Source organism: Marmota marmota, unplaced genomic scaffold (assembly GCF_001458135.2).
Source record: "Marmota marmota marmota unplaced genomic scaffold, marMar, whole genome shotgun sequence".
Taxonomy (NCBI): Eukaryota; Metazoa; Chordata; class Mammalia; order Rodentia; family Sciuridae; genus Marmota; species Marmota marmota.
Window position 1 is genome coordinate 4514635 of NW_026000080.1, and position 72089 is coordinate 4586723.

General features: G+C 38.6%; 4 protein-coding genes across 7 annotated transcripts in view; 1 reads left to right on the plus strand and 3 right to left on the minus strand.

The window, feature by feature from the left end:
* Nucleotides 1–3314: 3314 nt before the first annotated feature.
* On the minus strand, nucleotides 3315–16438 carry Dnase2b (deoxyribonuclease 2 beta). Of its 2 annotated transcripts, XM_015504756.2 has the most exons (6): nucleotides 16097–16434; nucleotides 14001–14178; nucleotides 10494–10575; nucleotides 7218–7379; nucleotides 5772–5969; nucleotides 3315–3789 (listed from the first exon to the last, which is right to left on the minus strand). In XM_015504756.2, the coding sequence occupies exons 1-6, from the start codon at nucleotides 16309–16311 to the stop codon at nucleotides 3449–3451; spliced, it is 1176 nt and encodes a 391-aa protein (XP_015360242.1). In that variant the 5' UTR covers nucleotides 16312–16434; the 3' UTR covers nucleotides 3315–3448. The 2 variants fall into 2 exon arrangements, with proteins under 2 accessions (XP_015360242.1, XP_015360243.1); XM_015504757.2 differs by lacking the exon at nucleotides 5772–5969 and having other exon boundaries at nucleotides 16097–16438.
* A 499-nt stretch (nucleotides 16439–16937) lies between these two features.
* Nucleotides 16938–48081, plus strand: LOC107158292 (uricase). The gene is made up of 8 exons (XM_015504760.2): nucleotides 16938–17067; nucleotides 29512–29730; nucleotides 31439–31555; nucleotides 31654–31732; nucleotides 41806–41992; nucleotides 43449–43572; nucleotides 45456–45539; nucleotides 47565–48081. Exons 1-8 carry the CDS (start codon nucleotides 17038–17040, stop codon nucleotides 47637–47639), a joined length of 915 nt encoding a protein of 304 aa, XP_015360246.1. The 5' UTR covers nucleotides 16938–17037; the 3' UTR covers nucleotides 47640–48081.
* Nucleotides 48082–61668: 13587 nt separating this feature from the next.
* The window catches only part of Samd13 (sterile alpha motif domain containing 13), a 48353-nt gene continuing 37932 nt past the window's right edge, over nucleotides 61669–72089 (minus strand). For all 3 annotated transcript variants that reach the window (XM_015504762.2, XM_048815015.1, XM_048815012.1), the window contains one exon: nucleotides 61669–62833. In XM_015504762.2, the coding sequence (XP_015360248.1) occupies nucleotides 62690–62833 (144 nt within the window). In that variant the 3' untranslated portion in view covers nucleotides 61669–62689. The remainder of the gene's footprint in view (nucleotides 62834–72089) is intronic.
* Nucleotides 63359–71401, minus strand: LOC107158293 (dnaJ homolog subfamily B member 6-like). Its single transcript, XM_048815011.1, has one exon. The coding sequence runs from the start codon at nucleotides 67656–67658 to the stop codon at nucleotides 67017–67019; it is 642 nt and encodes a 213-aa protein (XP_048670968.1). The 5' UTR covers nucleotides 67659–71401; the 3' UTR covers nucleotides 63359–67016.

Sequence of the window (72089 nt, forward strand, 5' to 3'; positions counted from 1 at the left end):
ACAGTTACTAATAGGGCATTATGTAAAAATGTGGATGTGTAACCGATATGATTCTGCAATCTGTATTTGGGGTAAAAATGGGAGTTCATAACCCACTTGAATCTAATGTATGAAATATGATATGTCAAGAGTTTTGTAATGTTTTGAACAACCAATAAAAAAAAGAAAAAGAATTTTTTTAGATGAATGAGACCCTAAACAAATGTTTGAATATTTGAAGTCCCATCATTATTCTTTCTTATTCCATCCCACCTATTTCTTCCTACTGCTTCTGTGAAAGCATATTTTTTCCATCCTGTCTCATATTCTCAACTTTATTTTCTCTATAATCCATATTCCATTTTGGTATGTAAAACACCTGAGATTCTGAGCCTATGAAGATTGTTCATGACTGTGTTTCAATTATTATTTCAAATAAAATGACTTAGCACCACACTCACACTGTCATTCTTGTTTGTTTTTTTTTTTTTTGATTTAGACAGGGAGCTTCTGCTTGTGATAAGCATTAATCTACTTAAGCCAGTGGAAGCTAAATCTGAGACGTTTAATTAAAAAATATAGGGGTATATTATTGTAGAGTTTGTGACCAGAGAGAATTTCTGGCTCCATAAGGAACTCAACTGAATCTGACCAGTTGGGAATTGGTAGCACTCTCCCTGTGAACCTGTGCTTCTTGCAGTGTATCTTCACCATTCTCTAGCCTCTGCCATCCAGTATGTTCTATTTCTTTTTTTTTTTAATACTTATTTTGTAGTTTTAGGTGGACACAATATCTTTATTTTATTTTATTTTTTTATGTGGTGCTGAGAATCAAACCCAGTGCCTCAGGCATACGAGGTGAGTGCTCTACCACTGAGCCACAACCCCAGTCCCAGTATGTTTTATTTTCACTTGTACATGGCAGAAAATTACGATCTTAGCTCCAATGCACATGACCTTCCAGATCCAGTGCCCAAACCCCAACATTCAGTCTTGGTACACTTTAAGCTCTCTCCCAAATCCAATTGCCTTAGCTTGGCCTATGGTTTATTTTCTTTTGTGTCCCAAGCCCACTCTTTGTCCAGTCATTTGGAGCTGGAGAGGAAAGTGTCACTTGATATCAACAGAAAGTGGGGAATGCCTTTACTAGAAGGATGTGATGGTAGAGAAGAAATTATTTGGTATTTTCATGTTAGAACTGCCTTCCTCCATTGCCACAGGTCTATTTCTGTTTTTAATTTCTTTTCTTCACATGTTAAGTAGCTTCTACCCAAACACCATCTTGCAGTACTTTTAAAATAAGATACGCTCCCAACTTCGATGTGGGTCTTTTCTTCTAGCTTTTAAAACCATAGTTTAGAACTTAAATTTCATTCACTAATATAGGCCACACCTTCCTCTTTCTCCCAGAAGTAATCAATAAAAACATCCACTATATTCTGAAGTGTTTTAGCTTCCCTTTCAATGATGTCATTCCCTAAAGATATTACCCAGTTCTTCTTACAGGAATCAGTATGGTTGAGTGACAGTCCTGGGAATATGCTTGAGAAAGAGCACTGCTCATTCTCTTTGGTTTATTATGGCTGTTTTTAAGCCCCATCTCAGGGAATTACCAACACCAAGATAAATTTCTTCCTCCCAGAGTCAGTGTATGGTATCGTTGAATTAACAGGGCTATTCAATTTCTTTCCAGCATTTTTTCTTCCCTCCAAGGAAGGTCTAGCCACTCCCCTTTTTCCCTTCAGAAGGAACCATGTCTTTCATGTATGCACCTAGTAGGCCAGCATCTTTCTTTTTTTTTTCTTCCTGTCACATTCCTACACTCTTTCTTCTATGGAATATGATTTTGATTGTTTTGCCTTTAGATTCTTTTAATGAACTTGGGGTAGAGTCACAATTCTAGAAAATCGGATTTATCTTTTGGGGGAGGAGGCTATATCCTATTGCATATTTTTAGTACAACAGAATTTCTTCACTTTTGCTGTATTTTTACTCTTCATTTGTCTTTCTATTGGATCAAGTTTTGATCCTCTTCATCTTTAATGTTCTCGTCTTGTTCTGTTTGATTTCCCCCTAATAATCCTATTTCATTGGGATTATTTATATTCATATGCTGAGAGGCCAAAATATTTTTTCAGCCCTCTTCATATTTAAACGTGTAAGTTCTCCAGATAGAATGCACCATACCTACCATACCCATAGCTTATATTTGCAACAGATAGGAAGAAAAACAACTTTTTCTCTACTTATCATCAAACCATTTAATCCCATGAATTTTGGTATTGAGCTCTCAGGACGGATATTTTCCTTTATTGCCTTATTGCCTTTTATTGTCTCTTAGAATAGAAATTAAAGGCATAGCCTCAGAGGTCAAATATACCACTATGATCCTAGACAAGTAACTGAAATTCTGTAGGCTTCAGTTTCCTTGTCAGTACAATGGGCATAATAACATTTTCTAATGCACAGAATTGTTATGAAGATCAAATAAGAAAATGTGGGTTGAGTGCTCACTGTATGGTAAATGCTCAGTAAGTGCTAGTAATTGTTGTTGTGATTGCTTTCATTATATGGTAAGGGTCTTCAACTTGGGACCTATAACTCAAACTTTATTAAGCAACTAGTTCTTATAGAATCATTATTATTCATTTATATAATAGTTCTGTTTAGTGATAAGAGTCCAGAAAAAACTTAAGATTGTTAGTTTTGATTCTTGTTTCTTTGTTATATTTCTATAAGCTGATAGGTTGTATTTATACTGATTTTTCTCTTATATTGACTTAAATTTTTTTTGACAAATATTACTCATTTCTAAAACTTCTTTTTTTGTCCTATTTTTCTGGGTGGGTGAGATTCAATTTCAAATACCACCATATTTTCAAGTGCTAGCTATGTGCCAGGTTTGGTCTTAGGTGCTTAAATATACCTAGATATTATCTCCTTTGTATAGATTAAAAATTCAGGGTTTACAGAATTCAGGTGAGTGGACCAACATCATACATTTAGTAAGTAGCACTTGCAAGTATAACAGGTAAGAAGACTCAACCATAAACCAGTGAGAAAGAACTTTAGGAAGAATATAACCAAATAGTGTGAAAGTACAGGGAGAGAGCAGTTTTCTGGAAAAAAAAAAAGATAGGTAAGGAGATGAGAAAGTCTTTGTAAAAGAGATGAAATTTAATCTAAAAGATAACCAGTCAATTATTAAGAAACTAGAGTTCACAAGTACTCTTTCTTTCATTCACTCTGTTCCCATTTTAATTATGCATATGATTTTGTTTATTACACCAAAGATACACAGTATATAAATAACCATTAACTAGAACATAAAATCGTAAACATTGGAAAGGCATGTTTTATTTGATGATATGTTGAACATACTTATAGGCTTCAAATATTTAAATAATGGCTCTCATGCAAGATTCATTATAGATGTTTTCAATGATAGCACAGGTATTCTTTCACTGAGTTAGTTACAGTCCTCATAATACAAAACTAATCTTTGAAATGCTTGGTAAATATGTCGATTCTGGGTACAAATGAATCCTCCACTTCTGAAGGCTTGGTATGGGCTCCTATTTAGGTCTCCAATACATGTCCAGCGGTTTTTGGTGCCTTTTTGGGAAATACACCATTTGGCATGGTCCTGGTAAGAACTGAAATAAGATTGTCGAGATATCTTAATGGCTTTGATATTGTAGACATGGTAAGGAAGGGAGCAGTTTGAAGGAAGCTGTTGTCTCTTTCGCTGCCAGGTTTCTGTTAGCAAGTGTGTCTTCAACCGTTGAGCCATCCAGGCTGCAAAGATGTCTGGGGTTCGGAAGGAAAGAGAGAGATTGACATTTCCACTTAGAAAAAATTCTGAAAATACCCTCAGGAAGGGATATCATCACTCACCTCTGATAGGTGGATGTCATAAGCACAACAGTAATAATATAATTGAGACAGTGGATGGGAAAATTTTTCTAAATCCTGAAGTGGCATGCAAATATATGCTATCTTCATTACTATAATGAGGTTGATATCTGCCAATGTCTTGTTTCACACAAACAAGGGAGCAATATGTGTTCTTGCCCTGAAAGATCTTTGGAAAGAATAAGGCTAGAGAAGTAATCAGAGGCCAGTTCTAGGGATCCTTATAAGCCATGATAATATGTTTGAATTTTCCTGAACAAAAAGGGGAATTTTTAAAGAATGTTAATGGAGAATTAATAAAAACTGATTTATGATGATAGATATCAATTGAGAGGCTGTGTGCAGGATGACTTGGGAAGAGTGGGTTAGAAAGGAGATAGGAAAAATGTAAGATTGTCATAATAACTACAACAGTAAACACAGGCATGGACTATGGTGGTGGCAGAGGATCAGGTAATTGTGAAAGTTATTAAGGACCTGGAACTGATGGTGGGTTTGATAGAGTAGTTAAGAAAAAGAAGGCATCAAGGAAGCCTAGGTGACTGTGCAGAATGCCAGACAATGAGTGAGTCTGTGGGGGAATGAATGATGAGCTTGGCATCTTTATTTGGTGTGGTTGTACCACCTCCAGGTAGAATTGTCCCACTGACTATTGAATATCTCACTTGGTACAGAGGTCTGGGTGGAAATCTAGACTGGGAGTCACGTGAGGACTTGCCAGAAATGCCTAGCATAGAATGTAGACTGAGATATGGAAGGACAGAGGACCACCTGGCCATTTCATCACCTATGGAGTAGTCAGAGGAGGACGATGTGGCAGAAGACATCTAAAAGAAGTGGAAGGAAGACCAAGAGATGTACACTCACTCCCAATACCAGTGAAGTGTTTCAGGAAGTGTTTCAGAAAGTGCCAAATTTGCAGAGACTATTTCTATCCTGTTAATTTTTGCATCTCTAGTGCCTGACATAGGGCTTGGCAAATAGGCATTCTATACATTGTATGCAATCTATAAAAGAAGGAAGGAAGCAAATAATCAAGGAAGTCAGTGAGGGGAATACACCATTTGGCATGGGCCTGGTAAGAACTAAAGTAAGAAGTCAGATCACCTAGGGCAGCCACTGTGGCAGGTGGGGTGGGGGTGGGGTGGTGATTGGTATCTATAGGCAGAAGAAAGACTACAGTGAGAGAGAGCTTTGAGTAAGTAAAGGCTCTGATGAGGATTTTCAAAGACACGTAGGAGAAAAAGCAAAAAAGAGAGATGTGGGAAATTTTGAATTGAGGGAGGGTTTCCAGTATGTTTGTATGTAAAGAACCTGAGTGGGAGCCTTGAAGTAGAAGAGGCAAAACAGATGAAGGGGACAAATCAAGGTATGTTGAGGCTACAATGTGTTCCAGAGGATAGGGGATATAAATGCTTCTGTTGGGATGGGAGAAAATGTGCTAAAAAGAAATGAAGACTGGTAAAAATGTTGGGAGGCTAGGGTGTGATACTGAAGTGGTTTTTCCCTAGTGAACTTTGTTGTCTTTATGGGTAAAGGGGCTCAGTAGTGTAAAAAACTTGACAATAAGGAAAACTCAAAATAACTGCTTAGGGGATGGAAGAAGGAGAGATGTGTTCAAAGGGAGACTGAATTTTCACTGGCCCCTGGCTGTATGGTTGTGAGATAGCTCTGGGGTCTGTACCAGCAATTCTGCTATTGAAGTGATACAGGAATATGTTTAAATTGACCCTTAACTTCCTTTTCCCTTTCCTTCTTCTTTTTTTTTCTTTCTCCTTCTTTTCTCCCTGCATAATCAAATTGTTTTCTCTAGGTAATCCATAGTGAGTCCAACAGCAGAGTTACACAGCATATCATTTGATGATGGTCTTTCATACCATCAAGAAAAGAATCCGATTTTGCAAAATGGAGGAAGTTTTGTCCTTGGGATGACTGAAGAGTGACGAGGTGCCGGCCAGGAATCTTTGATGAGCTCGACCTGGCACACAGCTGGGGCATGTGGACAAGATCCCTGTGAAAGGTGACTGGGATGGAACAGCTATAGACATTTGGGTTGCAGATCAAGAGCTGAGAATCTGAATCAAGAAACAGCAAAGAGAAGTTGAAAACTTAGACACAAAGGCATATGGAGATTATAGATATTGTTGTAGACAAACAAACAAACAAAAAAACCCCATACATAGGCATTCCCCCTTTTGAAGCAATGGCCTTCAAATGGCTTTTGTTTACAGTAACTGGCACCTATTGAGCACTTCATACTTTCCAGACATTGTGCCATGAGTTTTATATCATTTTACTCTTCTCATCCTCAGAGCAAACTTATTAGTAGGTAAGTTCTGTTGTTATCATTATCCTCATCTTATATATAAATTAACTGAGCCTTTATGTCAAATGTACATGGTTATAGAAATTGTAACTGATGAAGTTAATATTCAAACTCAGATAATCTGGCCTTGAAGGCCATATGCTTTTTCTCCTATATATACATATACAAAAAGTAGAGAACACCTTGTTTCCAGAATAATTAATTCATCAGTGTGTACATCCTGTATCTACAATGTTTAGTTCTCTATTCACCACATGATGCTAGCTAGATTAGGATGTGACTTAGGTGAAAGGCTCAGTGATCCTTATAATAAGATAGAAATTTGATGGGAAACATTTTCTAAACCTGTATCTGAAGGCAAAGATGATCTTCATTGCTGTTTAGCCGCTTTCTCAGTAAAAAGTGATTGGTAAAAGCAGTGTTCCTACTTTTTCTCCTCCCACACCATAGTTTGCCAAACGTAAGTATTTTTGGCTATTTGAGCTTGAGATCTTAAAAGAAGTTTATCTGGCTCAGATGTGTCATGTTGGCAGGGTACAGGAAACATTTGGTCTGCAAAGTTTTCTTTCTTTCTTTTTTTAAAAAATAAGATTGAACCCATATTTGAAAATCAGGATCTCTCTTTCTCTTTCACACACATATACCACATACCCTAGGTTTCTGGTTCCTCAGGAGAAATTTATAATCTGTGGGCCTGTATTTCCTAAAGAGCCACAATATGTTGGTTCTGAGGCCTTTGAAGCTTCCAGGGGAAAGTCAATACCCCAACTTGTCATGGTCCCCAGTGCCATGCAATTCATTTAAATGAATCCCTGAATTCATTTAAAACTACTGCCCCTGATGTCATTGGTAGACCAGGAACTGAGGACCAGTAAGCTTTAGTATTGCAGAGGCAGTATTAGAACACAGGTATCAGAGGGTCTATGACACGTTTATTAATACATTTCTCAGTTCCTTCTCCAACATTGCTATCTCCTTTCACACATTCTGGTATTACCTATTGCTTCATACTGGTTGTACTTAAAAGTTACACAGATGCCACTTTGTCCGTTTCGTCTCCCAGTGGATGGATAATCATAGCCTTCTCGAGGAATTGGAGGAAACCGGGGAATAGAATGAATCAGCCAGAACCCCTGGATTCTGTTCCACAGCAATAAACCTACCCAAGATACATTTAATACAGATAAATTAGAAAAAAAAAAACACTTCCTTTTAAAGTAGGGTTCAAAGATGCAACATTTATTCCTGTTTATGCTTTAGTTTAATGTTTTATTAGGTTAATAATCACAAGGATCATGTTCATTTTTTAAGGATGTCAGAAGCAAGTTAGATACACATCACAATGCATCATTACTGATGATAAGCTACCAATAAAGGGAGGCAAGGGCAGCCGTTCTGTGAAGAGTTAAGAGGAATTTCATGTTGAACTACACGGAAAATTTGTTTTGACAGAATGCAAATTTGCTAAATTGGAGTTTGACCTTGTTAAACTATATAATCACCTGGCAAGCTTCAGATAGAGTCTTTACTGCTAAGCAGCTAACTTTTTTTTTTCCAAAAGCCTGCTAACAAACAGAGGTTAAGGAGACAATATTAAATGAAGAAATGTACTTGTAGTACTTTGTTTTAAGAAACTAATGCTCATTTATTGGAGAAGAGTCACCCACCTCAACAGACACAATAAAAGAGGTTAAAAAAGTAAAAAAAAGCAAGCCATACTATTCTTATTAATTATGTTTAGTAAAAGTCTCTAGAGCTTAATAATATGAATTTATTCATGTTTTCCTTACTAGAGTGGAAACCAAATGCCTGCTAATTATTTCTTTTTTAAAGAGTATACCTTTAAAAAGTTTGCTTTTGGCTAGGTATAGTAGTACATGCCTGTAATCCCAGATACTTGGGAGGCTGAAACAGGAGGATTGAGAGTTTGAGGCCAGTCTCAAAAACTTAGTGAGGAGATCCTGTCTCAAAAAATAAAAAAAGGGGATGTGGCTCAGTGGTAAATCACCCTGGGTTAGAAAAACAAAGCATACCCTTGCTCTTCGGGAGGAAAAATAAAATCAATACTTACGTTTTGGTGAACCATGTTGACAGTTCTGTTGCCTAACAGAGCTGGATGGCCTTCAAGTACTCCCCTCTGCCCAGATAAATGTGCTGTTTTGCTGGAATCTCAACCTCCTAGTATGAATGCCACAAATGTTAGGGTATCTGATGGCAAAGAGAATTCCTTGCCTCAAAACTTAACATTAAACCTCATTTTCTTTTTCTCCAAACCCTTGCAGCAACTAATAAGGTGGAGTAGAAATGACAAAAGTTGCTGGAGGAGAAGTTGGAGAATGTGGTGTGTTATAAAAATTGTTGGGTTCCATGTAAATAGGGCCTTCAGGAGGGCAACTTGACAAAATTAAGAGCTTTCGATGTTCATGAACTTTGAAAACCACTACAAATTATATCCTTAACCAGACATTGCAAATTAGCAGTCCATGGACCAGATACAGACTGAGGATATATTTTATTAGGCTTGCAATGTATTTTTTAAACATTCAAGTCATTGCCAACATTTAAAACCTTTAGGGAATTTCCAAAAAATACTAATTTTCAACATTTCCTAAAAAAACCTGCAAGGTGAGAAATAATTGCACCCTTTAGTTTGTATATATACCTCTTGGTTCAGCCCACTACACTTGCTAATATTATCTGCCTGCTCCCTGAGGGTATTTGAGTTTGTAACCTTCTGAAGAATATTGTCATAGCTAGTTATTCATGACATATTTTTAAAAGTAGTCATTATGATAGCTTTATGAAATGGTTTAAAATAAGCATTTTAGAAAGGATTAAGTCTGTTTATCTAATGGGTATTAGGATTACAGATTTTTTTTTGTTTACTTGCACTTTGAATTTTTCTATAAAAATGTATATGTATAGTTCATCAATAGAAGAGTAACAAAAGTCACTAAAACAAAAATCACTGTATATAATAACAAAATTATGAGACCAACCTAGGTGTCCATCAATAGATAAGTGAGGTATATATACCCAATGGAGCTTTCCATAGCTATAAAGAAGATCAAAATCATGTTATTGGTAGGAAAATAGATGGAACTGGAGAACATCATAGTAAGTAAAATAAGCTAGACTCAGAAAGTCAAGGGGCATATGTGTTCTCTCATATGTGGGAGCCAGAGAAAAAAAGGGGAAAAGAAAAAGGGATCTCATAAATACAGAAGGGAGACCAGTGGGATAGAGGAGGGGGATGCGGTGAGGGAGGAAGGGAGAGACAAGGGACGTACTAAGGGTTAAATTGACCAGGTTATGTTACATATGTATATGAATATATCATAATGAATCCCATTATTATGCATAATTATTATGCAGCAATATGAAATTTTAAAAGGATTGTTTTGAAAAACCCAACTATTAATTAAAATTGTAACAATACAATTATGTCCATTTGACTGCATCATAAAGACATATGTTTTTGTTCGTTTGTTTCTCTGACACTGGGGATTTAACCCAAGGCCACTTTACCATTGAGCTACATCCTTAGTCCCTTTATTATTTCTTATTTTGAGGCAGGGTTTCACTAAGTTGCTGAGGCTGGCCTGGAACTTGTGATTCTCTTACCTCAGCCTTCTGAGTCAACTATAACACAAATTTTAAGGCAATAACAGAATAGATTTGAAATTTCATTTGTTCATTTGTTTGTAATAAAAGATGACAAAATACCTTTCAAATTACTATGTATAGTAGCAATATGTAACAAAATATGTTAAAAATTACTGTGATGTAAAAACTAAAAATACTTTTTTCAAAAATGTTTATTTCTAATGGAACTATATATTATAAAGAGTGAATTTTACTTGATATGTATTATACTTAATATACCTAACTACAAAGTGTGTGTGTGTGTATACATATTACCCACACACACATAATATAGACTTCTTGGGGTATGTATGTATAAATATATATATATATATATATATATATATATATATATATNTTTATATATATATATATATATATATATATATATATATATATATATATATATATAAAGAAATAAAGTTATATTCCCAAAAAGGGTACTGCCAAGTCAAATTATATAATTATAACCTGTTATATGGAAATCATACATTTCAATTTATCAAAATAAACCATTAAAAACAAAGGTTATCTATTTAATATGGAATGTGAGTGCATTCACGATGAAAGGTTTAAGAAAATGTCAATTTCTAATAGGAAAGAGAAATCAAGAGCTGTTTCACAATACCTTTGGTGTGTCCATATTTTCTGTCGTAATTCACAGATGTAGGGACTCCATCATTGTATATTAGATAGGCCGTGCTGTTACCCTGCAGGAATATATTAGGGTTATAATGGCATAAATGCTCACAATATTTCTACCAGCTAGTCAGCCTACAATACAAAGCTTTTGTTAATACACATGAGAAGTCATCCATTCTCTTAATAGGCAGCTCTCGAATCAATATGAATTCTGTGGCATGTAAGACTGTGGGGGTGGAGTCCATTCTGAACTATGCGTGGTTTTGACTCACATGACAGGGGTGCTGTGCATTATGATCTGCATGTGAGGGTATATTCCTATTTCTCTTGGTTGTTTTGGAATCAGATTCTTATTAAGGAAGCAGTGTATGATAAAGGAGTGCTGAATTATTTGTTCAGGAAATGAAGGAGGAACAACCAGCCAAGGATTACACCTGTGTTTTTTTTCCCCCCATTGGTATTATAGGCACAGTGCAGAACAGGCTGTCAGGATCTGATTTCCTCTGTCTCCTTTGTGCTTCACTGCCTGGTCATAGCTTTGTATTTAATCAGGATTCCTCATTATCTGCTCCCCTTCTTCTCTGATACAGGAGGCTTTTTTCTTCAATCCATTTCTCAGTGTCACTTCACCTTTCTAACTTGTTATTTCCCTGCTTCAAGAGAGTGGTGAAATTTAATGTGTGATATTGGATTTCCTCTGTATGGCAAAATATGAGACAATTCTTAAGTTAGCCAAATCTCTGAATCAAAATAAAGCTACTATTTTGATAGTGTCTCTTCATCACCTTTAAGTTTGCTTATTATTGTTCTGTGTGGTTCCATTCCATTTGTGTCGGTGAATTTTATTGAAGCCAATAATGTAGATATTGAAAAAAATCTCAGTGACATAATAATAAAAGCAGGAGAAGCCAATTCATCTCCTTTAAAATGCCCTTTCTTTTCTTTCATAAGAAAGGAGTCAATACTGAGTCTCTTGTAGTTATTTAATTATTTTAAGGAATCTAAAAACATTTTTAAAATGTGCAACATGGGAAGCATTCTTGGCTACTGTACTTAGGCAAATCCAGAAAGTGAGATATTTTCTTACCATCATTTTCCATAATCAACCATAGCTACAGAATGTCATTTGTACCATTCTGTTCTCTGGAGATCTCTGGCAGTTGTTTTATGAGCTGACAGTGAATGTAGTAATGAGGCCATTTGTGTGCCTTTTGGGGTGCAATGTGAGGGACTCTGGGAGGATATGGTGTGAAACTGTATTTTTATAGTAGATAAAATTTCTCATTCTAACCAGGAGTGTAACAGCCAGCTAAGGTTAAATAAGTTGTAGCTGTGGTGGGAAGAAAGGCTATTTATAACAGGAAAGATCATAGACTTAAGAATAGGTAAACGTGGTGTATTTCTTTGGACAGTTTTATTATTTTTTAATATTTTCTTAGTTGTCAATGGACTTTCTTTCTTTCTTTCTTTCTTTATTTATATGTGGTGCTGAGAATCGAACCCACTGCCTCACGCATGCTAGGCAAATTCTCTACCACTGAGCCCCAGCTCCAGCCCCCAGTTTTATTCTTTTAATACATATATAGAGTATGGTTTTGATTACTGGATGTTGAACATCTCTGACCCTAGACTAGCAGGGAATCACTTTAGGAAAGCACAGGCAACTGCAATATAGTTTGATCAGTGTTATTGTGGCATCTGGAAGGTTCTTATTTGCAAAAGCAAAAGAATGGAAAAAATTCCAAATGTAATCCCGTTATTGGCTTTGATTACCCTTGACATTTGAGATTTAAAATTATTTGGTTCGATCTTGCATTCCACTCTCTGTTAGAGTTCGGTTCCAGGTCAGGGGACAGGAAAGTTATGTTCTCATAGTCACTTCTGACACATAGTTCCAGCTTCCAAAGTATACTCAATCTTACCTAGCTATCATCCACTGCTATTGCTCTGTGCCAGTCAGACATGGAAACCCGCCCCTTTCCTGCCATTTTCTTCTCAAAACCAATCATTCAAGGCATTGTGCATGAACAGGTTTCACTGAAGGTAGGAGACATTGAATGGTTTTTTTTATGCCACAATGTCCTATGCATTCTCCCTCTATGTTTCTCACACTTTTTAAATCCTTGCGTCCTTCCACTATTTTTTTTTGCAAAGCAGTTTAGTTCTTTTTCCCTTCCTAGGCTCTAGGCCTGCCTTTGTACCTCCTAAGACCATTATTGGATTCTGCCAAACTAAGTGCCAACTACTCCAACAAAGATGAATGACAGGCTTGACAATGTTACTTTTCCTCTTCCCTGCCCCAGCAATTCCTGTGATGGGAAAAGGAACAATGTAGGCATTTGTTTTGTCTCTAATGGCTTAAGCTCCTGGTCCCTGTCCTCAACCTTGGAAAGCAAAAGCAGCTGCAGGCAGTTTACACTTTGTGTAACCATCTATTTATTCAAAACAGAGTTGTTGTTGAGGTTAAATAATTTTTTAAAACACCTAGAACTGTGGTTGGCACATCACATGTACTCAAACGGCCTACGAAGTGGTATTAACTTTGAGATTTCTCTCCGAAGATTGCTTTTAATGGCAGGTGAATAAAATGAGTATTACTTCAAACAGTGACAGCTCCCTGCTCATTCTGAGTAAATATTCAGACCCACACATGCAGTAGTGCTAGAGGCGAAAGCAGTCTTGTAGTGAGCATTAAATTACTTGCCATATGTAAAAGCCCAGCACAGAGTCTGGCATATTACAGTTATTGTTAGGAAATGCATACGTGAGTGTAATTGGATGTTAATTATTGCTTGATTTTACTTGTCACCCTTGTTGGAAAGCAATTGCTGTGCAACAGATGGAGCCTGGAATACTGGGAGGCTGCCCACACTGAACCAGCAGGCCTGCTTACCTATGTCTTTGACTGGCTAGCTCATTGCCTGATAAAGTCCAAACAGTAGATTTAGTCTCCATTTAGGCAAGTTCTAGGACCTTGAAACTTAAATATTAGCTGTCAGCCTGCCATCTTGAAAATAATTAATTGGAAGAACCAGTGGAACCCTTTACTTGGATTGTTGCTGCTTATCAGCACCATGGCATGAACAACCCATAACTCATGGCATATTGATCACAGATCTATATTACCTTGTAGTAGAGAGGGCTCTTCTTCCTGCTTCTATTTAATGGATGAGATAGCAAGCACTGAGGTTTTGGCAGAGGTTTTGGCAGCCAGAGACTTTAATGAGCAATTAGTTTGATACCATTGGACATGGTACCAAATGAACCAGCAATTTGGCATAGCTGTCGCATATGATGACTTATTTCCCAAGGCCTTGGTCAGGTTGATTCATTTAGTTGTTCTGGAGTAGTTATGGGCTAGTCTATTTTTAACTACTGGGATTGGGGTTTAGATGTGTAAGTAGGGAAAAAATCTTCACACCTGCTTTTGGAAGCTTTGAATTGTGTTTTATGCATTTTCTGTGATTCAAATAAATGATTAACTATAACATACCTTGGAGGCATATGCTTCATATAGCTGTTGTAATGTCCTTCCCAATGCACTCTCAGTGGTATTCATTAACTGCTCACTCCTCCTCCAGCTTCTGATTGTGGAGTCTAGGTATAGGTACTCTAGCCCAGTCTCTCCAGTTTCCTTGTCTTGCCTTTTGGGTAATTTATAAAAGATAAACCTAATGAAGGAAATATTTATGAATTACTATGACTTATTGATGGATTTCCTGGTTGCAATCTGTATCAAATACTTAAATAAATCTCTTGCTTATGTTTCACAGAAAGCCCCTAAGGAAAGGGATTTGCTCAAGATCTCCACCTTTTCCTTTGCTCCTCCTCAGGGAAGAAAATATGAATCTGATCAGATATATTCTAAGACAATAGCTGGCCTAGTGGATGGAGTCCTTGAAATGAAAGTCCCTGCACATTGAGAGAGGCTCTCTCTGATGTTTGCACAGTGCTTATGACTGCAGTAGGGAAAAGACCAAGGCCCAGGCCTGGACTGGAGAAGTCTTGGGTTCTCTTCTGCTACAAGTGCTTGGCATTCTCATCTCTTTGCAGCTGGCTGGGTATGAGATTTGGAAGTTGGCTTTCAGGGCAGCTGGAGATTCCTTTGAGACCCCGGCCCAATTCTCATTCTTCAGCTCATTTTATCCAAATGTCTTGCATGGAGGATTTGGGCCCAAGACTAATTATGTAAGCTCTTCTTTTCCTTTTCTATTGTTTCTTGTTGTATATGTCCTTTGGGTATCCCACAGGGAGGACAGGTGGTAGGGCCCACATAGCACTCAGGCAGTCTTAGATCATCTATCCCAGAGTTTCTTAGTGTTCTATTTAGGTTTTGAGCCAGACCATTCTATATTGTGGGGGTTGTCCCGTGCATTGTAGAATCCCTCGCTTCTACCTGTTAGGCCCCCCAAATTGTGATAATCAAAATCCATGTTGCTTCCTGCTTCTGTATTACCTCATTGCTCCTTTATTGGCCAGAAATGCCCATGCACAGCCCTATTTTTTCTAGCTACTCATGACTGTTCTTAAAACAGCTGGTGTCTTCCTCACCAGGCATGGTGGTGCACACCTATAATCCCAGTGGCTTGGGAGGGTAAGGCAAGAAGATTGCAAGTTCAAAGCCAGTCTCAGCAACTTAGTGGACCCTGTCTCAATAAATAAATAAATAAGACTGAAGATGTGGCTCCGTGGTTAAGCACTTCTGAGTTCAATCCCTAGTACCAAAACTAAACCAAAACACAACAAAAGAAAAAAAATGTACTTCTTCAAAGAAGCCCTTTAGGCTCTATGCTACCCAATACCCTACCTATGCCTTTATCTGTGAACTCCTTAAAGGGAGGAACTATGTTTTGTTTATACTCTATCTTCAAAACTCAGCACAGGGCCTAGGAGGAGCTCCTAATGGAGTTTATCTATGTTCTCTAGCCTGAAGTTACACAAAGTTTGATGTCATCCATAATGGCAAACCTAAACACCCTGACTAAAGAATGAAGAAGTGACCAAAGCTTTAGGAGAATCCAACTATAATGCAACGTTATGTTGTGTCTCTGTTGACACTGTACAAGAGGTCAATGACCTTCCACCCACCCCAACAGTTGCCAAACAAAGCAAGGTTAACCAAAGAGGGCTGTGTAGAACCAAATCCTCCTTGTCCTCATAAGGAGAAACATACTCCAATTTCAGAAAAGGAATCTTCTGCTTTATCTCCTGTGTCAATATAAAAGGTTTCTGTTAGGAAAAGCCACGTGTAATTAAAGAAATTGCCAATTGACAGAAGTTGTCATCTCAATCCCACTTCTGCAATGACCAGCTCGCCCTGCTGAGAGCACTGAATTAGTCCAGAGGGGCTGCTCAGCTCTCATTCCAGGATCTCCAGCTTAAAAGCTGTGTGGGTATTTAGCCCACTAGCACATTTTAAATGCTTTTCTTTTTAAAGGAAGAGAGTGAGGAGAAAGTTCTCCTTAGGAACATCACAACCAATCAGTCTGCCTCCTATACTTTGGCTTTCTATTTTATTTATTTTATTTTATTTATTATTTATTTATTATTTTATTTATTTCTATTTTATTTTTCATTTCTTTTACCTACCAATCCACAGCTTCACCTTCTTCATTTCTGCATGATATTGTTGATGCCTTCAGGACCCCAAAGAAGCCAAGGGAGAGCAAAGCAAGGGTTGTTCTTAGAAGTCTCGCTGTCATTTTCTTTCTGTCGTGTTTATTCCATGCCACAGCAGGAAACTTTCCCCATAGATGGTGGAGTCTGAGTTTCAAGTCTCTCTCAGGCTGCGCTGACTCTGACATTTGATTCCATTTACCTCTGCTCTTTGCTGCTCAGGCATTTTCAGAATGGGATGAATCCCATGTACTCGTGTGATTCTGTCACAACATCCCAGCGTGACTCTGGATGCTTTTGTGCTGAATTGTTGATGAGTTTGCAAAGTCATCAAAAAGTTCTAGAGAGACAATAAAGGGGATATATATATGTGTGTGTGTGTGTGTGTGTGTGTGTGTGTGTGTCTGTGTATACATACATATATTTAAAGTGAACATTATGTATATAAAGTTCGGTGGGCAGGGAACTTCATTCTGATCAGCAGATGTTGAATTAACATTCTCATGTTTTTCCCACTCTGATATGAGAGCAAATGTATAAGCTTCATACGTTAAACAGAAATGACAAAAAACATTACCTTAATAATAATTAGGATTTGTTGCTTATTATAATCTCTATCTTAAGAAAATAATTGCTAGATATCACTTTAAAAGATTGCTCCAAAGTAAGAGCATATTCAGTTTGCTGAATTTCACCGAGTGTTGACATATCTTCTCCACCTCCCTGGTTTTGGCCACTCAGTGTGGTGCTTTGCTTTAAAGAGGCTTTGCTGTCTAATTGACTACTATGCAATCAGGCAAACATATTGACCGCCTATTCTTCAGATTAAATAAAAAATCTTACAAACACTGGTTTTGTCCAAACTATTCTTTCTCATTCTTGAAACTACATCTGAACTTGAAGGCCAAGGGAAAATGACCCATTACCATAACGACTCTAAAAAGGTGAGACTCATCTATTTTGGGAAGAAAGAAGGAATGAATAGACATCTGAAAAGAATTTCTTTAAATGCATGGTGCTCTTGAATCAATTATTAAAGATGCTGTCATAGTAAATAGCCAGTTAATGTCAGTCCTGGAAGTCACAGTGGCTCTAATCTGTCTCTCTGATTATGGATCCAGATCAGAGTCATTTAGAGGATCCAGATCAAACAATTCCCTTGCAAAGTAGGCTGCTTTTGTGGTCCAATGGGCACTGTTGGAGGTTCTCAGAGTTCTTAGGAAAGGGAGGTCTTATGGATCTACTTCTCCTAAGACAATTTTTTGAGGAACACGCTGAGCTACTGACCCACATTATGTGCAGTATCTGCAAAAAGGGCAGAATTCTGAACCTAATCTTCAATCTGCTGAGTCAGAATCCTTCCAGTTGGGCTGAGAAATAGATATTTTTAATGAGCTTGTTGTTGAGGCTGGTGCACCCGTCTCAACAATGGCCCAGCTGTACCATTTCTGGTAGACTAACAGCCTTCTGCATGGAGCAGACAAAATTGGCTAAACCAAGAAACATTTTTCTTACCATTTCTCCATGGATATTGTCTCATTTTATGCAGTTTTCTGCTGTGTGCAGAAAAAAAGGATTTCAATAACTCCAAAGAATAGTAAAAAAATATGGCATAAAGATAAATTTTCTGTGAAAGTGGAGTGAAATTGAGTTTATTTGTTTATTTTATCTTGCAAAAATTACAATGGTGAGCACCCAGGTATAGGATGTTAATTAATATATTCAGAAAATATAAGCAACTTATTTTCAGTATGTAGGCTAAAGACTACGTTGAAGTAGTTGAATAGCATATACACAATTCCTGCTTTTTTCCCTCATTACATGCTTGGCACAGTGCCTGGTAATAGTAAATGATACTTAAATGTTAGCTAAGGTTATTATTACTGTCTCACAAAGTACAATGTGGAAAATCTGTGTTAGGATGCTATTTGATAAATCCAATTTTATTTAAAGATCTGGAAAGACACTATTAATTTGGTTTCTTTCAGCTGCCATTTTCAATAAAGTGTCATCTCCTGCTTTTTCTGACTCAGACATGCTGGTTGTCAGTCAACAACCTTCCTTTTATAGTTGTGACTGTTGAATACCATAGACACTGAGGGTCTCCAGGGATTTCAACAAGACCTGAATCCTAGATTCCAGTGTGTCCCCATTTTTTACTAAAAATAGCAAAGTAGTGGTATGGAGAGAAACTCCTGAATTTGGTGAATGAAGAGAATGTGAACAGAAAAGAATATTTTTCACAATATTCCCTGCTTTTGAAGTCCAAGTAGTATAAAAGTATGAAGACCATGGCTCCTTCACAACTCAGTCACTTCTAAAGTAATATAAAATGCTTTAGCTGGAACTTGGCTCCGTATGGCCAAAAAGAAAGAATCTTCACTTTGTAACAGGTTCTGATTTCATAGGTGAAGGTTTGCATTTACTCATCCAATATGGAAAATTCCTGTGTCGATCTCTTCAAATAGTGCGTCTTCCACTTTTGCTTCATCACATCTTTCTAATACATTCCATGTCTCTTCTATCTGCTTTAGCTCCTTGTATGACTGAATTAGTCTTTGATTCCTTATTGGGAGCCATCTTCTAGTTCTCTAATTCTCTATTCAGGAACATTAATCCATTGCTTAACTTATCTCTTCCAAATAATATTTTTTGGGGGAGGGGTACTGGGGATTAAACTCAGGGGCACTCAACCACTGAGCCACATCCCAGCCCTATTTTATATTTTATTTAGAGACAGGGTCTCACTTAGTTGCTTAGCACGTTACTTTTGCAGAGTCTGGCTTTGAATTTGCAATCCTCCTGCTTCAGCCTCCTGAGCCACTGGGATTATAGGCGTGCGCCACCATGCCCGACCCAAATAATGTTTTTTTGAGTTGTGTTTAATCTGTTTATTAAGCCATTCTTAATGCATTTCTAGAGGTTTTATTGGTTTTTGTTTTTTCTAGATTTACTTGTCTTTTTTATGGTCTCTTGCTTCTTGATCATGTACTCAATCTTTTTTATTTCTATCAAAATATTGAATATATTATTTTATATTTTGTATTTAATTCCAATATCTGAAGTGTTTGCAGGTCAGATTTTGTTGTTATTTCTGCAACTCTCTCTCACAATACTTTACTATTGTGTGTACTTTTGATTTGGGGCTGTAAATTCATGGTCCTTGAAACTTTATCTGTGAAAGTTGGTGTTTTTGTTTTGTTTTGTTTTGTTTTTGAGATTAAGATAAAGTTGGGTTTTTCTAGTCCCTAGTCTATGCTGGCTTCATCAGAGTACAATCATCCTGTAAGGACTTCCAGGAGTTAGAAGTCAGGCTGCAGAATTTATTTATTTATTCACTTGTTTGTTTATTTTGGCTTTTGAAGTATGATTGATGTACATATCATAAAATTTATCTGTTTAAGTTCAGTTTTCTTTTGCCAGACTTTCACAAGACTGTTGGTGGACCAAGTGAAATCTACAATGTAACATACTGAAGGAAAAAGTTGATGCACTTATTTTAGGAGGAAGTGGGGAGGACTTAAATTATTTTGATAAATAGAGATAAGAAAGTGTAGAAAAAGGAATTGTCCATGAGAAACGTAATTTAAAGAACACAACCAAGAAGAGGGAATGATGACTGGAAAATTGTATTTAGTCCGTCGCTAGCCTCCTCTTGGTTGCCCTGAGAATGCCCATTCTTCCTGGAAGCCATCTTGATCTCCCCCAATCCGACTTAGGTGTCCTTGCAGTATATCCCCAAAGCTCACTGTACTCTCTCGATTAGAATAACTAATAAAATGTGTTCCTAGTTAGTTTTGTGTTTTTACCCCCTGCATCTTCCTTTAGATAGTAGTGGTCAGAACACTCTTGTGAGCCACAGCTTACTTTTAAAATAAAGTTTCATTGGAAGATGGCCACACCCACTCAGTTATGTATTATAGGTAGCCACCTTTAGGTTATAATGACAGAGCTGAGTTGTTGAAACAGAGGCCCTACAGTCTGAGAGGGCTAAAATATTAACTACCTGTTCTTCACTGGCTCAATGAGGGCAGCCTGGTGTCTGCCTTGCCTGCTCTTGCATCTCCAGACCTACCACAGTGCCTCTTACATGAGGTATTGGATGAGAAAGGTTACAGAGACTTCTATCTGGAGAGATGTGGAATTTAGAATGAATTAAATGGGATCATAGAAATAAATAAATACAGATATGTAGTAGGCAAAACCCATTATAAATAATTTAATTCTGCTGTTTATAAATCAGGGAGGCAGCGATAGCTGTGAGGACCAGGCAGCCACGTATGTGATTTCTGATTGCACTGAGCTTCAACTTCCTTTACTAAAGATAGGCCTCCTGTTTTCTACCTTCATAGGGAGCCCACAGGCTCAGTGAAATGCTCCTGCCTGGCATATAACTGGTGGCACTGAGTGCTGGTTCCTTCCCACTTTGTTTCTGTCTCTTCCAGGACAAAGTAATTTCCTTTTCCTTGCAGATAGATTTAAAACAGTTTTAAATAACCTCAAATAAATCAAATAAATTTCAGTGTTTTTTTTTTTCCCAGATGAAAGTCAGTTGTTCAACTCAACCAGGAGTTAGGAGTCAGGCTGCTGAATTTATTTATTTATTCACATATGTATAAATTGTGATATTTATACATATGTGATGGGTCCAAAATAACTAGCATTTTTGTATCGCTCTCTATTATGGAGGGGTAGAGATTATCCTTACAGAGACTCTTCTAAGATTTGGGAGAAGATTCTGTTAACAAAGGCTTGAAGCTGGACTTTCATCCCAGAGGGCTGAACCCCTCCATTTTCCTCCTGCTGACAGCACAAACACAACTCACATAAACACAGAATCCACCTGAGCTCAGCCTCCCTTGCAATCACAAAAACATGACTATAGTGCTAGCAAAAGGGATGGTTTGGGCAGGGGCATGTCTTGTGTTGATGAGTTTCTGCCTATGATAGTGTTTATTTTAGTCTATAGCACTCTCTGCTATGCCAGTCTGCCTGTCCCTGTGTCCCTGTGTGACACTGGGCAACTCATTTAACATCTCTGCACTGCTTTATTTTAAAACAGGGATTTTTTTTTTAAACCAACTCACAGAGTTGTTGTGAGGAATAGATAAAACAATGTAGGTTCCAGTGGGTGGGAGATTAAATGGGAAAAATGGTATATAGATGCAAGTATCTGGTAGAATGATTAATTCTCTCCTTCTGTTGGGATCAGCATATTTTCTTTTCTTTTCTTCTTTTTTTTTTTTTTAATGAGTGTGATTGTAGCAGCATTCGTCAAGCGGATCAAAGTGGGTGTAGGGACTGTGTTCCACGGGGAAAGAACATGTCACTTGGAGGCCCAGGGACTGGGCTCTCATCCGGCCTCTATTACCTAGTATCTTTGTGACCTGGGATGTTACCTAGCCCTAGTGTCTTCCTTTGTCAAGCTTGGATAATAATACTGACTTCACAGGGCTCTCATAAAGGATTAGAGGAAATAATATGTGCACATTTTCTTACATATATCAAACCCTCAATATATGGTTGCTGCTGTTATTTTTAATTTCAGGACTGTACATTTAGAAATAAACATCTTTGAATATAGGCCTTTCAGTAAAATTGTCTTCTAAACACATTTCTGGAACTCTTCATCAATTCCTTGTGTTGGAGTTTCCTGCCCCTCTTCTAGAAGCTTCTGGGGGCCTCTTCAGGGTCCCTGCCCTAAACCTGTTGGTTCAGTGGAGAAGTTGGCAGGAGAATTAGCATCTCTCTTGGCATTTGGTGATGAGTTTCACTTCCTTAGCAATAGTTAGAAGAATTAACACAACTGAGTACCTAATTGGAGTCTTTTTTTAGGTAATAGGTTATCCTTTCTACCATAATTATGCAGATGCATTATTATACTGCTCTTGAAACATCTACTTGACAAATCCCTTCAGAGTTGCATTTTAAACATAATACACATTCCTCCCAATAACAATAAATCATTCTACAGGTTAAAGCGACATGTCATTTTTTTTTATTGGATATCAACATTTTCCCATCTAACATTTAGTAAATTCCAGGCAGCCAAAAAATTAAAATAAAAATACCAGCTGCCTCTAAGATTATTACTCACTGTTATTGTCCTTAACATTATTATGCAATTAAGATCCACCAAAATGATATTGAGATTGCAACAAATACTCCTTTTTCTCATATTAGTTCAGCATGTTTCTCTGAAGTCTTTTTGTTCACAAATGCCCAAGAACACAGTTAAGCAAAGAAGAAACCTAGGCAGAGAATTAGAAGAACCTCTCCAGCACATTCCAAAGATAAAGAGGCCATCTCCATGCACAATTCTTCCTTCTATTCTAGCACATTGCAACTGAATTGTGATATTTATACATGTGTGATGGGTCCAAAATAACTAACATTTTTGTATCTCTCTCTATTATGGAGATGATCCTTACAGAGACTCTTCTAAGATTTGAGAGAAGATTCTAGTCACTTTAAAATTTAAATTTATGAATGTTTCTCCTTATCTGGACTAATATTTTTCCAATACTTTCCCTCTAATTAAAATCTACTTATATGAACACATGCTTGATGAATACACACACACACAACAGAACAAAATTCATTTTTAAATATTGGAAAGAGGGGCTGGGGATGTGGCTCAAGCGGTAACGCGCTCACCTGGCATGCGCAGGGCACTGGGTTCGATCCTCAGCACCACATAAAATAAAATAAAGATGTTGTGTCCACCAAAAACTGAAAAATAAATATTAAAAAATTCTCTCTCTCTCTCTCTCTCAAAAAAATAAAAAGTATTGGAAAGAGATAAAATTAACAACAACCTTAACTGAAGTATTTTCCTCTGCCAGCAGAACAGAGAAATTCAATGGTTGGAACATGGCATACTGGAATCAAAAACATAACACCACAGCTAAGAGAAGCCACTAAAATGAAAGAATTCTTTGCAAAAAATAAATGAGTTTGTATAAGAGGTTAAAATAGTTGGAAATTGTGTCATAATATCACTACTTCTGACAAAATATTAAGTTATATAGAAAGGCTCATGGGTGGTTTCACAAGCGTTTTTATTCTCTTAGACTAATTTAAACACACAAGTGACATAAGCAGATCTTGTTTCTTTTCTCTGTAAGAGTTCTCATAGGGTAAATATAGACTAGTGTAGGTTGGTCTCCTTCCACCCTCCACTTCATCCTGTAACTTGAAAATATGAACCTAAAGCAGGATTCATGGAGTGACTTAATACTGGAATAAAAATGTTTTCCCTACTAAAATAAAAATGACTTAAATTTTCTGAAATACTGTGCAAACTGAGGGAGCTTGTTCCTTGGTCAAATAGTCTGTGACAATTTACAAAGCACTATCAAGTGCGGTAAGGAATATAGATGACTTGATGGTGCCTTCAGATCATTGCATTGGCAATACAAAGACACGCACATAGATAATAGAGGAAGAAATTGACCTCGATAGCTAGTGCCTGTTCACCACAGTGTGCTGTAAGGAAAAAGACAAGAGACATGCTTTACAGAGGAGTCCAATGTGAGATGAGCTACAAGGCCTGGAGAGAGCACCTTCCAGGCAGTGGTACTGATGGGTGGTTAAAATCTCAGACTTGAAGTCAAATCCCAGCTGATGGCTGGAGAAACATACTTCTTTCTGTCTTGGTTCTCAACTAGAGAATGAGGAAATTCATTTGAGACTCTGTTACATGTAAGTATGAGTGTGTGAACATTACTGTTAAAAGGAAGCCTGGACAAATGCAAAAAGGCTAGAAAGCATGGTGCACAGGAGAGAAGAGCACCAGCTCTAGATAAATATTGGCCCCCAGTGTGTATAAACAAGTGGGATTCATTCAAAATATGATTTTCCTCCCCTGTACTGGGCATTGAACCCAGGGATGCTCTACCACTGAGCTGTATCCCCAGGCCTTTTTTGTTTTTATTTTGAGACAGGGTCTCAAAATAAATTGCCCCGTCTGGCTTCAAATTTGAAATCTTCCTGCCTCAGCCTCCCGAGTCATTGGAATTATAGTTGTGCACTGTAATATGATTCAAAATATGATTTATATTGTCAGGTATTGGTTTTGTCAGTATCATACCACTATAACAAAGCAACATGCACCTGTGTGGTATGATATTGTCAGTCCTGTTGATCAAAAGAAATAAGGCTGTCTCCCTAAATTTAGTGATGGAATTGATATCGAAATGTTCCAACCACTACTTCTTGTCAAATTGACAGGCCAGATAATGATGATAGCTGACATTTAGTGACACTTACTAAATGCTAGTCACTGTTCTAAGTACTTACTTTCAACCTCACAACTATTGGTAATAGGTACTACATTATCCTATTTTTCAGATCAAAAAGGGAAGGAATCAAAGGATTAAATAATTTTCACAGGACCACATAGCTAACGGGTGGTGCAGGTCGTCTGACACCAGGGCTCATATACTCTTTTACTCTCTTCTTACAATACTGCTTCACTGCATCCAGGAGGCTGTACACCAAGAATGCTCAAGTCACCTCCTTTGTGCTATCTCGTGGCCAGTTGGCAGGATGGCAAGTTGACCAAAGTGTTCCCATAATTTGGACCCACCTTACACAGAGCAATGTTTCTTAAACTTTTATGAGTCATGAACTCCTTTGGAACCTAATGAAATATACACATGCATTCCCCAGAAAAATCCATCCTGTGCCCTGCAAATGCGTAGTTTAAGTGACAACTTCATAGAGGACATACTTCCACCCCAAATCCATCTTCTGGGCCTTCTGGAAGTTAACAGACCCCAGGCTAAAAACCCCTTGACCTGTCATGACAATCTCAACACTGTAAACATGGCTGAGAGATAAGCAAATGTCGTGTCCCATGACAAACATCCCAGGTCATTCCAGGTGAACTGGGTTGGCATGAAATAATCACACAGAGACAGAGAAATACCTTCTTCTTTGGGTTCTGTGACAGCTCCTCCCACCCTAGGGGTATCCGAGCTCAGACAACACCCAAGTCACTATGAAATCTAGTGATTGGTCAGAGCTCGGTGCTTCAGGACTGGAAAGTGTGGTCATTCAGAGCGACTCCCCACAAGCAAATGCTAATGATCTCATTGCAGAAATGAAAATTGGTGTCATTTCAAACCCTTGAGGTCCCTCCACCATTACTTTGTAGACAAGTATAACTCTCTATCCCTTTATATTTTAAGATATGCGTAGGAGAGGAGATTCTTCTTGTGTAGAGACAGATAAAAGATTTTTCCTGCTGACATTTTGTGCAGAGCATTACTCTAGGAAATTGAGTTTCCTTTTTTTTTTTTTCCTCCTGAGATTGAACCCAGGACCTTATGCATGCTAGGCAAGAGCTCTAGCACCGAGCTACCCACCAGCCCTTGAATTTCATTTTGTAAGTTGGTTTCCTCAAACCACACACTGAGGGCTGAGGAAGGACAACCAAAGGTATGAGTATCAGTGATCATGAAACTTTAAATAAGGCTACTATACCTGAGTGTAGATAGGTAGAAGTGGCAGCCATTTGATTTTACCTACCCCAGCTTTGGTTTGGTTTGGCATATACTCTACTTATCTCTACAAGTAACTAGAAAGATCCTTTAATGTAAAATTGGACATACAATTATTATTTATCAGTGATAGTTATAAAATTTATTGAGCATTTATCTTTTTTTTCCCTACAGCTTTATGTTTTTCTCCTGTACTCCTCACTTCAATCCCAAGAGGTGGACACTACTATTACTCCCTTTTTATAGATGGAGAAATTTGCTTCTATTCAGAGTTAATAGGTGTCAGAACAAGAATTCCATATGGGCTTCCTGACTTCAAAGCCCAAAGCCCATCCTCTCAGCCTCGTGCTGGTCCAATCCATGATCTATTGTCAAATCTTGCTGAGAGACTTTTTGGGGTGTTCCATCCTGAACTTGTTCCATCCTGCTCCAGGCTCAGATGTTTAGGTCCATTTTATTTTGACTCATTGCTCAGTAAACTTGCTTACTCAAGCTTTTCTCTAGTCCCAGTTTTTCTTAGCTTCATCAGGATTTTGCTAAGAAGTGCTGACCTCTCCCTGGTCTCAAATGATCTCTGGCCTGGGATGGCTGCCTTGCACTTAGCAATGGGAACACCTTGCTTCATGGACTCCCTGTGCACCCATTTCTGTCCTTCCTGGGTCTCTGCTCTCTGTTCAGTCTGTAGTAATCAGAAGGCACAGTTCTTATCTTCACTTTCTCAGGAAGAGGAAGTTCCTGATGGGGTCCTGGCTGAAGCAGCTCTTCCTGTATTGAAATCTTTTGTGTATTTTCGTTGACTATTCTGTGTCATCACACAAGCAGCGGAGGTGGTTAGCAGCAACATCCATTCATTCATGACACATTTATCAAGCACCTATTTATGTTCCAGGCACTGTGCTGAGTGTTGGCGTTGCCATGGTGACCAAGAAAGAACTTGTTCCTGCTTTCATAGTTTACTGTTTTGGAATGAATCAGGCACATGAAAAGGCAATTGCAGTACAATTTGACAAAGATTCTAAGGCAATAACAAGTATTTTGAGAGCACATAAAAAGAGGTACCTACTCCAGACTTGAAGGACTGGGGCAGAATACCTGGAGGAAGTGTTATCTGACATCTGAAGTTCAACTAGAAGAAATGAGGCAGGCGAAGAGGTTGGTGGTTGGGTAGCAAGAAAAAGAAAGAATGTTCTAGAAAAAGGGAATAGCAAATTCAAAGGCCAACAGGCAGAGGAAGCTTGCCCAGCCTAGGCACCACAATTAGCACAGGATTGCTGAAGTAGAGTCTGAAGCAGGGTGTGAACAGGTAGGAAGCTGTAGAGGTGTGAATCTGAAGGGTGGCTGTCATGTAATCTCTCTGCATCACATAGATACCACTTTACAAGCTTGTCTACCACAGCGCTTGGATATTCACTGCAGGGGATGGGACGGAAGACTACATTTTGCTGAGTCCTGCTGAATGTCGGAGACAATACTGATTTCAGAGATCTTTGACTCTGGATCCCAGTTCATGCCATTTAGGGGCTCCAAGCAGCCAAGTGCCTTTTCCCCCAGGTAGAACACCTTCTGGCTCAAGACATGACAGAGTCTTCCTCCTACTGCTGCCAGCAGTGCTTTCCTCCTCCAAATTGGTGCCCCTGATCAATGTGCCTTGGCTGCTGTGGCTTCCACAGGTGGGCCTGACATGGTCAATGTTGCTGCTCAGAACAGAGTCAGACCCTTATTCACCAGCAGCCTACAGGTAGAGGTGGTTATCTTTATTGATGCAAATGGGAACCCGAAGGCTCAGAGACATTAAATCACTTGTCACAAGCCACCAAGCTATAAGTGGTGAGCAGAATTTGGAACTGGTCTGATACCAAAGCCATTATAATTACACAAGAATTTCTCCTTCCCTGTCGGTATTAAAATTCTTATTACAATCTCTCAGATATGCTGTCGGGTTCCTTATCTACCCTTTTCTTGATTGCAAGTTTCCTGAAGGTTGGATTCGAGGCCTTGGAGGGGCCTTTCCAAGAGTTTCCCTTCAGTTTCCTGGCTGAGAAGGACCAAATCCAGCCACCTCACTTCCACTGCCAGTGTGTTATAAGACTCACAAGAGCCTGCTTCATCCAGTTCCATCCCCAGAATTTGAAACAGCCTTTCATGCCACAGTTTGATTAAGGGAATAGTAATAATTTCTGTTTCCCTCAGAGGAACTCATAATTTTTTTACGAAAAACAATTTTTTTTTAGGTGACCCATTGTGTATCTGAGCATCTTAACTGTGCTATTTCAGTGAGGTTCCTTGTCTTCCTACCCAGACTCCCACTGGGTGCTGTTTTCTGTTTATATTCATTTCTGTCACTCTCATTACCATTTTAATGTTCAATTTCCATGCTAAATGAAATAGGTTTCTCTCTCTCTCTCCTCTCTCTCTGTTCCCTCCTTTCAAACACCAGTAAAGCCAGTGACAAGTCTTGTGGATTCTGCCAATGGAGATGAACTAAAGCTCCAGCTTCAGACTAGCGTCCTAATGAATCACCAGGCTTTTATTATGTCTCTTTGCTAAAAGCATAGTTCTCTCTGCAGCCAGGTGGCTCTGGCTCTGCACTCCTGAAGGTAATCTGGACCCTGTCACCAATTATTCTTCTCCTTCCTGGCAGCAAATAGAAAAGGCAATTTTCAAATTGTTTCTATTGACCACAGGGCATTTTCTCCAGAATATCACTTTCTATATAAAAGGGCCCAGGATTAGTTCCAGTTAACATAGCCAAGAAATTTTAGAGACAGAAGGCAATTTACATAGTGGTCACTTTATAGTTTGGAGTCAACAAACTTGAGTGTGAATCCTAACTGTCATTTACTGAACTAGAGGAAGATGTTAAATCTCTTTGAACCTCAGTTTCTCCCTTTGTAAACCAAAAATATTAGTGCACAGATCTGTTAAAAGGATTAGATTAGTAGGAATTAACTATACAGAGCAAATTAGCATAGTTTTGACTCAGGATTTTCATTTTTTTTTTTTTTTTACTACTTATCATTATCACTAGGAAGATCATCTACCTGTCTGTCTTCAGGGTAATCTGATATATTACACTTTCTTTTGGGATTTTTTTTCTATAGACGTTCCCATTCTTCCTCAAAGATAGGATGTGATATTGCTTTCATAACTACTCTGGATCTTTTATAATTGAATGATAAAATTAAAGCTTAACCGTATGGAGATTCTTCAGAAAACTTAGAATGGAACCAAGTTAAACTTGGCTATCCCACTCCTCGATTTATATCCAAAGGACTTAAAACCAGCATACTACAGTGACACGGCCACATCAGTATTTATAGCAGCTCAGTTTACCATAGCTAAACTACGGAACCACCTAGGTGCCCTTCAGATGAAGGGATAAAGAAAATGTGGTATATATACACAATGGAATATTACTAAGCCTTAAAGAAGAATGAAATTATGGCATTTGCTGGTAAATGGATAGAGCTGGAGAATGTCATGCTAAGTGAAATAAGCCAATCTCAAAGAACCAAAGGCTGAATGTTTTCTCCAATATGCGGATGCTAATTTACAATAAGCGGGGTGGGATAAGGAAGAATAGAGGTACTTTGGATTCAGCAGAGGAGAGTGAAGGGAGAAAGGGGGTGTGGGAGTAGGAAGGATAATAGAATGAATTGGACATTATGATCCTATGTGCATACATGACCAGTGTAATTCTACATCATGTACAATCAGAAGAATGTGAAGGTATGCTCCATTTATGTATGATGTATCAAAATGCATTCTACTGTCATGTATAACTATTTAGAACAAATAAAAAATTAAAACTTTAAGAAATTTCAGTTGACTTTTTGTTTTCATTTAGCCTTCTTCAATAAGATGATTATGTTTTCATTACAGAACGATGAAGTGGAGTTTGTGCGAACGGGCTATGGGAAGGATATGGTAAAAGTTCTCCACATTCAAAGAGATGGAAAATATCACAGCATTAAAGAGGTGGTGACTTCAGTGCAACTTACTCTGAGTTCCAAAAAGGATTACCTGTATGGAGACAATTCAGACATCATTCCTACAGACACCATCAAGAACACAGTTCATGTCATAGCAAAGTTCAAAGGGGTAGGCATTGTTCTTCATAGGTGCTGCCAATGTAATGGAGAAATCACTGTAAGATAGCTTGGGGGTGTTGCTTGATTTTTAAAGTTTTCATTACTTTTTCACCTATTTTTTTGACATTTAAGCCATTTTTAAAGTTTTCCTTTCTACCACAAGATTCTTAGTCTTGCAAAAAAAAAAAAAAACACTTATATTTGCTTTTTCTTTCTTTCTTTTTCTTTCTTTCTTTCTTTCTTTCTCCTCTTTATTCTCTCTTTTTCAATCTTTTAGACTAATAATCCTATAGAACAAATGAACATATTATTGCTAATTACAGGGAAATCAGAATCCTGGGAGGATTTTAGAATGCAATTTAACACACTTTGTCATCTCTCTCTTTGAGCCCTATCATTTATTGTTTCTTTTAGAATAATGTGAATTTATAGTAGAAGGTAACATTTCTCTTCTTGTTACCCGGAAGAACATCTTCAAAATGAGATACATTCCTTTTTTATTGTTGAAATCTACTTTCCAGATTTTAGTGCCTTCCTAGCTTACTCCCTTACCACTTACTTTCCATAAGTGGTGGTTAATTGTACTCTTCAAGAGTGACCTAGATCTGATAGAACATGATACTTTCATACTTCCACTTCCAGTTTCTTCAAATATGAATGGAGCTATGCTGGTGGGCAATTCTAAATAAGTATTGATTTGCCAAGAAGTCTAAAAGGCAAGAAATATAGACTCAAAACTTATTTTTTTTCATTTTTTTGCATGAAATCTATATCCATAACACATTAAATGAACATACTAATTGCAATGTAATTTCTATAAGGCCTATTTCCACTCTGAACCTTTCTCTTGCAAATCATAATGGCCCAGCAAAAGGAAAAGGCTGTGGAAAAAGAAATTGCTCTTAAAAAAATTAGAATATAGGCCTGTACTCTGATATGGAAAAGGGCCAGCTACCAGAGTTTCCTGTATTTTCTGTTCTGGAGAAAAGTGAAGGAATGGACCTGAATGTTAAAGCAATTTAAGTTTATTTATTAGAGATGGAGTGACCATATAATTTCTTATCTAAACCAAGATACTTTTGAATGTGAAATAGGATGCTATTAATAATCATGCTGGGACAAATACAAAACAGAACTATGTTGGGGAAACCTTCAAATAGACAACCTTAATTATATATAAAGCTATTAGTAATTCACAGACCATGCTAGCACTTTAAAATATTGTCTGGAGATTAATATAGAGAATTTGTGAGAACACGGTGAACAGGTTTCTGGGAGGGCAAAGCTGGGGATTATCAACAGAAGACCCATTTTCAAGGAAAGGCAGGTGAGATATTTCTTCATTAATATTTTTCCATGGGGAACCAGCAGACCCAGTTGCAGTGTTATGGAGGGTACTGTGATTGGTGTAGGTGATAATTGAGCTTACTATGAGAACAATCTGAATGACAAGTACCTTTTTGCTCATCCACTGCTATATCCTCTCCTGAAAGACAGGTTTCTTTAAAAAACAGGTTGGACTCTCAGCTGGGGATGGTAATCTATGAACACTTGGGAGCTCCAATGAGAACTTGGTATAAGGATCAGTTTGTCTTTCTAATTCTATTCCTTTTATTCTATAAAGCAATTGACCAGGATCAAGCTCAATGAATATTTTTAAAAATATTTTTAAATTGGGAAAGTATTTGTGATCACTAGAATTTTGTTTCTTTTTACAGATCAAAACCATAGAAAACTTTGCTTTGAATATCTGTGAGCATTTCCTTTCTTCTTTTAACCATGTCCTCCGAGCTCATGTCTACGTGGAAGAGATCCCTTGGAAACGTTTTGAAAAGGTCATCTCAGTCATTTATGGTCCTGATTTAATTAAAGAGATTGGCTTTGTTATATATGCTAAAATTTTATTGAAACCAAAATTTTCCCTAATTTTCAGAATGGAGTTAAACACATTCATGCATTTATTCACACTCCCACTGGAACACACTTCTGTGAGGTTGAACAGATGAGGAGCGGTAAGAAACCATTTTTTTTCTGTTTTAATTCTGTGAAGGCAATAGCATGTTTTTTTTTTTTTTGTCGTCTAAACAATTCTGTTTATTAACATGTATAAAAGCTGTAGAGAATATTTAAGGATTTTAAATCTGAAATGGGAATGAACATTGTGACTTTGGATTACATTAAAGAATTATCTACTTTTGCTTGAAAATATAAAAGTGGAACAATTAATTTTGTATCACAATCTGGAGGTTGAGTGAGACAGATGATTTTTGTTATCCAATTTTGAGGTGAGGCAGGGGGGAAAAAAGGTCCAAACTGACAAAAACCCAAATCTCTGAATTTTCTCATCAATATTTTTTTGAACCATATCATGCTATAATTACAGTGATTTCTATAGGAAATAGTTACTAAATAACTGTTAGGTTTTCTTGACACTTTATTTGCATAATAAACTGCTGATAATAATGAATCTTATTTAAAAAACAATAACCATTATATAATTCTAGTTACCAAGAGATTTATAAATTAATGGTAGAACATTATCACAATACAGACCTAATGAGTACTGATAATTAAGTGGAGCAAATATTAAAATCCCCAAATCCATATTCCACTAATTTTTTGAGGATGTCAGAGCAGAGTTAAATAATCCACTATGATTCAGACAAGACGACTTCTGAGACCATGGAGCCAAAGGTGGAAGAAATGTCTCTATCCCAATTAAAAAAGTAAGCTTCAATGATCATCATAAATTCATAGTATAGACTCTGAACATTTTTCCTGAAATTCCCTTTCCTTTTGGTCTATGTCTCTTTATCATTCTTCTCTAGCCATCCTCAGTATGAATTTGAGATGGCATCTGAGAAATGTCTGAAATACTATAAGGTCAATAAAATGAAAGGTCTCTCTTCATTCTGAGTTGTGTTGGATAATGCCCCTTTTAGAAAGTTCTGGTATACCAGCTATCATTTAATATTTTTAACACAATTCAGAGTCTAGATTTAGGTAGGGCCTTCTCAGTGTTTAGTTATGGTTACATGAAAGATTGAACAGCTGTATCAAGTTGAAAGAAATGATTTTTATCCTCTAAATGTGAAGTTGCATCATACAACTCTCTGTGTTTTTGGTTAAAATGGCAATAACTTCTGTCCCTCCTACCTTCTACTCCTCCTCTTTTTCTTCCTCTTTATCTTCCTTCTTTCCTTCCTTCTTTCTTGCCTTAGGAGGAGAGAGAAGAAACTTTTCTTGACTGTTAAGCCAGTGTTTTCCTACCCAAACCACAGTGACTACCCTCATAAAACAGAAACTCTGAACCAGCTCTGTCTAACTGAAATAGACTTCAAATAACATACATAATTTAAAATTTTTCTAGTAATCACACTAGAAAAACAAAAAAATGAGAAAAATTAAATTTGATGATATATTTCATTTGACCCAAAATATCAAAAATATCTTTATGCAATAAATGTAAAAATAACAAATGAAATTTTTTACATTCTTTAAAAAAATATTAAGTGTTATCTCAGTGGCTTAGGAGGCTGAGGTAGGAAAATCACAAGTTCAAAGCTAGCCTCAGCTAGTTAGTGAGGCCCTAAGCAACTTAGCTAAGACCCAGTCTCAAAAACAAAACAAAACAATTAAGTCTTTGAAATCCTGTGTATATTTTATATTTATAGCACATCTTAACTCATACTCATCATATTTCAAGTGCTTAATAGCCACATGTGGCTGGTGGCTACTTTATGGATCAATGTATCTCTCAACTGGTTTTCAAAGATGTTCAGGACACTGAGCACAGTCCTCATTTCATTTTCAGTTATATAAAATAACAGCAGGGGATAGAATTAGACTTCAGGACAGCTGATTAAAAAATTAAAAAAAAACATTTATGAAATGTTTATGTAAAGAGTTTATGTCATTCATTCCTATATCATTCATTCAACCATTAGATTTTAGACACTTATTACATACACAAGGGACTGTAGATAAAGAGATGAGCATTGCTGATGTTCTCCCTGACCCTAGTAAGTTTACAGGAGATGAAGGGAGCCAGATCTATGAACAGATTCACTGCAAGATGAGGGACTAAACACCACAACCAAGGGAGTGAAGGAATGATAAGGGAACAAAAAGCACAAGAAAATAACTCTGCCCCGGAAAGCCTGGAAGTCTGACAAGGGAGAAGAAATATTCCAAATGACTTTTGAAAAATAATTCAGAACATGCTGGGCATGGAGAAAGGGGCATATAGGGAGAAGAAATGGGACACATACATGTAGGATTCACAAAGGAGTAGAAGAAGGAAATTGAAATGTTTTGAGCATCAGCCTCAGGCAGAGCACTGAGTTAGGCAAATATTTGATTGTTGAAAAGACAAAACATTTAAGGACGAGGAACAGATTCAGTGGGTCTGGTTCCTAGAATGGAAGAGGTGGAGATGAGGATGAAGAAGTTGGCCCATATTGGACTCTGAAGGGTTTTATGGGCTGTATTAACAAATTTAGTGTAAGTCCAGAGCATTTTCCCCCCAACAATGGTTAAGCCCAGAGATCTTGGGGTCAGAATGAATTATTTGAGCTCTACTAGCTAATAATTTTGTGGTCAGGAACAAGTGAGTTATACAATTTAAGTGAGTTTTTATTTGCAACATGAGGATGCCAGTGCCTATTCTATAATTGTCCAGAGAAATGAATGAGACAAGTATTAAATTAATTTTATTAGAGCACTTAGTACAGTGCCTGGCACACAGGAAGCTCTGCTTAGATAGCAGCCATAATTATTGCTTAGTATGACAACAGAGAACCACAGGAATCTTTAAGGGTCAGGTGAGTGAGTGAGGGTGCGTGCATGTCTGCACTTTTGTTCAGTAACTCTGACCAAAGTCTGGTGAACAAGGCTCCTGGAGAAGGAGGCAGCAGTGAGACATTTGGAGAGATGAAGATGTGACGGGGTCTGAACGAAGGCAGTAGAAGTAGAGACGGAAAGATTCAGAGGTTGCTGTGGGCATCGTGTGAAGATGTGTGCAGTGGTAACCATTGGGTCTCAGTGTTTGGGTAGGGCTGGGAGGTTGGAGGGAAGGAGGAAATAAAGTAGCCCCCAAAGGGAGAGGACTGAGGAATCAACTAATGATATAGACAAGGAGGGTGTTTATGGGGGAGGGTGGTGAGTTTCAGAGTATGGGATAGAGAAATATTTGGGGACCATCAGCACACTGATAGATCAAACATAGGAAAGGAGATCTTTCCAGAAAAGCACATTAGATGAGAAGACGAAAGATGAGAGCCTGGTGGAAATTTCTCAAAGAGTGAGACAGGAGAATGGTCAAAGGGGAGGTATGGGGCAATGATGTCATGAAAGCAGAAGGAAAAAATATGATTCAAGAAATTAGGGATAGATTTTGAGGTGACAGAAGGCATAACAAATTGGTCTGTATGTAATAGCCCATCACAAGAAGCTTCTTTTTGTATAAGTCAAGTTCAGTGTTCGTTTGTGGGAGCTCTGCTCCATGAAGTTATTCAGAAATCAAGGCTAATGACAACTTTATATTTTTAGTCTTTACTTTTTGGGGTTACTTGGGAGTTGATTCCTATGCTGGGCAACTAAGAGAGGGAGAGATATTGGAGGAGAAAAAGGAAGGGGCAAAACCTTCCTTTTTCTTCCATTAGCACCAGGCCTGAAATGACACAGTGGCACAGAGCACTTTTACTGGGGAGGGTCACATAATCACTCTGATTGCAAGAGAGGCAGCAAAATGCAGTCTGCTGTGCCCAGGAAGAAGAGGAAACAATTACGTCTCTGCCACAGGAGGGTTAAGAAGTTTGGAAGTTAAGAAGTTAAAAGAGGACCCAAACAAACAAACTAAAAAACTCTGCTATTAGCAAATAGATATCATTGGTGACTTTTACAAAAATACTTCTAGCACAGCTATCTAGGTTGAAGTGAAATGGCCAATGACCTGCTGACCATTAAAAAAAAAAGCTTCTTTTTTTCCAGAATTACCTGGAATTAGTATCTACCTGAATTCTAATAACTTGGCTATTATAGAATGGAAAACCTAACCAGGGCAATCAGGTTAAACCTTTTCTTCCTGCAGAAAGCTACAGAGTTTCTGGGGGCTGAGGTCACTATGGCCTATTGTTCCAAAGGCTCCAGATTGAATCATCTAGAGCCTAGCCCTCCTCTGAGGTCATGTAGGGCTGGCAGGGATCAGGGTATGGGAGGAGGCATCTTTTGCCCTAAGTGTACACAGGTACACGTGTGCACAAGTATGTGAATGTGTGTGTCTTTCGGGGTTGTGATACAAGGAAAATGTTTGTACACGTCCCTCTTTGGAGAGTAGGGATATATTTTTTTTTGATAGCCAAGTTTAATTCTTAATTTGCTTATTATCTGAGAGCTAAAACTGCAGGAATTGTGACCATGAGTCAATATTACAAGCATTGTCATAAGAAATGCCCTTGTGTGGGTTTAACAGAAGAAAATAATCATCTTAAACACACACACACACATCAACTCCAATTGTGAAGGCTGCTGTTACAAACCTGAATAGTGTCTTTTATGGGGGGCTGACTAGATCATGAGAATTCTTCCCCCTCAAACACATGCACTGCACTTAGTCACTCATTCCACTATCCAACTCCTAAAAGAATTTTTTTTCCCAGTAGGATATGTCACTGGGCTTCTTCTGATAGAATGGGTTCACTGCTATCTATCAACGATCAAATAGTTATAGAAAGCCTACTGAGTCTCTTGGGGCCATTTTAGGCCCTGGAAATTGCTCTAAGCCTCTCATTACATTATTTCCTCCTAGGGAATCTTGAAAGCCATGTCAATGAGCTGTATTTTTAGGTATTCCAAAGTCTTGTGGTTCATTGAGTAACTCTTGACGAGAGGAAGAAATTTGTTGACCTGAACAGCTGAGGACTGCTCTTGTGTTGGTGACTTTCCCCAATCTTGAGAGGGGAGCTAGGCTCTGCAGATGTGATGCAGTTTGTTGGGTGAGGTATCATACAGAATCTGGATCTTTGACTTTCTCGCAGCGTCTCTGTTGAACTACAAGCTTAGCTGAGCCTTGACATCACTGGGGTGGTTGAGTCACTAATGAACTTAATCAGCCCGAAACCTCTGCACTGTTTGTATTAGACTTCACAATTCTTTATGCATCACATTTCTCCTATTCTGACACTAATTATAAAAATTCAGCTAAAGCATAGCTAAATAGAGAAATGGAAGATGGAGTAGAGATCTCAAGTAAGAGATACTGTCTTCTAGTAGTAAAGAAAAAAAATAGCAACACACGGTTAATTGATGTGAAGGGATGGTGTTATGGCAGGGGGCTGATGAAATCAAAGTCCAGGAGGAGAACAGATTTAAGAGGTGACAGTTTGACAGGTGGGGAGGGGAGAACCAGGGTGAAGATGGACTCTGCCAAGGAGCCTGTTGATGTCTTTCTGGTATCAAGATGCAAGGTCTTCAGTTTCTCCATGAGAAAAGTTCTTGGCAGACCAAGGTCTTACAATCACCTTAATCATTTCTTAGTTGTACCAAAGCCTGACTTCTTCCCATCCAGGTGATGTCATCTCTCCCCATACAGAATCACAGGGAAGGGGCTTTCATGCACGTTGCATGAGCTAAATGGACTCTCAAAGGCAAATGCAATTTAATTGATCTTCACTTTTTTTCTAGCACTTTACAAGTTTGAAATATTCTAGTAGAATGATTTATATAGTTTTAAAATATCCTCCTTTTAGCTATTTGTGTCCTTTTTGGAGGTGTTAAATGTGGAAGCAATTATCCTCTTCATGACAGTTTTTTTTTCTTGGCTCAGTAAAGCTTTGTGCTTTGTGACACCTGATGCGTAGGTAAAGGATTGGGCTTATTTTCTATTAATTTGCTGTGAGTTCTTTCCCTTAGAGAGCTAAAGGGTAGATGTATGCTTCTCTAAGAGATAAACTGCAGTCTGTTAAGTGTGTAGGAGGACACTAAGAGCTAGAAAAGATTATGTTCTAGCAAAGTAAAATGTGAAAAATCTTCCTTTAGCATTACTCCATAACCATGGCAGAAAGGAGGACAGAAAAGCTGATTAAGTGGTTTCACAGGAAGTAACCTAGAAAAGGACAGTCTTCTTGGTTGAATTACTTCTTGTTAGTCTAAATTGGAATCTCTTGGAGTGCGTGTGAGGCATCATATTTTTAGTTGATGGCCCCATGAATTTGAAAGCCTCAGGTCCCTACCAGTGTTTTGGAAGCTGGGGCACTGCCAAACAGAGGAGATAAAATAAGCTCTCTGATTTCATCCAGTTTGTCTAATGTGTGCCAAGAAAAAAAATTCTTTTAACTTTGAAGAGAATAGTTTTTTGTTGTTGTTGTTGTTCATGAAACGATGGAAGCACCAGAGGAGATGGTTTGTGCTCTGCCAAAACTTGTGGCAACAGTTAATTGTTTGGGGGAACACGAGATATTTTGTGCTGTGGGAAACTATTGCCAAAACACACTACAAATGCAACCGTTTTCTCCATTTTCAGACTCCAGTGAAAAAAGAGTAGATCATTTTAAAGTGGCCTAGGGAGACTGACACTCCTCTGATATCAATAAATCTCATCTCAGGGCTGGCAGTGGACTGGATGGCACAGGAGAAGTAGTTTTCAGAACCCAGTGAGGCTTTTGAAAAGCATGGGAAACATTTATATTTGGAAAAGTCAATTTTGGCAAAATCACCGCAATGACTTACAGAGTACCTTCTATATGCAGCTATCTATTAAGCCCTTCATATGCATTGTATCGACTCCAGGGAACAGGTATGATTGTCATCTCCATTTTACAGGTGAGAAAAATAAGGTAGAAAGAGGTTAGGTAATTTCTTCAAGGTTATAGTGCTCATAAAATGGGAGGTTGAAGAATCAGGAAAAAACTGAGATTTGAATTTAGGGAAATCTGAGTCCCAAAGCTGCAGAATCCACAACCACTTTGCAATGCTGCATTCAGGAATCCTTCTATGAATAAGCCCACTGGACAAGCCAAAGTCTAATTGGCTTACCAGATGCAGACAATCAAGGCCAGCTATATTGGAAAAGATGATGCAGGTTAAGATTATCTTTGGTTATTGTTCACCTTTTTATTCCCATCCCATGGTTTCTACTACTTGTTTTAACTCCACTCTCAATTGCAAACCTATGTTTCATTCTTATAGGATTTTTTTTCTAGGAGGATTTACTAGTAGAGGTAGATTCTATTTATTTACAAATGCTAAAGACAAATTATTATTATTATTATTATTATTATTATTATTATTATTATTATTATTATTTTGTAGTGCTGGGAATTGAACCCAGGGCCTTGTGCATGCGAGACAAGCACCCTGCTTACTGAGCTATATCCCCAGCCCTGAAGACAGAAATTTTTAAGGAATAAGAGCATTTCCAAGATAGAAGCCATTTCTAAAACTGATGCTTCAATCTCCATTTCAGATCAACAAAAATTGTATTTTCAGGCTGGGACCAGAGGCCCTCAAAGAATACAGGAAAATTCCATCTCTTGGAAAGGCCTCTTACAGTACAGAAATGGGGAAAAAGAGTTAAAGGGAAGAGAAAACATTGCACAGATGGAGAGTGATATAAAAAGGGGGCAGAAAAGCATGGAATCTCATATGTGGTGCTGAATTTAAACTCCACCTCTGCCAGCTTCTAGCCATGTGATTATGGGCAGATGAATAAAAATCACCTGCATAAAAATACCTACTTTCTAAACTTCTGAGGATTAAGTAAGATAAAGACTGAAAAAGGCAACAGCCAAAGGCATGATAACTACAGACAGGACATTTTCAGCCAATATTGATCCTCCTCTCCTCTCCCCTTTCTACATGGTGTGTGAGAGTTGAAAGGAATCAGGAAGAGAAACAGGGAAAAATCGAGGGAAGTAAACTGTCTAGAAGAGAAAAAGACTAAGCTGTGAAACTCTTATTTTATCAATCTTGCTACACTCATTTATTGAACAAATAACTATTGATGACTTCTTCAATTCTCTTGGGTTTGATATTTAGATTCACCGCATTTAAAATACGCATTCTGTGGAACCATGTCATTATACATTTAGGTCTGATAAACCCAGCCAACTGAAAGCGTTGAAGCATTGCTATCCTTCTCTTGATCTTTCTTCAGATGTAGCTCCCAATGAGAACTTCAGAAAGTGAAACGATTATCATTTTATGTTATACCACATTATCCTGGAACACTCTGCACAGAACAGTTTATTTAATCAGAACATATTTAATCAGCAGATCTACCACTAATTTCTGGTCATTGTGCTTTCTGGTAGGTGCACCCATAGAGCACTAAAAATATCAAAATATGTCATTGTTTACCTATCTCTGAAACCCACACCTCCTCAGGGAACTGCAGTGATTAAATCCACAAAGGTGATATGAACCAATGGATGTGAATTCATATATGAGTGTAGGAAAGTTATAACTGCTTCATTCCCCCCCTATTTCCATCCCTCCTCCCTTCCTTCCATTCCCCTTTGTCTAATCCAATGAACTTCTACACTTCCCCTCCCAATCCTCCCTTGTTACCATTCACACATCAGAGAGAACATTCTACCTTTGGTTTCTTTAAATTGAGAATCGAGTTACATTCCTGGTCTTCAACTAAGACCATGTAGTAGTGATACCTGAGACCTCTGGCCTTTAATTTTTAGGCTAAACAGGTCAAGAGGGACATGTATTTTTCAGGACCAAATTAGAGACTGAAAGGAGATGGACTTAATAATTCTGGTGTGGCACTTTGCTATTGGGACTTCTCTGAGTGCATTGTCCACTGTCCTCACCAGTCTGTGCATACAAAAAAGGTCATGATGATGTTGATCCCTGAATTTTCCTAGTCTTATGGCTTCCTCACTGTTAAACTGCTAGACTTGTGCAGTCAAACTCTCTCACCTTCTGGTAGCCTCAAAGGGATCTTTGTCTCATGTGTGCTGAGGAAGAAGTTTGCACCCATTGGGTCAATTGCTACCTCTCCCTGTTCTCTTCAGGCTCCACTAAACTGCTGGAGCTTTTGTGGGTTCCATATAGAAAGAGAAAGGGAACACTCCTCTCCCTAATTCTGTGTCCCACCTGTCACCTGGGCCCTGAGCTGTAACTTCTTGGCACACAAGTAAAGGGTTTCCTTGGATTATGCCTGTTACCCCTCTACCTGCCTTATCACCTTATGAGAGCACAGTTAATATGGGGGAGCCATACCATCCCCTCCATTTTTTCAACTCTCCCCTGTCTCCCCAAGGTACCCATGAACAAACTTCAGCCAAAAAACTAAAGTCTTCTCCATCATCCAAATAAATAAATAAATAAAAAGTCTATGTGGATACAATTTAGGCAGATCCATGCCTGTGAATCACAGCCTCATCTTCCCAGTTTAAATTTAGGCTCAGCCAGGCCCACGCTGCTACCCATTCATGAAGTTGTCTAGATTTGCTGAGCTAATAACCACAGGGGTACTGAGACGTCACTAGGATCTAGTGGTGTTCAAAGTCACCAGCCACTGTAGATAGTCAACATGAGGGCTACCCACCCCCATAAAGGGGTTACAGTAGTAGAGAGAAGATCTGCTCTTGAGGAGCTTATTATTTTATTTCAGCATGATTTTTCATCAAATGAGATGGAGCTTAAAACTTGTAGAGTAATTTGAGGTCTTTGATTCTGTAATGAATGACTGGAGATCCTATTTCAAATAGAGAGGTAAGAGAAGATGAAGTCATAAACAGAACATTGCCTTCTTACTGACATCTAGCACCTTGTGTATAGCTGAGAATTTATTTCTGTGGCTTTCAACACCATATGAGGGTTTATTCTCAGACTTTCAGTTTTCTTAAAGCAGGAGAAGCAGGGATTCATGGAATCCAGATATAAGGAAAAGCATAACAACCTTATCAATTTGAGGAGACAGGAAGATGGAAAACATGAGCAGAAGATGTAGTTCTTTGTGCAAACACAGTGTGCCACATTTTACTGGCCCGGGTCCACGGTGCTAGATGTCAGTAAGAAGGCAATGTTTTGTTTATGACTTCATCTTCTCTTACCTCTCTATTTGAAATAGGATCTCCAATCATTCATTCTGGAATCAAAGACCTCAAGATCTTGAAAACAACCCAGTCTGGATTTGAAGGATTCCTGAAAGACCAGTTCACCACCCTTCCTGAGGTGAAGGACAGATGCTTTGCCACCCAAGTGTACTGCAAGTGGCGCTATCACCAGAGCAGACACGTGGACTTTGAAGCTACTTGGTATGACTGAGTGTTAGGATGTGAAGTGCAGGCAGGTGGTATCTGCCCTTTTCCCAGGGGCCTAGAATTCAGAGTCTTAGATATAAATGGAAAATTTAGAGGCTATTCAACTCAATCTCCCCATTGTTCCGAAATCCCTTCTTTATTTTGCTTAAATCAGAGGCTCTCTAGAGTGCATCAGAATCACCTGAAGGCTTGTTAAAATAAAGATCACTAGGCCTACCCCCACTGCTTCTGATTCTGCAGGTCTTGCGGGGGAGACTGAGAATTTGCCTTGGTTATAAACTCCCAGGTGATGCTGACGCTGCTGGACTTTAAGAAACACTGCATCACATGGAGATGATATCTAGCCTCAGTGCCTCACAGTGATGCTGACATGGCTGAACCAGGGTGACCAACCTTTCCCAGTTTGCCAGGGACTTTCCTGGTTTCAACACTGAAATTCCCATGTCCCAGGCAACCCTTTGATCCTGGGCAAACTGGGACAATTGGTCAACCTAGGCTAAATGCAAAATAATAGGATATTCAGAGAAGTGCTCTGTAAATGGCAAATTCTTTAAAAATGTAAAGGTATGATGATTATTATAATATCTTTGACAAGGAATAATTAGGCTGCTGAACTCCCTGGGCTTGCTTTTTAACTAGATATCTTATTTCTTCACTGAAGCTCTAATTGTTAGAAATTTCTACCCTAGGATGAGCCAGAATCTGCTCCTCCCCCACGTAGTTTCCTCCCACTGGTATAGTTTTTCTCTGTTTTTTTTTTTTTTAATTATGTGATAGGTTTTAAAATGCTTGAGGAGAACTTCCTCTCAGTCTTCTGTTTTCCCTTTTTAATTTCAGGCTCCTCTAGGCAGCAGGAGCCTGCTATATTGATGTTGAAAAGAGCATGAGATTAAACATGCCAAAGTCAGGGCAGTGTTCTGGGTCTTTCACTTGAGACAAACACTCAGAGTAGATCACAAACTTTTGCACTCAGATTCATCATCTCTAAATTGGGGAGAATAGTAGTGCCTGCTTCAGCTACATTGAGAAGTCAATGACAATGTCCATAAAATGCTTAAGCTGAAGTTTGGCAGGGAGTAAAACTCCAAAGGCAACAGTCAAGGAACCAGCCTATCAGGGCTGTGAGAGGGTTAGAGTGTTTGGGTGTTCGCTTCACTGGTTCTTCAAACATGGTGAGAGATTTACTTTAAAAAGTCCATTAGGCCCTGGTGCTAATCCATGAAGACAGCCTGGTACATTCGGTGTTTGCTGAGTGGTGTGTGTATACGCGTTTGTATGTCTGTAGGGAAATGGGAAGTGAGTTTTGTTTTGTTTTTTGACATTATGGGAGAATAATCTCTTATAAAACCATCAATACAATTGCTTTCCGGGGGACAGAAATGTCACTCCTTAGTTTAATAATGTGTTCTTAAAATGTGGTTCCCTGAGAGTCTCCTTCCCTGTGTTTCAGGGACATTGTTCGGGACATCATCCTGGAGAAATTTTCTGGGCCTTATGACAAAGGCGAGTACTCACCCTCCGTCCAGAAGACCCTCTATGATATCCAGGTGCTCACGCTGAGCCGGATTCCCGAGGTATGTTTTGTCACTTGCCATTCTGAGGATTTAGAGAACTTGTGTCTCCTGTCAGCTCTGAGAAAGAGTTGAGAGTTAAAATAGGAAAGTGGAAGACACATGAAAAATGACATCTGTTGTTGTTCAAAAGCTTGTTATAGCAAGTGAGAAGAGAGCAAAAATGGAAAAATCTGCTCAGCCTAAAAACACAGGCCACTGATATAGTTCTTTAGTTTTGTTGAAAATGCTTTGAATCTTTTCAACCTGCCACTTATTTAAGTCATTCAGGACACTTCAATGCCTTGATGAGATAATTAGATGGAGCTTCTATGTTTTAGTGGTTCCAGAGAATGAAAGATAGTTGTAAAGGGATTCATTCTATCATCCATCTATTTATTTGATGTTATTGGTTATTATGCCTCTGGCAGTACACAAAGGATACAAAGATTAATTAGACAATATCCTACCCCCCAAAAGTGGATAATTCAGTGAACAAAGAAAATTTGTAAATAAACAATACAATAGAAAGGTAGATAATGATGGAAATACAGAGAAAGCATTTAACTCAGGCATTGGAGACAGGGATAGCCAGATTTTCCAGAGGGAGATGTGTGTGTGCTCAGTCTTTAGGGACAAGTAGGGGTAATTTGGGCTTCTATGCTAGGGTGAGGAAGCAGAGTAGGTATGGCGGTAACAACATAATATTATTATTTACTACTAAGAGTTAACAATATATGAAGTACTAGAACTGAAAATCCTTCCATGTGAGTCCTTCCTTCTACATATATGACAGAAACTAATCAAGACGGCCTTTGTAGACTTATTTATATAGCCTTTACCTTATCCTGAGAGCCCTTAGGAGCCACTGAAGAGTTTAAGGCAGGTGCGGTGTGGCCTGATTTGCACTCTAGAAAGAATACTATGCCAGCAGTATGATGAACTAAAAGGATGATGGGGCCTCAGGCAAGGGGACCTGTTGGGATGCTGTTGCAGAAATATGCAAGGAGAGCCTGGGCCCAGCCATGATGGAGTTGGAAAGGAGAAGTACACTCCTTAGACCTGGACAAGAGGGTCTTGTGCCACGGGTCAGCACTTCAGAGAACCCCTTCAGACCTTCCTCTGGCTATGCCTCCTTCTATTGGATAAAGAGTTGGTGGACCCAAGGCAACAAACTCTGCAGGGGCTCACACAGCCCCCCAAACTTCCTGCCCAAATTCCTTCCAGAACCTGAGAAAATCTTTTCTAGAGACCAATCTCCAGAGGGCACACGGTGCTATTGGTGTGTCCACAGTTGGACCTGAGAGTGGACAATGGGGCACATGTTTGCAGGAGGTATTGATGGGACTTGGCATGTGATCTGGAGTATCTGCCCACACAAGTCCAAGAAAAAGGGTGGAGTGGGTCAGGAGCAGAGTTGGCTCTTTCCATGTAGTATGTTTTGAAATGACACGCCAAAGCACGAGAGGATTGACATTAAAACCTGGCCTTACATGAAAGTATATTTGTCAGGTTAGGATAGACATATTTCACTTAACATTTTTAAGCTTGATTTATAACTTTTAATTCTTTATACGTGTGGGGACAGGCTTGGAGAGGAGGGAATGGAATGAGGAGGAGTTTAGGATGTTGACTGGTCTCTTCCTGGAGGCCAGTTGGATGCTGAACAGTTCTCCTAGGTTTCTAACTTGAGGAGCACTTATTTTTTCAGAGAAGCAGGTTTTGTATACTGAAGGGAGAGAAGTGGGCCACCATCTAATAATAGGACTAGCCAGAGAGAACAGAGTTGGGCAGTAGTGGAACACCAGAGGGTGTCTCGAGGTCTAGTGGGGGCTGAGGGGAGTGGAGTGACAGAGAGTGTGAGACTCACAGTTGCCCAATGTGATGCGTGCTATTGTGGATTCCAGATAGAAGACATGGAAATCAGCTTGCCAAATATTCACTACTTTAACATAGACATGACCAAAATGGGCCTGATCAACAAGGAAGAGGTAAGAGAAGTTTAAAAATATTTAAAGCACATTTCTGCTATCCCCTCCCCCCACCTTAATGCCTCTTTGTAAACTTGAGATGATAATATCACTGACTAAAACTCTAACAGCTGCTGCTTTGGGGAATATTTATAGTTGCCACTGATTAGAGCCCTCTTAGACTATGGGACTTTCAATGCCTGAGGCTGAAGTACCCCAGAAGTGGACCAGTGATTACAGGGGAGGGCGGGAAGTTGCAGAGAGGAAGAGACAAAGAAGGAACAGAGTGTGCCCAAGGAAACAGCTCCGAGATCTGCTTCTCGGAAAAGTGCCACACAAGGTCGCCGCTTCATTATTCCTCCATCACGAGGCAATGACGAGAAGAAAAGATTCTATTTTCATTTTCTTTCATCATCTCTACCTTTTGATTAAGTAGTCAATTCAGTAGCACACAATACACCCAGGAAAGATGAAAGCGTATTTGTGTTTCTAGTTGCAATTACAGGAGGCAAGATGAGGAAACTCATCTATTGAAAGGAAAGTTTTGTCTTGGAAAAATGCACTGGCCCTGACGTGTTTTCAGCTGTGGCAGAAGGTTAAACCACTCAGTGTGTCTGACTAGGCAACCCGATGTCCTGACTGGTGGTCTGTGTGGTCAGTTCCTGGGAGATTAGAACTGTCTCTCCCCCAACGGCCACTTTCAAAATGGTAGAATTTCTCCATTGTGTTAGTCTGAAGATAGCATTTTGGGTCATTTCTTTTAGTATATGGTAGAGAGTGAAAAAGGAAAGGGGCCATCTATTGGCATGGCTCTGCTGCTGTAGACTCATATTTCTTGGTAGACAAAGATTAATAAAAGGGTTTCCAGAAGGGCCCACATTCTGGGCCTGCTAACCAGCTGCAGGTGGATGCTGGAGGATGACATTGAAAAACAAAGGTCACACTTAGGTGTGTGTAGAGGTGATCTCAAGCCTGCTATTGCAGGGGAGGGCAACTTTAGTTCCTTGCATTGTTTGTTCTACTAAAAGGAAAGGCAAAAATATTTGCCTCAGAGGAAAGAACGGAAGATGATTTCCAGAATTTCATTAATTAGGATTTAAAGTGTTATTCCAATGATTATCTGCTAAAGGGCTGGAGGGAGATCTGAGAGGAATCTTGGTCATATCCACCAGAGGCAAAGCAAATGGGCTCAGTCAGAAAAAGCATCAGGTATCATGACTAGAGTTTAGCTCAGGATCCCAGGCAAAGAGAGGAGGGTTTCTTTGGTGCTCCTGAGCCTCAGCCTTGCACTGATCCTTCTAAGGGCTTACTTGTAGGCTGAGGTCTCAGATGCCCTCCCTCTGAGAAGTCAGACTCACAACCCCCTTCTAAATCCCAGCGGGGTTTCTGGAGGCCGAAAAATCCAATTTACTTGGGTCAAGTCTTTGTATAAAGGCATATGAATGGCTGAAGGAGTTGTCACTGTACCTTGGGGATGACTGGAGCCACTCTCAGACCGTCACTCTGGTGTGTACAGAGTGGAGGCAACACACAAGAAGCAGGAAGTTGAGGCACACGAACAGCAAAGAAAAGTGACAAATGACAGGGTGAGAAGATAAAGGAACTCAGAAATCAGAGCTGCCTGGAGCCCTTAGCACTGTGCTGGCAGTCCTGTGGACCTCAGATGCTCTCGAGGGCATGGCTGGATTGTAGCATTGGATCATGATCGATATGCAAAGTGAGTCATCAAGAAAAGGTCAAATTGTATTAACTATACTCTACTTAAAAGCAGGGACATATAATGCATTTTAGAAGCATTTATATCCCAGTGATTACAAATTAAAAAAAAAAAAAACTCTTTAATTTTCTGGGAAACTGACTCATCTCTCAACTAAGGCCAGAAAAAAATAAAGCAATACCATGCTTGAAGTGACTTTACTGTAGGGCATTTTACTGTTTAACAAATTGTTTTTGTTGTTGATTTAAAATTCATAGAAAGGAAAGGGCTATTTTGATGTCTCTGAAGTTACCATGTGTGTGTTTCTGTTTTTTTTTTTTTCCCTACAGGTCTTGCTGCCATTAGATAATCCATATGGTAAAATTACTGGTACAGTCAAGAGGAAGCTGTCTTCAAGGCTGTGACCTTGTGGTATAGGAATCCATTCTCAGTTGAGAAACTACTTCATTTGCCATGCTGCAGATTGTAGTGTGTGAGTCATTTAGCCACGCAACTTTCCAATGTAGTACATTGATTATTCACTTTCCTTCTGTACTTTTCTGATACTTGACTCAGCAAGGCATTTTGTGGATTACCTTATTAGTAATAATAACATGCTTTGTGGATAAAATTTACTTTAAAAACACTGAGCAGTATTAGAACAATCACAAACCAATATTTCTTTTTGGTGGTCTTGTGCCTTCCTGTCTTGGAGATTTAGAATCAATTCATTAATGAAATAATTATGAATTAATGGAGGTGCCACATCAATTAATTTGAGCATGAGTTGAAGAAGCAAATATTGTTTTCATTGTAGCAATGCTTCTGGGGAATGCAGAAAATATAATAAAAGCATATTGAAAAATATCATCATTGGGACTCCAATTAACTGAATATTTGAATTTTTAGAAATTCTTTAGCATAGGAATCATTGGTAGTTTATTTCTATTCTGAGTGGTTTTATGATCTTTTTAAATTTTTTTGGATATTTATTTTATTTTTTTTTAGTTTTTAGGTGGTCACAATATCTTTATTTTATTTTTATGTGGTGCCGAGAATCGAACCCAGTTCCTCACACATGCTAGGCGAGCGCTCTACCACTTGAGCCACATCCCCAGTCCCTAAATTTTTTATTTGTTTTAATTAGTTACACATGACAGTGGAATGCACTTACATACTTTGATATATCATACATAGATGGGATATAATTTCTCATTTTTCTGAGTATACATATTATAGAATCATATTGGTCATACAGTCACATATATACTAAGGTAATAATTTCTGTTTCATTCTACTTTCTTATCCCCACATCCCCTGCCTTCCCCTCCTTTCACTTCCCTCTTAATGTACCGATTTTGTTACTTTTACAATCCTTAGAGAATACTTAACACACATTCAGATGTTAAAATAAGTATAAGGTTTTTTTTTTTGAATAAGCATCCCTTTGACACAAAGAGCCATATTTAATAAATGTTTAGTCAGTACATGGATGAATGTATATAGATATAGAAAAATGGAGTGTGTGTGTATGTATGTGTGTGTGTATATATATATATATATATCAGCAGAGATGATTTCTTGATGAGATTATGAGTGGACTTTTAATTTTCACCGTGTACTTTTCTGAATCTTCCAAATATTAACATTTATTGCTTTCATCATCAGAGCACTGATACTCTGTATCTGATTGTACATGATGTAGAATTATACTGGTCTTGTAATCATATGCATATGGGGTCAAAATGTCGATTCATCCTACTAACTTTGCTACCCCCTTACCCCCTCCCCTCCCTTCACTCCCCTCTGTGGAATCCAAAGTACCTCTATTCTTCCCTAGCCACTACCCCATGCTTATTGTGTAGCATCTCTATATCAAAGATTGGCTTATTTCACTTAGCGTTATATTCTCTATCTCCATCCATTTACTAGCAAATGCCATAATTTCATTCTTCTTTAAGGCTGAGTGATATCCCATCATGTATATATACCACATTTTCCTTATCCACTCATCTGTTGAAGGGCACCTAGGTTGGTTCCATAGATTGGCTATTGTGAATTGAGCTACTATAAACACTGATGTGGTTGTGTCACTGTAATGTGCTAATTTTAAGTTCTGAACAGACATGTCAGAGAAGAAGAAATACAAATGATCAAATGAAAAAATGTAAAATATGAAAAAATGTTCAACGTCTCTAGCAATTAGAGAAATGCAAATTAAAACTACACTGAGATTTCATCTCCAGTGAGAATGGCAATTACCAAGCACATAAGCAACAATAAATGTTGGTGGAGATGTAGGGGGAAAAGTCCACTCATACATTGCTGGGATTGCAAATCGGTGCAACCACTCTGGAAAGCAGTATGGAGATTCCTCAGAAAACTTGGAATGGAATGATCATTTGATCCAGCTATCCCACTCCTCGGTTTATACCCAAAGGACTTAAAATCAGCATACTACAGGTAGTATGGTTTTATTAGTTAACTTTCCATTACTATAGCAAAATACATGAAGCAATTAACTTAAAAACCAAAAGGTTTATTTTGGCTTATGGTTCTAGAGGCTCCAGTCCAAGATCAGGTGGCCCTTTGCTTTGGGCCTCTTGCAAGACCATGGTCTTGCACATCATGGTGGGAGCACCTGAAGGAGCAAAACCACTCATATCATAGTCAGGAAACAAGAAAGAAGAGGAAGAAACCCAGGTCCCACAATCCTTTAAAGAGTATGCCTCCAGTGATCTAAGGACCTCCCCTTAGGGCTTATCTCTCAAAGGTTTCATCACCTCCTAATAGCACCACCCTGGGGACCAAGCATGTAACACATGGACCTTTAGAAGCACTCATCCAGTAGTGTAGCAGTTAATCACACAAACTCACTAAGTCCTGACTCCAGCTTTTCCTATATATATGAGGTTTCCTCATCTGTGAAGTGGAGGTGAAAATAGAAGTCCACAGGTCGGAATACTCCACAGGTCTTTTGAGGATTAAATGGGATAGTATTTGTAAAAAAGCTATGGTAGTATCAGTGACAGACACAGAAATTTCTGTGTGTTTGTTGAATATAATAAATATCCTGTTTTCTTTTCATTGTTACTATACTCAAATAGGAAGTCATCATTGGCCTCTGTGGGTCAGGCAAGAGGTGGGTGACCTTCAAAACAGTAAACCCTACCAGATGCTGGGGGCCATTCACAAGCTAGGGCTTGCTTGGAAAGAACATAGGATAAGAAAGATGAAATGATTTGATAAGGCCAGTTTGGGCTGCATTGAATACTCATGTTGCAAAATGTGCTTCTACATCATGTAACTTTCATGGCCAAATGGCTGGTACATTTTATTCCTCTGCTAATTTGATAATTCTGTTCTAGAGGAAAGAGTCTAGCATGACTTTTCCTAAAAAAAAAAAAAACACAAACAACCAAAAACTGAATTAGGTCTCTCTTATTTGACATTTCCTTGTTCAAGTAAGTTTTATAAACACTATTTTTTTATTATCAGAAAAGAAGCCTATATTTGAGCATAATCCTTAGAAATTATGGCCTATTTCATACATATATGCAATTTTGCTTCTCCTGAACTCTTACTATACTTACTACAATAGATTACAGATGAGTTATAGGATGTCCCATATATGTGGAGGGAATGCCTGTCTCTGTCAAACTGTCAAAAACCAGGTTTTTTTTTTTTTGGTGTGTGAATGTTTTTTGTGGTTAGAGTTTTAAACTATGAGCTGAAAACGAGCTTTGGGTTTTACCTGCTCCTTTTGGCTCTGGCAGGCCTGAACTGTAAGCATTTATAAGGTAATTTGTATCCAACCCTTGGTAATTTTGCTCCAGAAATCTACAGGGATTCTGATCAAATTTCCTGGGAGGCAGAGCTGCTTTCTCAACACTGTCCACTCTCCTTCCCCCAACCCCATCTCACCATGGAAGAGTAATGCAGGTGATTCGAAGGTCACAATTCCAAGGTCATGTACTTTGCATGGTATCTGAGAAAAAACACAGGCTTTTATTTGGGGCTCGTGATTTTGGCAGCCAAGAATCTGGAGGCTTGTTCCATATGCTCTCATCCCATATCTTTCATGATCTCATTCCATAACTGTTCATAGCAACAGTCTCAGAGAATAGAGACCATTACTTACTTTCTTTCTTTTTTATTTTGTAACAGGGGTTGAACCCAGGGGCACTTAACTTCTGAGCCACATCCCTTTTTATTTTTTATTTTGTGACAGGATATCACTAAGTTGCTTAGGGTCTCACTAAATTGCTTAGGCTGGCCTTCAACTTGCAATCCTCCTGCCTCAGGTTCCTGAGCGGCTGGGATTACAGGTGTGCGCCAGGGCACCTGGCTCCATTCCTTTCCTTTTTAGAGTCAGGCTTAAGTTCATACCATTCTTTATGTTTAGAAGCCAATTTTTCTCTCCCTTAGAAATAAATCTTTTGAGACATGTTTTACTTATTTATCGCTGAAGCAGAATTTATCTTTTTCAATCATCTGTAGGTTTTAACTGCAGAAATCTGAACTTTTTTCCTAACTTTTTCATGCTTTGTCCAGAGAAAGAAGATTGCCATTCCTTCAGACTCTGAGCTGTTTGAGTTCACCTTTGTAGGAGCCTTTGCAAAACCTAACTTCTGCCTCTGCTCTTGAACTTAGCTTGTTTCTAAAGACATGGATTTTGAGTTTCCTAACCATACACATCTGCTTCCAAAGGTTTCAAACTCAGTTTTTTTTTTTTGTTTGTTTTTTTCAGTCTTTGCTTTCATTTTTTTTCCCTTCCTTACAGCAAAGTGGCCTCTCATGTTTTCACATGCTCAGACTCCCTTCTCAGAAATTCTGGAAGGGTGTTGGAGGCTATTGAGACAGTATTGAGAATAGAGTGGCTATGGACCTGTTCCTAGCACACTGCAGAGAATCATAATTAGACCAAAATTGTACACCTTTTTATCGGGGGGGCGGGGGGGGGATGAGATGGCAGCATATGACAATGTTGTAAGTTTTAACTGAATGGTGAAAGGGAGCAGTGACACATATAACTCAGATCATTGCATTCTTAGAAAAATCATAAACGTCTAGTTGAAATAAACATCTAGTTGTTTCATTTTAGATAGGTGGCAACTGAAGAGGAGAAATGAAGAGACATGTGCAAGTTACCTGTCTCTTCACTACTGATTGTTCAGTAGCTAAGTCAGCAGCAGACTGGAGACTAGAACCCAGGTCTTCTGACCCCTACTCTGGAACGCCCTTCCTCCTCCACTGTGGATTCATAGCACCAGTTTTCCTTCTTAACTATGTATGGATTAAGCCTGTGTTAATTTACTCTACGTACTACATACTCACCACACAGAAGGTGTATGAACAATCTACACTCTGGTGGCTGAGAGAAATCACCTCAGCATTAAAAATTCATTATAGAAATCGGCCCAAATAGATAATTAAGCAGACTGCCTAACTGCCTGTCAACCTTAAATTAATGAATGCAACTCCACTCAGACTTTGCTAAAAACTTTAATTTTTTTTTTTTGCTGTCTGTTATTGACCCATACCCATCTTCATTCAAATCACAAAGGTATCACAATCTTCCCTTCCTTAGTTTCACAAAACCACTTTGAATACCGTTGAATGTTCATTTAGAATTCACCAGTGCCTCAAACTAACTTCTTTAGGTCTTTAGGGGCCAATAAAAACTTACATGTATTTTTTTCAGCATATTTATTTTAACTCAGCATAACAATTTTTTTAGGGGCTTAAATAGAGCAAGGTTTTTAAAAATTTTATTTTAGTTTGATTTTTGTGCCTTTATGAAGATAAAATAGTATGCTGATTTTAAGTCTTTTGTATATAAACTAAGTAGGATAGTTGGGTCAAATGGTGGTTCCATTCCTAGAACTACCTGATAGTGAAGGACCTAAGAAATCAGTACTATTTTATTTTTAGCAATATGAGCATGCATCAAATAAGCAGTGTCTGGGTTCAGCATACACTTGTTAATTTGTGACTACACCAGACTTGAAGTGGGATGAGATCATAGTAATAAACATTTAAAATTTGATATTAATTAGTGCATTATAATTATACATAACTGTGGAGTTCATTTTGATATATTCATAGAAACATATAAGATAGTTTTCTTCATTTCAATCCCTGATACTTTCTTTTCCTTGTCCCCCAACCCCCTTCCTCTACTCTAGTGGTTTTCCTTCTATTTATTGGTTTATTTTTATTTATTTTAAAATTGTGCATTATAGTAACATATAAAATTAGAGTGAATTGTGCTATATCCATACATGCACATAGCATAGGTTGACCAAATTAAAGCCACATTTTTAGTGTTTCTTTTTAGTTATACCTGACATTAGAATTCATTTTGATAAAATTATACAAGCATGGAATATATCTTATTCTACTTGGTGTATTCATATAAGTACACAAGAAAATTATTTTAGGTTCATTCCACTGTCTTCCCTTTTCCCATTCCTTCTCCCTTCCCTTCATTCCCCTTTGTCTCATCTACTGAATATCTATTCTTTCCCTCTCCTCCTTTGTTGTTAGCTTCCCCAAATCAGTGAAAACATTCGACCTTTGGTTTTGGGGACTGGTTTATTTCACTTAGCATGATAGTCTCCAGGTCCATCCATTAAAGGGCACATAGTTTGGTTCCATAGCTTAGCTATTGTGAATTGGGCTGCTATAAACATTGATGTGGCTGTATCACTGTAGTATGCTGATTTTAAGTCTTTTGTATATAAACTGAGTAGGATAGCTGGGTCAAATGGTGGTTCCAGTCTTAGTTTTTTGAGGAATCTCCATACCTCTTTTCCATAGTGATTGTACCAATTTGCAATCCCACCAGTAATGTATTAGTGTACCTTTCCCCCCACATCCTCATCAACATTTATTTTTATTAATATTCTTGATAATTGCCATTCTGAACTATAGTGAGATGAAATCTTAGTGTACTTTCAATTTGCATTTCTCTAATTTCTAGAGATGTTTTCAAATATTTGTTGACCATTTATATTTCTTCTTCTGTGAAGTGTCTGTTCGGTTCCTTTGCCTATTTTTTGATTAGTTGGTTGTTTTTGTGGTGTTAAGTTTTTTGAGTTCTTTATATATCCTAGAAATTAATGTTCTGAGGTGCGGTTGGCAAAGATTTTCTCCCATTTTGTAGGTTCCCTCTTCACATTCTTGTTTCCTTTGCTCTGAAGAAGGTTTTTGATTTAATACCACCCTATTTATTTTTTATTTTACTTCTTGCACTTCAGGAGTTTTGTTAAGGAAGTCAGTTTCTGAGCATATGTTAGAGTGTTGTGCATACATTTTCTTCTAATATGTGCAGGTTTTCTGTTCTAATTCCTAGGTCTTTGATTCACTTTGAATTTTGTGCAGGGTGAGAGAGAGGAGTTAAATTTCATTTCGCTATGTATGTATTTCCAGTTTTCCCAGCACCCTTTGTTGAAGAGATTATCTTTTCTGCAATATATATTTTTGGCAACTTTGTCTAGTATGAGACAACTGTATTTTTGTGGGTTTGTCTGTGTCTTCTATTCTGTTCCATTGGTCTTCTTGCCTGTTGTGATGTCAATACCATGCTATTTTTGTTACTACAGCTCTGTAGTATAATTTAATGTCTGGATTGTGATGCCTCCTATTTTGCTTTTCTTGCTAAGGATTGCTTTGGCTATTCTGGGCCTCTTATTTTTCCAGATGAATTTCATGACTGCTTTTTCTATGTCTATGAAGAATGTCATTGGAATTTTGATGGGAATTGCCTTGAATCTGTAGTGCTTTTGATAGTATAGCCATTTTGATAATATTAATTCTGCCTATCCAAGAACATGGGAGGTCTTTCCATTTTCTAAGGCTTTTCTCTATTTCTTTCTTTGGTTTTCTATAGTTTTCAATGTGGAGTTCCTTCACCTCTTGTGTTAGATTGATTTCCAAGCATTTTTTTTAGATATTGCGAATGAGATGGTTTAAAACTATACTTTATTGCTCTTTTTATGTAATAGCAGTGACTGTACCATGCACTCTCATTCAATTCCCTACCAGCTTTATGAGGTTGGCATTATAGAAAGACTGTCAGCTTTTTCAGTATATGCATTCTCCTGCCCTTGTTCATCTGGACATTGGGCTGCCTGAAATAAAAAAGCTCCCAATCTCCTTGCAGCTAAGTGTCACCAAATGACTAAGTTCTTGTTAAAGGGATGTTTGTGGAAATGCTGTCATAGGAAGTATGCTTCTCTACCTCTTCTTGGTTGGAATATAGCTATGATAACTGAAGTTCAGGGTGCCATCCTGAGCTACCACAAGGTGGTCAATGCCTTGCCAGAGTAATTTTTCCTGTTCAGGAGGGAATAAGCCACTTGAGGAAATAAAGCCTGAAATAATTAGTGAAGAAATAAGACAAAGTTCAGAATTATAGTTTTCAGAAGCCTGAAGCACCTGATAGGTCCATCCCACACAGAAACTGGACCTGAACAATTATAAAATGGCTCCAGTGGTTTTATTTAAGGGGATACATCAAAGGCAGAGATAAAGTTTCAGGGACAGATTCTTATTTCACGATGTCTGGAGTCAATAGGTTGATTGGCATTTTGGCGGGCTACACCCATCTCTAAGAGGCTGTGTGGCTACAGGCGGTCATTCTCTCTCCTGTGTTGTGTAGGACCTGGCAGGGCTGAATAGAAATTCACATGTATCTGGGCTGTCTTTACCAGTAGGATTGCCACTGGAAGTTCCCTGACACCAGATTTTCCTATTCACTGGGTGCGATGCCAGTTTGGTCCATACATAGTTCTTAGATGGATTCACTGAGCCACATAGGAAGCTATGTATTGAGGGCAACAGAGCAACTCATTGAGAAGGCTGGGACCCAACCATGATGGAGCAGGCATCCCAACTCTGGACTGCTTACCTTCAGACCTCATATATACAATTTAAGGAGTTCTATCTTCTGTTATCTTTGTTTTCAGCTGAAATTAATCCTAAGTGATACACTTGAGCTATGCTGTCCTGATTGACATGTGCTATAGGTATAAAATATAGACTGGGTTTCAAAGATAAATTTTAAAAGAAATTGTGAAGTCTATCATTAACATTTTTTTACATTGATTTTATATTAAAATTATAATATTTTTTATATGTGGGCATAAAACAATATTGTCAGAAAGATTTCTTCTGATCCTCTTTCTTTTATTTTAGCACTAGGGATTGAACTCAGAGGTACTTTACTACTGAGCTACATCCCCAGCCCCCTGCTCCACCCCCCCACCCCCACCCTTTTTTTTTTTTGGTAGCAGGGATTGAACCCAGGGGTGCTGAACCACTGAGCCACATCCCTAGTCTTTTTTTTTTTAACATTTTATTTTGAGACAGGTTCTTACTAAAACCTGCCTCAGCCTCCTGTGACAGTGAGAGTACTGGTATGTGCCACGGTGCCCAGCTGTCCAGCCCTTTTTTAAGTAGCTTAGGGTCTTGCTAAATTGCTGAGGCTGGCCTCAAACTTGCAATCCTCCTGCCTCAGCTACAGTGCTGCTGGGCTCTTTCTTTCTTTCTTTCTTTTTTTTTTTTTTTACTGTGACTACTAGAAAATTTTAAATATAAATGTCTGTGGTTCACATGATATTTTTATTGGGCTAGTAGTGATCTGCCTTGTCTCTGTATCTGCATAAAGAATAGAAGAAGTCCTGGAGGTGAACAGGAGCCACACAACTTAACCGGGTTCCTATGTCAGGTCTGTGGTGGGGCTGCATTCCAGCTCAGGTCTCCATGGCACGAGCCCAGTGTTCTCACCTCTGCATGGGGTGTCAGCCTCCCGAGTCACTGTGTTCAGGTGGGAAAGAGAGAATGCCACTCAGCACTGATTCTTAAAGGCAGGAGCTGCTACTGCTTGAAGAGTTTCCCTGACTTTCTCAAATTATGTTTATAATCTGATGAGTTCTATAGTACCATTTTCAAGTAGTTATTTCCCTGCATATAAAAATAGCAGTGTAACCCACTGAAAATGGATATGAAACACAATTTACTGAATGACTCTGCTGCCTTTGATTCAGAAAGAAGACATTTAACTTGGAATACTTTGCCATAGATATTGCCTACAGATGTCAGAGCCAGAGGCCCCAGTGGCCAGACTGGCAGTAGTTGTTTCACCTCTCTTGTCTGAAAGCCTATGGTCTCTAATGCTGGTGACTAGGGATGCCCCTTGGGTGGTGTCTGGGTGATAGCACAAACCATCTCACTGCACCTTTCCTCTCTTCTGATTCCATGGAGATCTGGCTGCCTTTGCCACAGCGTCCCCAACAGGTAGTAGGTATGTTCAGTATTATTTTAACCTGTACTCACCGACCTTACCTCCTCCTCTGCTATGATAAAGTTAATTCAGGAACTAAGGAGGCTCTTTGTATTCTGATTTGAAGGAAGGGGGCCTGTTTTTCTATTTGGAGATGGCCTAACATCCCCAGCTTTCCTGGTTTCTCTTTAAAGACAACTGCAGACAGGACTACCATGACCTAACTGAGGTGAAGACCCATCAGCTTCACTGCCTGCTTGGGGGAAGCCCAAAACTCTTCTCACTTCACATGCACTTCCACTGCTGGGCACCAGTGCTAGGCTGCAAACCACTCTCCCTCCAGGCTCACTACCTCCAAGTGATTCTAAAACACACAACAGCCACAGTCACAAAATGAACCTGGATAGGACCATTGCAATCTCTTTCTCTCTACTTAATGCTGCCACTATGGGCCAGAAATGGTACCCAGACTACTTAATTGCCTATGGAGCTATAGCAGGAGACTAATGAGCTGTTCATTAATGCACCCAATGCGCTCCCCTCTCCTTCCCATGGCTTCTGTTCCTGGTTTAGAAGCAGAATTAACAAGTTTTCTCCTAAGAGGCGTATCTGTCCTGCAGCAGTCAGCTCTTTGAACATTTAACTTCATCCTCCAAATCATTACCGAAAACACTTAATGGCTCTGGGCCCAGACCTGACCCCTGCAGATCCCATTTGCAAGGATTGTCAAAGGCAGATGAATCACCACCAGTAAGTACTTTTTGCATTTGGCTTCCAAATATGGGAGTGATTGGGCAACTCTGGGTCATTAGATTTCTGCAAATTAAATTCCCTAAAGATATATGTCACTAATACAATCAAAGGACAATGTGTGTCCCTGACAGGATATGCTAATTTCAAAGGGGCAAAATTCTATATTCATGTAGGATATTTGTTGAGAATAGAATGAAGACACTACCACCGATTGGCCTCTTTTGCTTCACATTCATCATCATGTCCACTAAATACCATGAATGATGATCAAATCTGTTATACATTTTGATGCAATAAGCCAGCTCATTTCAATTAAATCTACTTGCGATCTCCAGTTCCTGGATTAACTTACTCTGAGGATGCTCTCTGTGTTTTTTGCTTTAGATTGGGCAGGGGAAGGGGAGTTTCTAAAACTTAAATGTCTTTAGAGTGCTGACAGTTACTATAAAAGTATTAAGTTGCTGGTTGTGAGCATTAGAGAATGGAAGATACTAACTCATTAAATGGAAGTTTCAGTTTCCTTAGAAGTGTGTAAATGTCGAGTAGAAAGCACACACATACTGCATCGGCCAAAGGAAAACATGTTGGTTTAGATTCCACTGAAGAGTGGCCAGTTTGTGGCTTAGCTTTTAAATCAGTTCATTAGATTTCATACATAGGGTCAGAATCCAAAGTTCAAATGTAGCGTAGGGAGAGAAAAAGTGTAGGAGCAGGTATTTTTTTAAAATCCCTTCTGGTTCTGAAATTCTGTCTGCCTCTTGGGTTAATCAAATTCAACATTAATCAGTTCTCACACAAACCTTTGCCATAATATATACTGGCATCCGGGTATGCTCTTTTCCACTCACATTCATGAAGTGCTTCCCCATGCAGCACATGTATTTGCTACCAGTTGCAGACAAGATCACATTAATAGAAATCCAATGTGATCTGAAAAGGAATCATGCAACTTGCTTTCACAGCCATCTGGAGACAAAGGCTGCCTACCTGCAGAATCTCAAGCTTCTCTCTGTGGCCTGTCTTGATTATACTGCTCTTGCCCTGGATAGAGGGGGATGGAAGCACCTTCCTCATTGCCAAGGCTCTCAGGCTGCCTGCTGTAGGCCTTTATCCCGAGTGTAAGAAAGGCAGACAATCTTTAATTTGCTGATTTTACACTAAAAGCTGTCATGAGGCTGAGCAACGATTTTACACTTTTCTGTTGCTTTTCAATTATTTCCCTTTTCCCCTCCAACAAAAACAGAGAGAGAAATCCAGGTCTGAAGTTTGAGTTAATGGAACCCATGTTTAATCTGGAGAAAAATAGTTTAAGACGCACTTTCAGCATTATGTGCTCTGAGTGCTTAGTAGTCCACTGACAGTGATAACTCTGATTTGTTCCTAAATATCCCTTGTCCCTTATCTACAGTGTTAAAAGGGAAAAACTGAGACCTGTTACATTTATTAAAGTTTGCTGGCACAAGAAAAAGTTTCCAGAACTGGGTAACATTACAGACCAAAAATGGCTTAGAATGCGTCTTCTTACAATGTGGTGAACTCATAAAAAGACAGGAAATGGCATACAGATTATCCAATTAATGGAATTTGGTATTTAACTTATTTGGGCATAATTTGGCAAACTTCAGTTTGGGACTGGCTGAGAGGTTGGCTGCTGTAATTGACTGAGCCTTGGTTGCTTAGTTACAATGGTATATACTCGGGTTAGGTTGTAATTTGCTTGTATATCAAGCTAGGTTGTAGTTTACTATATATGAAGACTGCTTGGGGCCAAATTTTATCACTCATGTACAGAGGCTGGTTTAGACCACATTTATTTCAGTTTAAGACCAGAATAAAGAAACTTGGAATTTTAGTTGAGTCAATGGTTTCCAAGTTAAAGAAATAAAGAAATATTTCAAGCTGCCCTTATAGCTCAAGTATGGCAATGAGATTGAATTCTGGTAAGTAAGACAGGAAGAAATGGTTTGTATGATTTCTTGGAAGTGCCCTTAAACAAAGAAGATCTGTTTTTTCCCCCTTCTTACTCTTGGTTGGAATTCATGTGACAACGTCTATGGCTGAAGCATTCATTTTGGTCTGCGGAATAATTCTGGGAATGGATGTTAATGCATGAATGGAGCACACAGCAGAAGCCTGTGTTCCTAATATCATAGAGGTCCATACCATCTTTGATACCCCTATCTGGACATTTATATAAGAGAGAAGATGACATCTATCTTATTTACATTACCTAGTGGGGATACACATATACTACATGGCAAGTTTACAGCATGTCCCCTTAAGGGCCAAAGATGCTACACTTTCGTAAGTTAGGAAAGGGTGGTATGGCATTTGAACTCTGACTTACTTACAGACAAAGCTGATTGATTACTTACAGCCAGAGCTATTGCAAACTAATATAAAGGTAGCAGGGAGATGCACAGAAGCAGGGCTTGGCCATTCCTCCTGTTTGCTTTTTGAGTTAGAGAGAGGTCAAATATCACCATCACTTTACCATGGGAAACTCCTTTTATGAAAGTATGAATCAAGTCCTTCATTCCAGCCTCCTTCTCCTTGTCCTCTTACTTGGTCTTCAGAAGTTGCTGCTGTCCTCTTTTGTGCCTGTCACTTCTCACAGCACCTGACTGTATTGTGCCTTTGATTTGTTCTGTGTTTGCTGCCTTGGGAAGACTATGGGAATCTGGGGATAGATAATGTTTCTTTTGTAACAACTTTTCCCATTTACAGTTCAAAACAAAGTGTTACTTAAGTTTCAGACACTTCACAAACTTCCTAATTGGAGTAATTTGGAGTGCCTTTTTGAACCCACTCACTATCTATACTATTTCCTATGTCTTTTTATTCTCACCTTCTGATTTTTTTGTTCTTTGGAGAAATTATTTCTACAGGACATTGAATTATGATGCTCTAAAATCCAGAGAGTCCATCAATTCTCTGTAAAGATTTTATATGTGGGAATATGAAATTCTGCCTGGAGAGAAAGTCTATTGCTTTTATCAGAATTAAAGAAAATAATCAGGGCTGGGGTTGTGGCTCAGTGGTACAGCACTTGCCTAGCATGTGTGAAGCACTGGGTTCGATCCTTAGCACCATAAATAAATAAATAAAATAAAGGTCCACTGACAACTAAAAAAATATTTAAAGAAAATAATCATGACTCTGGAAGGCAAATAAAAAAATCTTTGGTTAATTTTGATAGCTAAAATTGATTGTTGGGGGTGGGTAAGAGAAGGAATGAGATCTACTTGGATGATTCAGTTTATAAAAAAGACAAATTCACTTATAGATCCATGTATTTTTTTATAGCTAAGCATTTTTAAGGCTTAATTTTCATTCTATGGTTTTGAAGAGACTTTAATCTTTAATCCCTAAAGAAGTAACCAGACAGAAGAAATCAAAGGATACACTAGAAATAAACTGAAGCAATGCTTTATTGCAACCACAAAGCACCAATTCAACAAGGCATTGACACACAGGGATTGGACAGTGTCTCTTTGAACAGAGATGTAGCAAGCCCACTTTTTCAATTTTTTAGGACAAGTACTCAAACCAGAAATCAAATAAAGAATCAGACAATTAAAAAAATATTCCAGCATCATGAAGGAATATATATAAAAATATTCTGTACTAATAACAAGGCTTTTATCTATAACTCTTGGCAATTTTTTTCCAGAAACAAATTATTATAAATACTAACCATAAAGTAAAAATAAAATGCTTTCGAAATAAAGAATCAATATAAGCAAATCTATGCAGAAAATACCATTACCCATATGACAGCTAGCTGAATACGGATGGATGTCCCCACTACACAACAGAGTTTCTCTATTCAGAGCTGTGACTCTGCTCCCAAAGGGGCCAAGATGCACCTCACTTCAAACATCGCATGTAGCAAATCCCAGTGAAACCTTAATAAGGTCAAGTGGAGGACCCTCTATAAAAAAGGGTGTTGGCAAATCCATCCAAGTAATACCAGCTCTACAGAGCAGAGGAGTTTAAGGGAGACAGTGATCCCTTTCTAATTTTTTCCCCTCCCCAAGTACGTGTGCTTTTACTCTAAGTCTATAACCCAAAGATGCTTATTCCATTAAAATATTTTTTAAGGAATTTGGGGAAAGCAATCCATGAAGAAATGGAGAAGAAAATCCTTATGATTTCAAAACCTTTGTGGGGAGGGGTATCTAACAGTATCAAAGATCATTCTACTTGACAAACTCCATAAGGAAAACCATCTGTGTATACCTTGTCCCTGCTCCTCCTGGCTGGATTCAGGCCAGCCAATGGATTGCCTAGTCTATCCAATAGGATAACGTTTCATTTGATTGAAATTCTTTACATATACACATGTATGTATTCTGTTTACAAAGTTTCATTACATGAAACCAAATTATGTCACTGTGTATTTTTTGAGGTCTAAGACCCCAAATGACTGCACTAGGAAGAGCTATTCTTCAAGTGCTTAGTCTGCAGAGGTTTTACGTGATATTCATAGATTTTCAGAGCAGGCCCCAATTTTAACTGAAGTCCTGTCAGCACATCATTCCTTGTCATCAATAGCAGGGATTTTCCATCAATTTCCTACAATGGAAGCAGAGGATAAAACCAATATGTAAGTCTAAAAGTTCAAGGATAATGAAGAACAAAGGAAGCTCAAACACAAAAGTCATACCAGTTGTCCCCAAGCTAGCAACATTGCTTTTTTTAGCAGTGCCAAATGCAAAAATCATAGGATCTTCTATTTTTATTTTTTCATCCATCACTTTTATTTTGGGATTAAACACAATCTATAGCTGATCTTGTTTTCAAGATTACATAACAAATTTTACATCTTAAAAACTCATGGCAAAACACACACACACACACACACACACACACACTTCATGGCAAGTTTACAGCATGTCCCCTTAAGGACCAAAGATGTTACTTTTGGAAGTTAGGAAAGGGTGGTATGGCATTTGAACTCTTACTTACAGACAAAGCTGATGTTCTTTTAATAACCTCCTTCTGATCCTCTTGACACTGAGAATTAATTATATATTATCTAAATGGCCCAATGGGGTCTAAAGTCTTGGCTGTCTCTGGGAATCTTGTCAATTTCAACAATGAGCACTGGTAAAATGACATCTTCTAGGAGGTTGTTTCTACCCATTAAAAGAATCATTCTTTTTTACCCTAAAACCAACCTCTCCATTCTGAGGGTTTCTACCACACTCCAACTCAATAGATCCTCAGGATTCCAAATAATATAGTGAGGGGTGATGTCCTGCCAGCTGAAAATCAGCCCTGTTCTGCTGAGTCTGTTCCTCCCATCCTGAAGTACGCAGTTAGGTGCACTCCACTCCAGTCATTCTGGAGACTATGAAGCTTTGGGGTAAAATTAAAATGGCCTTCTTACCAAAGAGGTAGCATAGAAAAGTGTCTAAAAGCCCTAAGCACAGAAAGTGTCTGGAAAATTCTAGAAAGGAAACATTGAGACTTCTGACTGCCATCTTATATTTGTTATTGTTTACTGTAGAAACCTTAAACTGTTAAGAATCTGAGTTGATTCTTAACAAGGTGGGGTCAGAAGGTGGACTGGCTGTCTTGGTATTTTTGTTTATGATTTTACATACTCACTTACTCCTGTACTTACCTGGATCAACAGACAAGGGAACACGAGGGGACACATTATGCAACAGCACTATATGAAACTGTGACTCCGTTTTTACCTACCTCAGGGAAGCCACTCCTCCCAATCCTTTTGTGTACCTTGCCAGGGAGTGAAGAAATGTGCTTTGGATGCTTAAGAGTGTAGGAGTAACAGCTCCAGGTTAGGGGGCTGTAGGAAAACCCACTCTGTGACCTCAGGCAAGACCCCCTTTCTTCTCTTTCTCCTCATGGGGTGATGTGGGAACCCAGGGTTTCTGACAGGTATCCATGAGAATGCTCTTGAGCACATACCCTGAGCCAGGAGTGACAGAAGTGCATGCTGTTCTCCCTTGAACCATGCTCTTCAGGACTGTGGTCCTCATTTTACTTGTCAACTGCCTAGCACGAACTAGAACTGAACAGGGAACTCCTAACTGGTCTACAGTGTTTTTGAGTTTGGAAACATTTATTTTGTTAGCTATTAGTAGACAAAATGTCTTGCATTAATTTGTGAGATACAACTATTCAAAACACTACCACATTAAAAAAAATTGCTTGCTATGGCAAAAGTGGAAAATCACTAAGGACATAGGAACTGACTCTCATGATTAAGCTCTTTCTCTCTCACTCTCCCTTTCCATTAGTGAATTCTGTAAGTTTAAGAAGGAATTTACTGTCTTTCAGTTTCTCATACTATTGAGAAGTGTTTTTTTTTCCTCTGGTGCCTCTTATTTGACTTTACATCCTTCTTCTTCCCTCTATCCCTCTGTCCATCTCATTCTCTTTCCACATCTGGAAAAACTTATTATTTCCTCTCTGGCTCTGGTGTTACCTGTAGAGGAACTCCTGGTGCCTGGAAATCACAGTGGCCAACCTGAAGACATGGTGAGGCCTCAGGAACCTGAGTCACAGGTTCCTGCAAAGCTGGTGCTCTGTCCTGGGCACTGATGAACACTGACCTGGAGAAACCCTTCCTGCTCTCCATCTTTTCACTGATGGTGATTGCTTATACATAACACTTCTACATATTTTAAACAGGCTTCAGGAAAGAGGAAATTTCTTCTATACAAGAAGAAAACTTCCTTTACTAACAAAGTGAATTTTTAAAAAAATCTTTTCTGATTAAAAAAAGTCCTTCTACTGCTCAGCATTTCTGTCAAAACCAAGTATGTCTGTGAAAATTGCTGAAATTTGAATTTTACTTAACATAAAATGGAAAATCATGTTTTATGCTCCAACTTGATTATCCCTTTTTTCAGAAAATACACTGCAGTTCACCTCAAACCAGAGCTGGTAGAAGGAAGCTCCATCTGGAGACGTTATTATTAAAAAGTTGAAATGTATATTGTTAATTCATCCATATGAAAAAATCTCCCTTCTTAATCCATGACTATGCAGCTCAGATGAATGAGGGTGGAATATAGCATAATGGAAATGTAAGCTTCCTAGTGGGCAAACCACAGTCTGAAGCCTGTCTCTGCAACTTACTGTGGGCCTGAATCTTCCCTGAGCCTCAGTTTCCTCACTCACAGAATGAAAATAAAACCCTGAATAACACTCTGGTGATTAGAAATGATTGATTTAAAGTGCCTAACACAGTGCCTGTCACGTAGGAGGCTCTCAGTGAGTCCTAAGTAGAGATGTATGGGCTTTGAAAGAAATGAGCTGTGTTCTGAATCCAAATCTATCTTTTGCTTCCTGTCTTCAAGTATGGGCCCTTTGCCAGAGGGAAGCAGGCATATTCCCGTTCAAGTTCAGAAAATTTATTGCAATTAAAATGCTCAAAAACTACACAAAATATTTTTCTAATAAAAATTGCACACATAGGAAAGTTCTTTAAGAAAACTGATAATTTGTTATATAACTCCTAAAAATGATTATGATTGCAAATTAAATCTAAATTTTGCCAATCATCATGGTATACTGGAATGAGCTTGGCAATGGAAATTGGAAGACAGAGATTCTAGTGCAGACTCCATCAGTAATTTTCCATAAAGAACAATTCCTATGGATCAAAATATGGTCATTAATACAAATGGAAGGGGCTGAAGTGCAACCAACTCCAACTGAAAGGATGAGGGCGGGGGAAAAAGATCCCAAGATTTTGCATGTACATACAAAAACAAAAATATAATTCATATCTTTAGATTCCTGTGTTAATAGATTCTCATTTGTTAGTTTCAGAGACACTTGTTACGGCGATTTTGTCTTCAAGTGAAAGTGACATTCAAGTTCCTGTTAGGCCATAAAATTAAAAATGCTTGCATAGTACTCATGCATTGAAGTAAGGTTTAGAGATGAAAGATTTAAATTTCCAGTTAGGATGAGACCCCAGATTTTAAAATAAATGAGTAGTTATAGAGCAGTAGATAAGAATGTGCTTTAGAGTAGAATCCTATTTTACTGCTTATTAGGTGGGGCCTGGAACATGTTACTTAATCACTCCAAGCCTCATTTCCTTATCTACCTGATGGGGGGAAAGCAGATACTTAATTTCGCTGTGGAATGGATTTCTGAGATAACACATGTGAAGTAGAATTCCAGACACAGCTGAGATATTAAAACTAAGAAAAAAGCACATAAAAAGCTTAACCCACTTACTTTTCACTCTTTTTCTCTACCAGAATCAACCTATCCCTAGAAAACTCTGAATTGAGCTGAGTGTGATATGGTCCTCAAGACATGCATAGGAAGAAAGTTGAGGTTGGAAGAGAAGAAGCAAAGAGAGAGGATAGGAAAGAAAAAGAACAGCTGTCGAGAAAGGTGACTGGTGGACAGCAAGGTAGAGGAGGCAAAATGTTGAAGAAAAGATAAAAGATGATGGGGTTTGTGAAGGAGGGCCCTGCAGCTGACTCAGAAGCCTCATGTGTGGTAGTGGTTTGTACTGTCTCTGATAGTGTGAAGGGAAAGAACCAGAAGTCTGGGCTAGAGTGCAACTGTGCTGCTTACTAGTTTTTTTGTATTAACATCTGATCTGTTACCTCCTTCCTACGAAATGAGAGGTTTGGACTAAGCTGACCTCTGTCCATTCTAGTTTAGCACATGCTCAGATTTTAAGTCTGTCTTTGATAAGCCTCATATGATACACCAGCCTCAAATGACATTCCTCATTACAGAAAACAATAGCAATTCCTTACCAATGAGGTCGAGGAATCTGTTGAAAAAATCTTTCTTTTTCCACTTCAGTCTCTCTCCTCACATGTTCTACAACTTTCCGTGTAACAACTCTCTTACCATTCACCATCTGGCTGCAAGTGGTAACCAGTTTGAAGTTTCCCATTCCACTGCTTACAAAGGGTACAAATGTCTCAGAGGTAAAGGGATTCAATCTGGAGCCCACAGATACAAAAGTGGAAAATCCTGTGTCCAATATGGGGGTCACATCAAAGAGAGAGGAGTGAAATCTCCTAGCCCTATCATTGTGGCCAAGAGAAAAATAGCCTGAGAAGTGGTGTTCATCTTCAGAGTCATTCTCAAAGACATGGCGTGGCCTCTCAAAGCGCGGTTCTTCCACCAGATGTTCCTTATATCTGCTGTCTCTTTTGATTTCCTTTGGGAAGCAGTTCTCTCTGGACCTGTCATAGTCACTGCGTTTCCTGGGATCAGACAAGACCTCATAGGCCTCTGCTACTTCTTTGAATCTCTCGGCAGCAGCCTCCTTGTCCTTTAGATTCTTGTCTGGGTGTACCCGCAGAGCCAACTGGTGATAAGCCTTCTTGATTTCAGAGGAGGAAGCATTGGGAGGCACCCCTAATACTCTGTAATAATTCACCATGGTTCTTCAAACAGTCTTTCCCCACCAAAACCCTGGATTCATTTCCCAAAGAATTTCCATATAATTTTGGAAAGGAAGGTGGTGGACTATTCAAGTTTACACCTTTGACTCTTTTCACATGGTTCTTGGGATGAAATCTTCTGGGGAGAAACGTCTCTGGGGTGTAGGGATCCTCTGAATGTCCCACCCTCTCCCCCTGGCCTCCACAGTTCACCATAGTGGGTGACTATGAGCTCAGAATTCTAAGCCAGCAACTCGCACTGATGCTGTACTGTGCTGCTTTTCTATTGGTGGGAAATTTAAGATAGATAATACACATATTGGGGAGGCTCTATGTTATTTAAAAGTAAACATACACTCCCCCCAATAAGCACAGAGTGGCTTGTTAGCAGAGAGAAACTATTTGTGTGGCTCCAAAGTCTTTACCTCATTTGTTAGAGAAACAGTTACAAGGCAGATGGGTCTTACACTGAAATCAACTCAATGTCTATGTTGGCTCACTGAGGGGCCAATGTCTTCAATGACTTCATGGGTGTCACACTTATTTTTAATATTTACTGCTAGCACAGAGTGGGTGAAAAGGGGGCTGCATTATATCTTTAAAATCTTGTACACATTTCTCAGGAAGGAAAAAAGAATAAAACTCTATCAAATGAAGAACTGGGTCACAAGACTAATCTAGGTAGATATAAAAAAAGATTGAGGGAGTAGAATTGGATGTGAACACTTTGCATATATTAAATAATGCTTTTTTGGTTGAATTGTTAAAGTGAGCCTTTTTGTAATTTACCTCTGGATGTAAGTAGCAGCAGCAAATGGTAAATGCTTTTTAAAAAATTGGCTTTAGAACCCTAATGTAGCAGGAGCTGCTGGTTGTTCTTTTTACAGGGCACACAACTTCACATTTCCCAGACTTGTTTGTTTCTTGGTGTGAGGCCTGACTAAGTTCTGGCCAATGAAATGTGATGGTTTGAAGCACATCTCTTTCAGGCCTGAACCATAAAACCACCTATACAGGCTCCTCCTTGTTCTTCTTCCTCACATTAACTGGTGTTAGTGCACAGATGATCTTGAAAACTGCCAGTTAAAGATGAGAGATCCTCCAGTAGCTTGGGTCTTTGAGTTACGGTGAAGCAGAACATCTCTACTGACTGCCTTGGATTATTTATATGAGCAAGAAATAAACTTCTATTAGAGTTACACCATTAAACATGTTTTATCTACTTGTGACATCTTGGCCTGTTCTGATACACCAACTATTTCAACAATTTTACCTTCATTTTTAGAATCTACTCCTAATATATCATCAAGAAAAGTCCTACCTTTGCAACACTAAATGTCCAACATCCTGTCCCACTGCTTCCCCCTGCCTTCTCACTCTCACGAAACCCATCTTTTCATTTCAACCTCCCTGTCTCCAGGGTTATGAGTCCCTTCTTACTTTTGTTTGCATCAGCCCCATGATTCAACATGGGGACAATTCTTCTACTACCCTCTAAAATATTCCTGATTATACCACAAATACCCCATCCAGGTGGAGTCCAGTAAACCAGTCCCTCTAAATTCTACACTAGGGGCAGCAAAACAAATAAAACCCCAAAACCCCCAAACCAAAGCATATAAATATAAAAAACCATTAAGAGAAAACACTATATATACTTGCAGTTTGCAACTCTCTGCTGTCAGTATGACATATCAACAGTTATTTTATTTATCCTTTGTCATCTCCCTTTCCCTTTCCACTTGGTATCCATTCTTAATCTTTACTATCTCCTCTAATTCCTTATTAAACCCCTACCTATCCCTCACCACTCTAAGGAGAGTGATTTATGTGTAGTAAAAGCAAAACAAAACAACAACAGTAGAAGAGGCTGTCAGGAACTCCCTTAATGTCTCTGAAGACAAGAAGCACTAGTCAAGGTCCTCCAGATAAACAGAACTGAAAGGATACTGGTTAGATATAACCAAGCTGCAAACTGGGAAACAATGGTTGGAGAGAAAGGGTTGGGGTAATTGTATAAGTTCTGGAAAGAATCTGAAGGCCTGAGAAGTAGCATCAATGTCTTAGCATCTAAGGGCAAGAGAAGATGAATGTCCATGGTCAAATGGAGTGAATTCTCCCTTCCTCCACATTTTTGCATAGTGGGGGCCCCATCAGATTGGATGTGCCCACCCACCCTTATAGGATAAGTCTTCTTTATTTAGTCTTTTTACTGATTCAAATGCTAATCACCTCCATAAACACCCTCACAGAAAAGCCATCTGGGCATTCCTTAGCCCAGTGAAGTTGACACATAAAAGTAATCATTATACAAGGGCAATCTTAGATCTGTAAACATCTTCACCTATGCTCCCAACCCAGAGGAAGATACTGTTTTGATTAGTACTAATTCCTTCATATTCTTTTTTAAAATAAAATATTTGAATATTTTATTGATCAAATTAACTCATCATGTATATTATGGCTGGCATTACCTACAAAAAAAATTTATAGCAGTAAAATAAGTATAACATGAAATATACCATGTTAACCATTTCTAAGTATACAGGAGCATTTATTAACATTTATTATGTTGTATAGTCATCACCACTATCTCTTTTTTAGCTTTTTTCATTACCCCAATCAGAAACTCTATAACCACTAATCAATAACTCTTTCCTCCCAATAGCTCTTGATACCTCTAATTAGTTTGTGTCTCTAAGAATTTGCCTCTTTTAGATATTTCATATAAGTGGAATTTTATAATATTTGTCTGGCTTATTTAACTTCACATAATGTTTTCAAATTTCACCCTTTTATAGCATATATCAGAACTCCATACCATTTTATGGTTGAATAATATTCCATTTTAAGCACATACCACATTTTGCTTACTTATTTGTTCATGGTCACCTTTGATTATTGTAAATAATGTTGCAATGGCACAAGAGCAAGTACTGGAGCCCTTCTTTTAAATTATTTTGGGTGGAATTGCTGAATCATACAGTAATTCTGTTTAAATTTTTGAAGAACTGCCAAACTGTTTTCCAAAGTGGCTGCATCATTTTATAGTCCCACCAGCAAAGTACAAAGGTTCCAATTTCTCTATATTTTTGCTCCTCATACTTTTTTGATCTCATCCCTTTCCATAGCCTCAGGAGGTTTGCTTCATTTAACTGTCCTCAATTTTCTGTAATTTTAACCTGCCCAATTCTTTTGGCTACTTTCCTACATGGAAATAAGTCTGGATGTCTCTACTCTTGGAAAAGAGCTCTCACACCCACAGGACCCCGCAGCCCCTGCCTCTCCTTCACTCATCTGCATTCCACCCACTTCTCCACTGGAAGGGATGGGTCCTCTGCACTCCTCCCACCAGCTTCTTGGAATTCCACTGCAAACTTCACTATCACTCCCAGACCCACTGTACTTGACTTTTTGGATATATTTTGAACTTGATTGTTTCATTTTTCTTGGAACTGTCCCCTTCAGAGGTTTCTACAAAAACCTTTCTTTACTGATTCTCTTCCCTCAAAGTTCTTTCTCAGTTGCTTCTTCACCTTTTCTCTCCTAACAATGAAAACTGTGGCAGTCCTCAGGTGCTGTCCTTGGCCCTTTTCCCCTCAAAAGTGCCTTTCGCCTTTACTCTCCTCCTGTGGCTGACAATGACTCTCATATTTCTGTATCTAGGCTTCACTCTTCCTCTCAGCTGTCTGATAGATAGCTTCACTTAAATATCCTACAGACCCATTGAACTTAACATGCCCCATTCTATCTTCCCTTTAAGAACTTACCATCACAAATATTCAGGTTAACCTCACCACTTTACAACCACCCAATCTGGAGACTTGGCAGTCATCCATGCCTCCTCCTTCTCCCACCTGTGGCACCCAGCTCAGTTCTGTAGCTACCGCAGAGAATGAGACTTGACAGCTTTTCACTCTCCATTAGCCAGATTAACAAAAAGTTTTTAACCTTCTTCCCCAAACAGCCACACAACATTTTGGTCAACATACTGCATACATGATTTAGTTCCCATAAGATTGTATTTAGTTACACTGCCTAGTGATCCTAGCCATCTTACTTTGTGTAAGTATATTCTATCATGTTCGCATAATGATGAGACTGGCTAATGAGGTATTGCTCAGAACTTATCTCCATCATCAAGTGAAGCATGACTGTACTTTCTAACATTTTTTCTCTTTTGAATCCTAATGGGACCATTCAGCCTTTTTCCTGCCTTCAGGTTCCTTCCTTGTCCTTGAGCCACTCTACGAATCTTTAAAAAACGAAAGTCTCAGCACATAACTCCCCACTTAATATCCTCAGTGATTTACTGAAGCTTCTCAGGTAGTTTTGTGTTAGGCAATCCAAACTCTGTTATCTGCACTGCTTATTTTCAGTCCTATCCATGACATTCTCTGTCCCATGGCTACTACTGCAACTCACTTGGA

Excerpts from the sequence above, each read along its gene's own strand:
- LOC107158292 (XM_015504760.2), top strand. The coding sequence starts at position 17,038 with ATGACCCATTACCATAACGACTCTAAAAAG. Across the intron at positions 17,068-29,511 it reads ACCATAACGACTCTAAAAAG|AACGATGAAGTGGAGTTTGT; the intron begins GTGAGACTCATC and ends TTTTCATTACAG. Across the intron at positions 31,556-31,653 it reads CTTGGAAACGTTTTGAAAAG|AATGGAGTTAAACACATTCA; the intron begins GTCATCTCAGTC and ends CCTAATTTTCAG.
- Dnase2b (XM_015504756.2), bottom strand. The coding sequence starts at position 16,311 with ATGTCAGAGTCAGCGCAGCCTGAGAGAGACTTGAAACTCAGACTCCAC. Across the intron at positions 14,179-16,096 it reads GAAGGTGAAGCTGTGGATTG|GTTTATCTTTTATAAATTAC; the intron begins GTAGGTAAAAGA and ends TTCCTTCATTAG. Across the intron at positions 3,790-5,771 it reads ATCGGATTCTTTTCTTGATG|ACATCTTTGCAGCCTGGATG; the intron begins GTATGAAAGACC and ends TCCGAACCCCAG.
- LOC107158293 (XM_048815011.1), bottom strand. The coding sequence starts at position 67,658 with ATGGTGAATTATTACAGAGTATTAGGGGTGCCTCCCAATGCTTCCTCC.